Genomic DNA, 60,643 nt, shown 5'->3' with positions numbered 1-60,643 from the left:
TCTCTAGGATCTATTTTTAACCTCTGGAACATACCCAGTCGTTACGCCTCATTAGTTTGGTCATAGCCTAAGGCATGCTACCAAAGTTCATTTACCTCCGAGCCTGAGTTTTTCTTCCCCATAAAGGGAGTATACAGTCATCTACAGCTAAAGCACCTAAACACATCAAATAAAACTTCATAACAGTTACAGAAATGTCGTTCAAGAAATTATGAAAAATTGTAAATAAGTATCAAACTCTTTCTTGAATTCACCTCTTGGATACACAATACAGAAATTTCATTCATGAAATTATGCAAAAATTGTAAGTAAGTAACAAACTATTTCTTGAATTCGCATCTTGGATACCTAATACAGAAATTTCATTCATTAAATTATGAAAAAATTGTATGTAAGTAACAATCTCTTTCGTAAATTTGTCTCTTGGATAAAAAATACAGAAATTTCATTCAAGAAATTATGACATAATTGTCTGTTGAATTTAGTTTAGAGTGGTTTTAGATGATAGCACACCCACTCAGACACACAGTTATAGTGAGAGAGACATGCAAAAAGTTGGTTTAATTCAGGTTCACTTAGAGTGGCGCGCCACTTAAAATTACTTACTTATAATTTTTTTTCAGTTTCAAGAATGAAATTTCTGTATTGTGTATTCAAGAGGTGAATTCAAAAAGAGTTTGTTACTTACTTAAAATTTTTTCATAATTTCAAGAATGAAATTTCTGTATTGTGTATCCAAGAGGTGAATTCAAGAAAGTTTGTTACTTAAAAACAATTTTTTCATGATTTCATGATTAAAATTTCTGTATTGTCTATCTAATAGGTGAATTAAAGAAAGAGTTTATTACTTACTTACAATGTTTTCATAATTTCTTGAATGTAATTTCTGTATTGTGTATACAGGAGGCGAATTAAAGAAAGAGTTGGTTACTCACAATTTTTTCATAATTTCTTGAATGAAATTTCTGTATTGTGTATCCACGAGGCGAATTAAAGAAAGAGTTTGTTACTTACAATTTTTTCATATTTTCTTGAATGAAATTTCCGTATTGTGGATCCAAGATGTGAATTCAAGAAAGAGTTTGTTACATACTTACAATTTTTTCATAGTTTCTTGAATGAGATGTCTTTATTGTGTATCCAAGGGGTGTATTCAAGAAAGAGTTTATTACTTACTTACAATTGTTTCATAATTTCTTGAATGAAATTTCTGTAATGTGTATCCAAGAGGTGAATTCCAGAAGGAGTTTGTTACTTACTTACAATGTTTCTATAATGTCTTGAATGAAATTTCTGTATTGTGTATCCAGGAGGCGAATTCAAGAGAGAGTTTGTTACTTATTTACAATTTTTTTCATAATTTCTTTAATGAAATTTCTGTATTGTGTATCCACGAGGCGAATTTAAGAAAGAGTTTGTTATTTACTTACAATTTTTTCATTATTTCTTGAATGAAATTTCCGTATTGTGTATCCAAGATGTGAATTCAAGAAAGAGTTTGATACATACAATTTTTTCATAGTTTCTTGAATGAGATGTTTGTATTGTTTATCCAAGAGGTGAATTCCAGAAAGAGTTTGTTACTTACTTACAATTTTTTCATAATTTCTTGAATGTAATTTCTGTATTGTGTATCCAAGAGGTGAAATCAAGAGAGCTTATTACTTACTTACAATTTTTTCATAATTTCAGGAATGAAATTCCTGTATTGTGTGTCCAAGAAGTGAATTCAAGAAAGAGTTTGTTACCTACTTATAATTTTTTAATAATTTCTTGAATGAAATTTCTGCATTTTGGTACTTACAATTTTTTCATAATTACATGAATGAAATTTCTGTATTGTGTATTCAGGAGGCGAATTCAAGAATGAGTTTGTTACTTCCTTACAATTTTTTCGTAATTTCTTGAAAGAAATTTCTGCATTGTGTATTAAGGAGGTGAATTCAATAAAGAAATTGTTACCTACTTGCAATTTTTTTCATAATTTCTTGAATGAAATTTTCGTATTGTGTATCGAAATTTCTGCATTTTGATTCTTACAATTTTTACATAATTTCATGAATGTAATTTCTGTATTTTATATTCAAGAGGTGAATTCAAAAAAGAGTTTGTTACCTACTTAAAATTTTTTCATAATTTCTTGAATGAAATGTTTGTATTGTGTATCCAAGAGGTAAGTTCAGGAAAGTTTGTTAGCTACTTACTTAAAATTTTTTCATAATTTCTTGAATGAAATTTCTGCATTGTCTAATCAAGAGGTGAATTCAAGAAAGAGTCTGGTATTTACTTACAATTTTTTTCATATCTTCTTGAATGAAATGTAAATTTCTTGAATGAAATGTCTGTGTTGTGTATTCAAGAGGTGAATTCAAGAAAGAGTTTGTTAGCTACTTAGAATTTTGTCATAATTTCATGAATGAAATGTCTGTATTGTGTATCCAAGAGGTGAATTCAAGAAGAGTTTGTTACTTATTTACAATTTTTTCATAATTTCTTGAATGAAATTTCTGCATTTTGGTTCTTACTTACAATTTTTTCATAATTTCATGAATGAAATTTCTGTATTGTGTATCGAAATTTCTGCATTTTGATTCTTACAATTTTTTCATAATTTCTTGAATGAAATGTCAGTATTTTGTATCCAAGAGGTAAATTCAAGAAGGATTTTGGAACTTTCATGCAATTTTTTCATAATTTCATGAATGAAATTTCTGTATTTTGTCTCCAAGAGGTGAATTCAAGAAAGAGTTTGTTACCTACTTACAATTTTTTCATAATTTCATGAATGAAATTTATTTATTTTGTATCCAAAAGTGAATTCAAGAAAGAGTTTGTTACTTACTTACAATTTTGTCATAATTTCTTGAATAAAATTTCTGCATTTTGGTTCTTAATTACAATTTTTACATAATTTCATGAATGAAATTTCTGTATTGTGTATCGAAATTTCTGCATTTTGATTTTTACTTACATACAAATTCTTCATCATTTCATGAATGAAATGTCTGTATTTTATATCCAAGAGGTGAATTCAAAAAAGAGTTTGGTACTTACTTACAATTTTTTCATAATTTCTTGAATGAAATGTAAATTTCTTGAACGAAATGTCTGTATTGTGTATTCAAGAGATGAATTCAAGAAAGTTTGTTAGCTACTTACAGTTTTTTCATAATTTCATGAATGAAATAACTGTATTGTGTATCCAAGAGGTGAATTCAAGAAAGAGTTTGTTACTTACAATTTTTTCATAATTTCTTGAAAGAAATTTCTGCATTTTGGTTCTTACTTACAATTTTTCCATAGTTTCATGAATGAAATTTCTGTATTGTTTATTCAAGAGGTGAATTCAAGAAAGAGTTTGATACTTACAGTTTTTCATAATTTCTTGAATGAAATGACTGTATTGTGTATCCAAGAGGTGAATTTAAGAAGGGGTTTGATACTTACTTGCAATTTTTTAATAATTTTATGAATGAAATTTCTGTATTGTGTATCAAAGAAGTGAATTCAAGAAAGAGTTTGTTACCTACTTAAAAATTTTTCATAATTTCATGAATAAAATTTCTGTATTCTATATCCAAGAGGTGAATTCAAGAAAGAGTTTGTTACCTACTTATAATTTTTTCATAATTTCTTGAATGAAATTTCTGCATTTTTGTGCTTACTTACAATTTTTAAATAATTTCAGGAATGAAATTTCTGTATTGTGTATCCAAGAGGTGAATTCAAGAAAGAGCTTGTTACTGACTTTCAATTTTTTTAATAATTTCATGAAGGAAATTTCTGTATTGTGTGTCCAAGATGTGAATTCAAGAAAGAGTTTGTTTTCTACATACAATTTTTTCATAATTTCTTGAATGAAATTTCTGCATTTTGGTACTTACTTAAAAAAATTTCATAATTACATGAATTAAATTTCTGTATTTTTTAACCAAGAGTCGAATTCAAGAATGAGTTTGTTACTTACTTACAACTTTTTCATAATTTCTTGAATGAAATTTCTGTATTGTGTATACCAGATGTGAATTCAAGAAAGAGTTTGTTACTTGCTTACAATTTGTTCATAAAGACATATCCAACAACGGATGATGATAAAGAATTTTTTCATTCTAATACATAGATTTTGTCAATGTTATCCGACGTATCCGACAAATGATATCGATAAAGAATGTTAATAAAGAATTTGTTTACTTTGATACTTCAATTATGTCAGTGTTTTTAAACATCTGTCAAAAGACATTGATAAAGAATTTATTCACTCTGATACTTAGATTTTCTCAATTTTATCAAGCATATCTGACAAAGCATGTTGACAAAGAATTTATTCACTCTGATACTTAGATTTTGTGAATGTTATCTGATGTATCAGACAAAGAAGTTGATGAAGAATTTATTCACTATGATACTTAGATTTGGTCAGTGTTATCAAACGTATCTGTCAAAAGACATTGACAAAGAATTTATTCACTCTGATACTTAGATTTTCTCAATTTTATCTATCATATCTGACAAAAGACAATGATAAAGAATTTATTCACTCTGACACTATCAAACGTATCTGTCAAATGATATTGATAAAGAATTTATTTATTCTGATGCTTAGGTTTTCTCAAATTTATTCAATCTGATACTTAGATTTTGTCAATATTATCCCAAGTATCTGACAGTAAATAATGATACAGAATTTAATCAATCTGACACTTAGGCTTTGATAATTTTAGCTGAAATTTCCGAATAAGAATATTGAAAAAACATCCAATTCCTTTGAAACATAGATTTTTTCAATTTTATCCCGAACTCTCCAACAAAAGAAGTTGATAAAGAATTTATTCACAATGATACGTAGATTTGGTCAGTGTTATGAAACGTATCTGTCAAAAAGACGATAATAAAGAACGTATTCACTCTGATGCTTAGATTTTCTCAATTTTTTCTAATGTATCAGACAAAGGGAAGTTGATATCGAATTCATTTAATCGAGTACTTATATTTCGACAATGTAGTTCGACATATCTAACAAAGGATGTTGTTATGGAACTAGTTTAAATTGATACTTAGATTTAGTCAATTTTATCCGATGTATCTCACAAGGATGTTGATAGAAAAACCTTATTCACTCTGATACTTAGATTTTGTCAATGTTATCCCATGTGTCTGACAATAGATGTATGCAAATTCATTTTCTTACATCTCCGATGTTTCAATAGACATTCTAAACGTTTGATATGCTAGCATACTCTAAAAATAATGAAGACAACAATGTAATGCATAGTATATTTTTAATAAAATAATGTCATGTAGAATATTAATACAAAAAATATATTATGATACTTCATTAATGTCAATGAACAACTTTGGACATTCTGAATCTGGTCCATAAAATAGTTCACCATGTTCTCTCTTGATATTGTAGCTGTTGTCTTCTCTTAGCTTTCAATCAATAGAATAATTATTATTCTATTTTGCGTCATACACAATATTTACTGGTGTGTCACCGACAGGTTCAATATGCGTTTTGTCTTTGGTATTATTTTATTCATTGACTGTTTGATCAATGGTAGTAACGTTTGCTGGCACTTGGTTTTCATCGATTTATCTTTATATTCCTTAGTGATATTTTCTACCAATGCCCTTTTTATTTTTCCGGCAATTTCACTGTCTATTACAACATTATTTTTACAAAGGTAACAGTTCCGGCACGTCGACAAGATATGGTTTATGATATTAGTAGAAAATTAGTCCTTTCTTTTCCCCTTTGTTTCATTTGAATGCTAATACCTAAAAGATGACGATAGGTTCTATCCATAGGTAGCATGTTACCAGAACCACTATCAAGAAGATACCTCTTCATCAACTATTATTTTTATGTCGGCATTCTCCTTGAGTACTAACTTCTCTGGAAATGATACTTTCGCATGTCCACCATTTGTAAAATTGAATTTTTTGGTACTCCAAAGAAATTTAGTTCCTTAGTGTCATAACAACGCACGCATACGTTTCCGATAGTGCTACCACTTGTACTTGTTTCACAGTTCAAATACTTCTCCTTGTCAGCATTCAATGCAACAATAAACAAATTTTTATACGTTTTTTAAAGTTTTTTTTTGTGTAAACCACCTCCCCTGAAAAAATACTCCCCCCCCCCCGAACAAAATCCTGACTACGCCCGTTGTACTGCGTTATTGATATTATGCGGATCAAATTTGAAATCTTTTAGTTTTGATCTTATTCTGCTAATAAAAAACTAATTTTTTCTTTTAAAAAGTTGCCACGTTTAATGCGAAAATTAGAAAGGGTAATTTTAAGATTCGCACGCGAAATCTCATCAAATTCGGTGAGGACTAAATATAAGATGGAAAAAATTTTAGAAAAGTTATCTTTCTTTTGTAGCATGACCAATTTAATACAAGAATCAGAAGTGGTAATTTAGCACGATTCGGACGCGAATTTTGATCAGATTCGTTTAGAACTAAATATAAAACATAAAATATATAAAAGATAAGAATTATGTTTCTTTTAGTGGCTTGACACCTTTAATATGAAAATTGAAAGTGGAAATTTAGCCCAACTCGGAGCAGATTCTCCATCGGATTTGATGGGAACTAAATACAAAACGTAAAATGTGTAAAACGTAACGATTGTATTCTTTTAGTGGATTGATACATTTAATGCAATTATTAAGTGTTGATATAGCTCGATTCGGATGTGGATTTCAATCAAATGAGCCCTCTTTAAAGTTTATACTATCATCCCTTCCATAAGAACCATATATGCCCCCAGAGCATAACTTAAAACGCCTGCCCCCGGGCCCTGGGTGGTTGTTTCGACACCTGAGTTTTTATTACATGGTCTTTAAACTGTTTTCAACAAAACAGCTATCTCGAAAATTATTTATCAGATGCATTTGAGAAAAAAGGGCGTGGGGGGGGGGGGCTGTTTACACTCTGATATCTTTTGACGCTTAAAATGTGAACTAGAACTTTCAATTTCCAATCTGATGTGTTTGTGTGGAAGTTATTGGATGTGTTTGGGGAAAAGGTGGGCGTCAGAGGGAGGTTAGTTGTCCTCCAATCACTTTCGACTATTAAGAAGGGCACCAGCCCTTTGAATTTCCAATCGAAGGAGTCCTCTTTGAAGTTTCTACGACAAAGCTTTTTATAAAAACCTTATATGCCCCCAGGGTATAACTTACAACTGAGGGCTGTTTGGGGAGTGTCCTCAAAAACATAATTTCTATCTGGAAATCAACTACGTAGAACAAAATGGCTATTTAAAAATTTTGATTGGATGTGTTCGAGGAAATAGTGGACGTGGAATGGGTCTTAGTTGCCTTCCAATCACTTTTGACCCTTGAAAAGGGCTCTATAACTCTCGATTTCCAATCGAATGAGCCCCCTTTGAAGTTTGTATGACAACCCCTTCCATATGAAGTGCCTCTTGGAAAAAAAAATAATAAGACATTGGAGCCGTATGGCCTTTACTATAGCCAACGCTACATCGTTGCCTCTGATGACTATATCTTTAGTTATAATTAGCCTAGTACTAAAAATAGTAAAAACCTAAATTAAGGGGTTATTACTAGCATAGAAAGTAGTTGAGGTTAGTTAAACAATCATAAATAGACACAGAGCATAGACATCAATTAGAGGGATATGGGAGGCGTAATTGCCCCCTAGATTTTGAAAAATGTCATTTTTGGTATTTTCTTTTGAAGATACGATCTTATATAATATTTGTTTAGATAAACTATACATATTTTCAAATGCAGGGCACACAGATAGGGCCTACATAAAGATCCTACATCCCTCCTCCCTGGCTCCATGGTCAAGAATGCAAATTTTTCATTAAAACCCGGAAAAAAACATAAGTACTCCCATAGTTTTTGGAGACCCCTTCGTTTTGTATCTTCAATTTAAAAAAATTTAAAGTATTGCCTCCCTTCCTACATTATAGTGAATTGATGTCCTAGGCAGCCAGTCAGCAGTCAGTTGCAGGTAGTGGTCGGAGCTTATCGTGTCTGTGCGTGTTACAAGGGTACCTTCTTGAAGACTAAAGTTGTTGTATTTTTCCATCTAGCTGCACATCTAACAGGTATTTTTCTCATCAATTTAAAAATGACACTAAGATTGTATTGGTGGCTTTTGAAAAGATTATAATTTGAAATGTTTTTTTAGGTGCCTTGAAATGGCTACCAAAAAGAAGCAAAGAAAATTAGAAGATGAAAACCGTGAATTTAGAGCTGAGTGGACCGAGACTTTCGCATTTATGGTAAACTTAAATGGTCTTCCGACATGTCTTATTTGTAAGGAACAATTCACGCATAACAAGAAGTCAAATTTGGAGAGACATTTTACAGCTAAACACGCGTCATTTAGCACTAAATATCCTCTCGGTGATGCAAGGAAGAAAGCATTTGAGGAACATCAGAAGAACCAAGAGACATCAGCTTCTGTATTTAAGAACTGGATGCAATCTTCCAGCAATGTTAATATGGCAAGTTTTGTTATCAGTCAAGAGATTGCTAAGAGAGGGAAACCGTACACAGACGGTGAATACATAAAAAGTTGTTTTATAAATGCATCTGAAGAGCTATTTCGGGGTTTTAACAATAAAGCAGATATTCTAAAAAAAATTAATGAGGTACCATTGTCTGCCAAAACAATGAAAGATAGAACAATTAAAATGTCTTCGAATATAACCATCCAGCTAATCGAAGATCTGAAATTGATTTCGGCTTTATCAATAGCAGTTGACGAGTCTTGTGACATAAATGATACAGCGCAAGTTTCGCTTTTTGTAAGATTTATTTCTCATACTGGTCCCAAAGAAGAACTTTTAGGATTATTGCCACTCAAAGATCGGATACGTTGAGAGGATATCGCAAATGCTGTAATTGAGTGTATGGATAAACATTATATTCCCCTCGATAAAATTGTGTCGATTTCAACAGACAGGGCCAAAAGTATGACCGGCGTAAGAAAAGGGTTTGTTGCTATTTTGAAAGAAAAAATTAATCGCGAGATACTTGCTTACCCTTGCATCATTCATCAAGAAGTGCTTTGTGCGCAGACATTTCCAGAAGAAATTCGTAAAGTTATGGAATTGGTGATTACTATAATTAACTCCATTTTGGCTAAAGCTCTTAATCATCGTCAGTTCAAGGAATTTTTAGTTGAAATGGACAGTGAGTATGCTGATCTTGTGCTTTATAACAAGGTACGTTGGTTATCAAGAGGAAACGTTTTAAAACGTTTTGCATCACTATTACCAGAAATCAAATCATTTCTTCTTGAGAAGGGTGTTCACTATCCAGAACTAACGGACGATCAGTGGTTACAAAACTTTTATTTCATGATAGACGTTACGTCTCATCTAAACCAGCTTAATCATAAACTACAAGGGAAAGGAAATACTATTTTTTCGATGTTAGAAGAAGTCACTTCATACGAAAATAAATTATCTCTTTTTGCTCAAGATTTTGAAAGGGAAACTGTTTCACTTTCCGAGCCTGTTGAAGCATCGCCAAAAAAATAATTCCTCTATTGACAAACACTACTTCAAAACCACCATTTTAAAAATGAGAGAAGAGTTTCTCAGCAGGTTTCAGGAATTTAAAAACAGAAAAGGGACCTTAGCATTCGCCAAAAACCCCCTTAAAGCTACGATGACAGATTTAAATTTTTCTCCTTTTGGCATCGACATTAGTAACTTCGAAATACAATTGCTGGATTTAAAAAACAAGGAAATATGGAGCTCTAAATTTGAACGTCTTTGTGTTGATTTGGAAATACTGGAGAAGAACAAATGTGAACTTAGTTCTCAACACAAGTGGTCTGCTTTGAAAGACCTGGAGAAGAAAGACATGATCATGTTCAACACCTGGAATAGTATTCCTGACTCTTATGATCAGCTGAAAAAACTCGGGTTTGGTGTTCTTCGCCTTTTTCGGTTCTACATATTTATGCAAACAATCTTTTTCAAGCAGGAATTTTATCAAGAGTAAATTGAGAAGTCGTTTTATTGATGAGAACCCGGAATAGTGCCTAAAAATAAAAACAACAACATACAAACCTAACATACTCAAACTGTCCAAGGAGATGCAAGGACATTGTTCGCATTAAGTGTTTGTCAGTTATTGTCATAATTAAATTTATTAATATCTTACTTTAATTCTTTTTTTAATCAATAAATATAATCTTTATTAATTTGAAATCAAGTTTCATTCAGTGTACCCGTAATTTAATGAAGGTCTAAAATCATAATAAAGGTTTACTACATTAATAAACCCATCTAGCTCTCTAATTTTTTTTTAATCCTAGTAATGTACATATATGGATGGCTCTTTGGCGAAAAAGTTTGCCGACCACTGTCCTAGACCAAAGCATAGGCATACAATGGCAAGGTCATTAGAATTATCTAGTGCCATGCTTTTTAATACAGAGGGCACTGACTTTTGATGAACTTCGTGTAGAAAAAGTGAATCTTTAATAATTTGATGTTTACACATGTGTTGTTTAAGTAAACATATTGAGTAAAATTTTATTTGGGAGGCCAATCTTAACCTTGGGAAGTTGTTGAGGACAAACATTAACACAAATGCAGGTATATTGCTAATTAAATGGGGGAGGAGGGGTGGAGAGAGGAGCTTAGAAATACCTTTCTGGGACATACCTTAGGCTGTTGGATACATCCATTCCTGAGTTTCAATTACCTAACAAAACTACCTTCAAAGATAGTAATAAGCCTCTCACCAAGAACTTTACCTGGTAAAATTCTACTTTAGCTATTTTGGCTATCGTGGAAAGGGGCTAGGTTAGGAAAATGAAACTGTCAGGGATGGGTCTACAGGCTAAAGTATGTCCCGGGAAGGTATTTTGAGATAAAGAGATATTTATTTCAAAAGATTACTATTACAAGCCCTGAAGGGCCGAATGAGTGTCCAGAGGGTCCTCAATTTGCCTACATGACAGGATTATTACCTATTGAAATTTTGACAAAACAGCATTTTACCTTAATTTTCAATTCAGTTTCTTTTTCTCTGGCTTTAGTTCTGAAAATGCAATTCCTGTTATTTGAGCAGAATTTTAAGCCATATCAATGTTTTTTTTTAAAAATTTAGGAAATGTATTTGCATATCTTTAAAACCTTATAAATTGGGATTAAGCAAAGTTGTGAAGCTGAAAACAATTTTGTTGTACTTTCTTTAAGCAGAAGATCTATTTTGCAAAGTTTCACTTTTGTAACACAGAGATCTTTAAAGGTCATAGAAGGTCAGGACCTTCTAGAGGGAGGGGTGGAGGTAGGTACTTCAAGATACCTTCCTGACACACTTTAGCCTGAAGACCCACCCCTGAGAGTTTCATTTGGTAAAATTCTACTTTAGTTACTTTTACCTATATTGGAAAGGGGTGAGGTTAGGAAAATGAAACTTTCAGGGATGGGTCTACAGGCTAAAATATGTCCTGGGAAAGTATTTTGAAGTACTGATCTTCTCTCCTTCTCCCTCTAGAGGATCCTGAAATTTGCCTACATGACAGGTTTAAATCTACATGACCTATTGAAATTTTGACAAAACAAAATTTTACCTTAATTTTCTGTTATAACATTCTTTTTCTCTGGCTTTAGTTCTGAAAATGCAATTCCTGTTATTTGAGTAGTATTTTCAGCCATATCAATTTTAATTTTCAAAATTCAGGAAATGTATTTGCATAGGCCTATCTTTAAAACTCTATAAATCAGGATTGAGCAGAGTTGTGAAGCCAAAAACAATTCTGTTGGACTTCATTTTAAGCAGAAGATCTATTTTACAAGGTTTCACTTTTATAACACACATATTTTTAAAGGTCATCAAAGGTCAGGACCCTCTAGAGGGAGGAGTTGAGGTTGGTACTTCAAAATACCTTCCTGGGACATACTTTGGTCAATATATACGAAATCATATTACTGAGTTAGGACTAAAGTGAATAAACCAATCGATGCCTTTTTTTATGCTGATTACGAATATAATAAGAATTTCTATCGAAAATGAATTTCAGCCCTCCCCCTATATATGCCAATTCAGGGTTAGGTTAGGTTGGGTTCGGTATAGCCTATATAGGGGGGGGCTGAAATCATTTCCGATAGAAATTCTTATTATATTCGTAATCAGCATAAAAAAAGGCATCGAATGGTGTATTCACTTTAGTCCAACTCAATAATATGATTTCGTATATATTGACCCATACTTTAGCCTGTAGATCTATCCCTGAAAATTTAATTTTCCTAACCAAACTCCTTTCCAAGATAGCCAGAAGTAATTAAAGTAGAATTTTACCTTTCATTTTCCTAACCTAACTCCTTTCCAAGATAGCCAAAAGTGACTAAAGTAGAATAGTACCCTAGTAGGCCTACCAGTTCACCAGGAAAAGAATTATGACAACTTTTAGAAATACTCACTTGTTTGAACTATGATCCAGATGAAAAACCCTTTCAAAGATGTGTTTCAAACCCAGCATAACCTGGTGTAAAAATAATCAAAACAATTATAGGTTGTCTCATTGAAAATAAACAATTACACAATTTCTACTCATTCAATCAGTCTCGAAATCCAGATTCACAAACATAATTCAAACTGCGATTAGAAGCCTCGTCATGAGCTAACCTATTACGACATGCCAACGTTTATCTGTAAGCCTAGTGATAGAAAACGAGCCAAAAACTTTTGACGTACAAAGGACAGTGAAGATGAAATCTGATTGAACGTAGAAAATTATTGAACGTTTGAACGTAGATTGAACTTTATAATTAAATGTAGGTTGCGTAGGTTATGTAAAAACTTAGAAAACAAAGCATATCTTAAAAAATTGGTAAAAATCGGAAATTCAACTTTTTATGAAAATATACAGTTGTAAAGTTTTTGGTAATTTTCGGCAAGCCTAGATCAAGAGCGGGAGTTACGGGGTTTGAACCCTCCCCCCGAAATATTTGTCCGACTCGTAACAACGTAACAAAAATGAATATAAACAATTTTTTCTACGTTTTTGAGTTTTGTGCGTGTCAAACCCGGTACTCTTGCATTATATGGGCCTTTACAAGGAAACCAGTCACGAAAAACCCGTTTTTGATGGGTTAACCGCTATAGAGTAATACAATGATACCGCGGTTTTTATTGTGTATACGATATTTAAACTTGTTTTTTGGGGTTTAGGGGGGGGAGGTACCTAGGTTAGGTTAGGTTACGTATTTAATATATACAATGCTTTACCCTTCCCCCCCCCCTTATGTGCAAATATATAGCCCAAATTTGTTTCCAAACTATTATATATTCATCCTATTTTATTTCATTAGCATTAACCAAACTTGACTTTTTAGAAAGGCCCATATTATGCAAGAGTACCTAAAACCCTTTGTAACCCCCCCCCCCAAAAAAAAATCCTGGATACGGTCTTGATTTTCGGTGCCAAATTTGGAAACAAATATTGCTGTTAAATTAGAAAAAAAAAATTAGAAACATGTGGCGCCAAAAATGTTAAGAGGATTTAGCTTTCTTTTGAAGGTGCAGTTATCTCCACGAGTCGAAAAATCGCTGAAGTTTGAATTTTTCAGGTGAAAAGTGTTATCATACTTAACTAATTAGTTTCGATTATTCATTTTGTCTGTTCAACGTGGCAACACCGAGTAAAACATGGCACGGCCATAAAAACTAAATAATTTTGGAACAACCAAAATACTAACTAACCTAAACTAACCAAAATACCAACTAAATACTTAAATAAAATATAGCTACAATTTATATTCCAACCGAGCCGAAGCAAATTGTTTGGTATAAAGAAGTTGCTTGACCAGTTTCATGTTCGCATCATTCACGATCGAAATTCTTGAATGTGTTTTATATAATACACAAGTGCCAAAAATGTTTTTATTTCGGTACCCTACCCGTGGTACTTTGAAAATGGGTACGCCAATATTTGCTTAATTGAGAAATACTGTTCTTGATATTTTGTTTTGTTACTTTTTAATTACTTGATTTGTTAAAATCTTGGTTTTTCAATGGGACAAGCATAAAGGAAATTTGATACTTCCTTGTTAGCTAGCACACATTCGAAAAATTGCATCACGAAAATGAGACAATAATCGGTTTCACGGTCTTCATACCAGACAATTAGCTTCGGCTCGGTGAATAACTACATTGTAGCTATATTTTAATTAAATATTTAGTTGGTATTTTGGTTAGGTTAGGTTAGAATAGGTTTTCTTGGATTATGCATTTAATATAATACAGTCTGGGTGCCCCTCCTTCCATAATTCTTTGTTGTCGTTTCCATAGTTTTGTTACTAAACTATTGTATTTTCATCATATTTTGGTATATATCATTATGATTTACCTAACTTCAATTCTTAAGCGTGTACTAGCTAACAAGGAAGTACCGAAAATTTTCCAGCGTTAGAGAAGAAAAGTAAAAAAAGCTTTATACAGCCTTTTTTCTTCTAGAAGAGTCAAATTTTGTTTATTTCACACTACGTTTTTTTTAGCGTATAAAGGAAGAGGGGGGTCACCCTCTCCTCGTCTGCTTTCATTTTAGTTATTCCTAGTAGATGGATAGTTAGCATTAGATAATATCTTACTGACTATTTTATGAAATCAGAATATCAATCACTGAGCATTATGAGTAAAATCAGGGGAAAAAAAATAAATCAACGTATTAAAAATAATACTTCGTGGTAACGAACTGTAAGTAAGGAGCGATCTGGGCAAATAGCAACCGAAACTCTAAAACAGGTACCTTGATACGAATACGTATATATATATATATATATATATATATATATATATATATATATATATATATATATATATATATATATATATATATATATATATATATATATATATATATATATATATATATATATATATATATATATATATATATATATGTTACAGTGAATTTCCACAAACTGGTTAATGTCCACATTCATCGGTGAATTTCCGAAATACCCTTTTCTCTCCTTGGATTTAGTCACCTTTGCCAGTCAATTTTATCAATTTAATGCAAGGTTTGATGATAGGAGGTTAAGTTAAATTAGATTACTCGTATGTTTGGTTAGACGAGATTATGTTAGCTTAAGTTAGGCTTTTAACCCATTTCTGATATTTAGAACCAAATTTAACCTAACCTAATCTAACTTAACCTAACCTAATTTAGTCTAACATAATCTAACCTAAGTTTAAGTTTTACCATCATAGGTTGCATAAGACTGAAAAAGATGACTCGCAAAGCTAATTGAATCCAAGCAGAGAGCAAGGAATTTCGAACATTCACCGGTGAATGTCAGTAGGGAGGCCCTAATGAATACTGTACAAACACCGTGCTGCCATCTATAATTGAGTGTAACGCTGACAGGTTATAATTTATTCAATAATATATTGATCCGAGAAGGGGAGAGAATTTCTGAGAAATTGATTTGCATAAACGAGGGGAACTAGATTTCTGAGAAATTGATTTGCATAATCGACGGGGATTTATTGATCAACGAAGGGGAATTAAGATACAATATGGCTTCTTAGATATTTAGGTCTGAGAGATAAATGGTCTTTAGTGAAAGAGATAAATTAATATTCTATTTTTAAATATGGCTTCTCTGGTCATTAGGCTTAGTGATAAATTCTGGAATTAATATTATATCGAAACCTTAATAGTGTAGCTAAGAACACCTTAGAGATGAAGACAGATTGAATATATTTTACCCGGGAAATGGTTTCCTAGGAATTTCAAATGTGACAACGCAGGGATGCCGAAACAAAGGAACACGCAGAAATTACTTTTAGGGGATTATTCGGGCGAAACAGTTTGAGAAATTTTAGAAGATGAATTAAGCGAAACCGTTTGAGACATTTTAGAAGATGATTTGGGATGAAACTCTGTGGTTGTTATAATACACAAGTTCCATTTGAACAGTGTTGTAAGGTCCCATACCCCAACCCCAAGGCCCCCCCCCAACTTTTTAGGCCCCTCCCCCCTCTCCATTTTTTTTACTTTTTTTTGCGTGCTTGAGACATAGAAGGGCCCACCCCCCTCCCTACAACTTTTTGGGCCCCCTCCCCCCCCCCTATTTTTTTTACTTTTTTAAGTTTTTATAACTTTTTTTAAATTTTTTTAACATAATATTTTTTCAACTTTTTTTACATGTCTTCGAATGAGATAAAACACACTTAAAACAAAAAAAAAATCATATTTAATATTTGTACAATTTGTTAGAATGATAACAATTTATCTGTTAGAAGTAAGAAGTTTTCTGTCAATGATACTAAATTTGTCTTAGAAGTAACAATTTTTCATTATGATAATAAGTTTTCTGACAGAAGTAGCAAAATTTCCTTAACACTAACAAATTTTATCTTCGAAGTATCAACATTTTCCATTAACACTAACAAAATTTTACTTAAAACTATCAAATTTTTCTTAGAGGTATAATTTTTTTTCCGTTCATGATAAAAAGTTTCTGTCAAAAGTAGCAAGTTTTCCATAACACTAACAAATTTTCTCATCAAAGAAACAATTTTTCCATTAACACTAACAGAGTTTTAGTTACAACTATCAAATTTCTCTTTGAAGTAAAAATTTTTCGTCAGTGATAACAAATTTTCTGTTAGAACTAACAAGTTTTCTGTCAAAGATACCAAATTTTTCTTAAAAGTAACAATTTTTTCGTTTAGGTAGCAAGTTTTCTGTCAGAAGTAGCAAGTTTTCCTTTCACACTAACAAATTTTCTCTTCGAAGTAACAACTTTTTCCTCAATACTAACAAACTTTTACTTAATACTATCAAATTTCTCTTAGAAGTAACAATTTTTTTGACAATTTTTTCGTTTAAGATAACAAGTTTTCTGTCAAAAGTAGCAAGTTAATAACTTTTTCGTCTAGGATAATAAGTTTTCTGTCAAAGATACCATATTTTTCTTGAAGTAACACTAATAAGTTTTCTCATCGAAGTAAGAAATTTTTTCATCAAAGTAACAACTTTTTCCTCAATACTAACAAACTTTTACTTAATACTATCAAATTTTTCTTAGAAGTAACAATTTTTTCGTTTATGATAACAAGTTTTCTGTCAAAATTAGCAAGTTTTCCTTAACACTAAAAAATGTTCTTCTCGAGGTAACAACTTTTTCCTCAATACCAACAAACTTCTACTTAAAACTATCAAATATGTCTAAGAAGTAACAACTTTTCATCAGTGATAATAAGTTTTCTATAAAAAGTAGCAATTTTTCTACCAAAGAGACCAATTTTTTCTTGGAAGTAACAAGTTTTTCGTTTATGATAACAAGTTTTCTGTCAGAAGTATCAAGTTTTCTTTAACACTAAAAAATTTTCTCTTCGAAGTAACGACTTTTTTCAATACCAACAAACTTCTACTTAAAACTATCAAATATCTCTTAGAAGTAACAATTTTTTCGTCAGTGATAACAAGTTTTCTGTAAGAAGTAGCAAGTTCCCTGTCAAAGATACCAAATCTTTATTAGAAATAACAATTTCTTCGTTTATGATAACAAGTTTTCTGTTAGAAGTAGCAATTTTTCCTTAACACTAAAAAATTTTCTCCTTGAAGTAAAAACTTTTACCTTAATACTAACAAACTTTTACTTAACACTATTAAATTTTTCTTAGAAGTAACAATTTTTTGTCAGTGATAACAAGTTTTCTGTAAGAAGTAGCAAGTTATCTACCAAAGATGACAGATTTTTCTTAGAAGCATAATTTTTATTCCGTTCATGATAGAAAGTTTTTAGTCAAAAGTAGCGAGTTTTTCTTAAAACTAAAAATGTTGTTTTCGAAGTAGCAACTTTTACCTTAACACTAACAAATTTGTACTTAACAGTATCAATTTTCTCTTAGAACTAAAATTTTTTTCCGTTCAAGATAAAAAGTTTTCTGTCAAAAGTAGCTATTTTCCTTAACACCAACAAATTTTCTCATCAGAGTAACAATTTTTTCCTTAACATTAACAGAGTTTTAGTTACAACTATCAAATTTCTCTTAGAAGTAACAATTTTTCGTCAGTGATAACAATTTTTCTGTAAAAAGTAGCAAGTTACCTACCAAAGATACCAGATTTTTCTTAGAAGTAACAATTTTTTCATTTATGATAGCAAGTTTTCTGTCAGAAGTAGCAAGTTTTCCTTAACACTAAAAAATGTTCTTCTCGAAGTAGAAACTTTTACCTTAATTCTAACAAACTTTTACTTAACAATATCAAATTTTTCTTAGAACTAAAATTTTTTTCCGTTCATGATAACAAGTTTTCTTTCAGAAGTAGCAATTTTTCCCTAACACAAACAATTTTGCTCATCAAAGTAACAATTTTTTCCTTAACACTAACAGAGTTTTAGTTACAACTATCAAATTTCTCTTAGAAGTAACAATTTTTCGTCAGAGGTAACAAATTTTCTGTTAGAACTAACAAGTTTTCCTTCAAATATACCAATTTTTTCTTAGAAGTAACAAGTTTTTCGTTTATGATAACAAGTTTTCTGTCAGAAGTATCAAGTTTTCTTTAACACTAAAAAATTTTCTCTTCGAAGTAACGACTTTTTTCAATACCAGCAAACTTCTACTTAAAACTATCAAATTTCTCTTAGAAGCAACATTTTTTTCGTCAGTGATAACAAGTTATCTGTTAGAAGTAGCAAGTTCCCTGTCAAAGATACCAAATTTTTTTTAGAAATAACAATTTTTTTGTTTATGATAACAAGTTTTCTGTTAGAAGTAGCAATTTTTCCTTAACACTAAAAAATTTTCTCCTTGAAGTAAAAACTTTTACCTTAATACTAACAAACTTTTACTTAACACTATTAAATTTTTCTTAGAAGTAACAATTTTTTGTCAGTGATAACAAGTTTTCTGTAAGAAGTAGCAAGTTATCTACCAAAGATTTTTCTTAGAAGTAAAAATATTTTCGTTCATGAAAGAAAGTTTTTAGTCAAAAGTATCGGGTTTTTCTTAATACTGAAAAATGTTGGTCTTGAACCATTAGCTTTTAACCAGAACGCTAAAAAATTTTTACTTAACTGTATCAAATTTTTCTTAGCGAAATAATGTTTTTCAGTTCATGATAAAAAGTCTTCTTTCAAAAGTAGCTATTTTCCTAAACACCAACAAATTTTCTCATCAGAGTAACAATTTTTTTCCTTAACATTAACAGAGTTTTAGTTACAACTATCAAATTTCTCTTAGAAGTAACAATTTTTCGTCAGTGATAACAATTTTTCTGTAAAAAGTAGCAAGTTACCTACCAAAGATACCAGATTTTTCTTAGAAGTAACAATTTTTTCATTTATGATAGCAAGTTTTCTGTCAGAAGTAGCAAGTTTTCCTTAACACTAAAAAATGTTCTTCTCGAAGTAGAAACTTTTACCTTAATTCTAACAAACTTTTACTTAACAATATCAAATTTTTCTTAGAACTAAAATTTTTTTCCGTTCATGATAAAAAGTTTTCTGTTAAAAGTAGCAATTTTTCCTTAACACAAACAAATTTTCTCATCAAAGTAACAATTTTTTCCTTAACACTAACAGAGTTTTAGTTACAACTATCAAATTTCTCTTAGAAGTAACAATTTTTCGTCAGTGATAACAAATTTTCTGCTAGAACTAATAAGTTTTCCTTCAAAGATACCAAATTTTTCTTAGAAGTAACAGTTTTTTCGTTTATGAGAGCAAGTTTTCTGTCAGAAGTAGCAAGTTTTCCTTTCACACTAACAAATTTTCTCATCAAAGCAACAATTTTTTACTTAACGCTAGCAGAGTTTTAGTAACACTAAAAAATTTTCTCATCGAATCAACAACTTTTTCCTCAATACTAACAAACTTCTACATAAAAATATCAAATTTTTCCTAGAAAGATAATTTTTTCCGTTCAGAATAAAAAGTTTTCAGTCAAAAGTAGCAAGTTTTCCTTAACACTAACAAATTTTCTCATCAAAGTAACAAGGTTTTCCTCAATACTAACAAACTTTTACTTAATACTATCAAATTTTTATTAGAAGTAACAATTTTTTCGTTTATGATAACAGGTTTTGTGTCAAAAGTAGCAAGTTTTCCTTAACACTAACAAATTTTCTCATCAAAGTAACAATTTTTTTCTTAACACTAACAGAGTTTTAGTTACAACTATCAAATTTCTCTTAGAAGTAGCAATTTTTCGTCAGTTATGACAAATTTTCTGCTAGAACTAACAAGTTTTCTGTCAAAGATACCAAATTTTTGTTAGAAGTAACAATTTTTTCGTTTATGATAGCAAGTTTTCTGTCAGAATAAGCAAGTTTTCCTTTCACACTAACAAATTTCCTCATCAAAGTAACAACTTTTTCCTCAATACTAACAAACTTCTACTTAAAACTATCAAATTTTTTTTAGAAGTAACAATTTTTCGTCAGTGATAACAAATTTTCTGCTAGAACTAACAAGTTTTCTGTCAAAGATACCAAATTTTTCTTAGAAGTAACAATTTTTTCGTTTATGATAGCAAGTTTTCGGTTTGAAGTAGCAAGTTTTCCTTTCAAACTAACAAATTTTCTCATCGAAGTAAAAACTGTTTCCTCAATACTAACAAACTTCTACTTAAAACTATCAAATTTTTCTTAGAAGTAACAATTTTTTCGTTTATGATTACAAGTTCACTGTCAGAAGTCGCAAGTTAACAACTTTTTCGTCTATGATAATAAATTTTCTGTAAAGGACACCATATTTTTCTTGAAGGAACACTAACAAATTTTCTCATCGAAGTAAATTCTTTTCGACAGTCATAACAAGTTTTCTGTAAGAAGTAGCAGGTTTTCGGTAAGAGGTAGCAATTTTTCTGTAAGAAGTAGAAAGTTTTATGTCAAACATACCAAAATTTTCTTAGAAGTAACAACTTTTTCGTCTATGATAATAAGTTTTCTGTCAAAGATACAATATTTTTCTTAGAAGTAAAAATAACAAATTTTCTCATCGAAGTACAAATTTTTCGACAGTGGTAACAAGTTTTCTGTTAGAAGTAGCAAGTTTTCTGCCAAAGAGACCAAATTTTTCTTAGAAGTAACAATTTCTTCGTTTATGATAACAAGTTTTCTGTCAGAAGTAGCAAGTTTTCCTTAACACTAAGAAATGTTCTTCTCGAAGTAGCAACTTTTACCTTAATACTAACAAACTTTTACTTAACGCTATCAAATTTCTCTTAGAAGTAACAATTTTTCATCAGTGATAATAAGTTTTCTGTAAATAGTAGCAAGTTTTCTGCCAAAGATAAAAATTTTTTCTTAGAAGTAACAACTTTTTCGTTTATGATAACAAGTTTTCTGGCAGAAGAATCAAGTTTTTCTTAACACTAAAAAATATTCTTCTCGAAGTAACAACTTTTTCCTCAGTACCAACAAACTTCTGCTTAAAACTATCAAATTTCTCTTAGAAGTAACAATTTTTCATCAGTGATAATGAGTTTTGTATAAAAAGTAGCAAGTTTTCTACCAAAGAGACCAATTTTTTCTTAGAAGTAACAACTTTTTCGTTTATGATAACAAGTTTTCTGTCAGAAGTATCAAGTTTTCCTTCACTATAACAAATATTCTCTTCGAAGTAACAACTTTTACCTAAGTACTTACAAACTTTTAATGAAAAATATCAAATATACCTTAGAAGTAGCAATTTTTTCGTCAGCGATAACAATTTTTCTCTAAGAAGTATCAATTCCCATGTCAAAGATACCAAATTTTTCTTAGAAATAACAATTTCTTCGTTTATGAAAACAAGTTTTCTGTTAGAAGTAAAAATTTTTCCTTAACACTAAAAAATTTTCTCCTCGAAGTAACAACTTTTACCTTAATACTAACAAAATTTTACTTAACCATCAAATTTCTCTTAGACGTAACAATTTTTCGTCAGTAATAAAAAGTTTTCTCTAAGAAGTAGCAAGTTTTCTGCCAAAGATACCAAATTTTTCTTAGAAGTAACAATTTTTTCGTTTTTGATAACAAGTTTTTTGTCAGAATTAGCAAGTTTTCCTTAACACTAACAAATTTCTCTTCGAATTAACGACTTTTTCCTTAATACTAACAAACTTTTAATTAAAACTATCAAATTTTTCTTAGAAGTATAATTTTTTTCCATGCATGATAATAAGTTTTCTGTCAAAAAGTAGCAAGTTTTCCTTAACACTAACAAATTTTCTCTTCGAGGTAACAATTTTTTCCTCTACACTAACAAAATTTTGCTTAATACTATCAAATTTTTCTTAGAAGTATAATTTTTTTCCGTTCATGATAAAAAGTTATCTGTCAAAAAGTAGCAAGTTTTCCTTAACAATAACAAATTTTCTAATCAAAGTAACAATTTTTTCCTTAACACTAACAAAGTTTTAGTTACAACTATCAAATTTCTCTTAGAAGTAACAATTTTTCATCAGTGATAACAAGTTTTCTGTAAGAAGTAGGAAGTTTTCTACCAAACATACCAGATTTTTCATATAAACAACAATTTTTTCGTTTATGATAACAAGTTTTTTGTCAGAAGTAGCAAGTTTGCATTCTCTATAAAATATTTTCTCTTCGAAGTAACAGCTTTTTCCTCAGTAATATCAAAATTCTGCTTAAAACTATCAAACATCTCTAAGAAGTAACAATTTTTTCGTCAGTGATAAAAAGTTTTCCGTAAGAAGTAGTAAGTTCCATGTCAAGGATATAAAATTTTTCTTAGAAGTAACAATTTTTTCGTTTATGATAACAAGTTTTCTGTTACAAGGAGCAATTTTTCCTTAACACTAAAAAATTTTCTCCTCGAAGTAACAACTTTTACATTAATACTAACAAACTTTTTCTTAACACTATCAAATTTCTCTTAGAAGTAAAAATTTTTTCGTCAGTGATAACCTGTTTTCTGTAAAAAGTAGCAAGTTTTCTACAAAAGATACCAAATTTTTCATAGAAGTAACAATTTTGTGATTTGTGTGCAGACATGCAAACAATTAGATTCAGACATACAAACAGAGAAAGACAGGAACTTTAGACATTCAAACCAACAAAGACAAATTCTTGGACTTGCAAACACCAACCCAGACATGTAAACAAATAGATTCAGACATACAAACAGAGAAAGACAGACACTTTAGACATTCAAACCAACAAAAACAAACTCTTGGACTTGCAAACACTAACCCAGACTTACAAACAAATAGATTCAGACATAGACAGAGAAAGACAGGCACTTTAGACATACAAACCAACAAAAACAAACACTTAGACTTGCAAACACCAACCCAAACATACAAACAAATAGATTCAGACATACAAACAGAGAAAGGCAGACACTTTAGACATACAAACCAACAAAGACAAACCCTTGGACTTGCAAAAACCAGCCCTGACATACAAACAAAAAGATTCAGACATGTAAACAGAGAAAGACAGGCACTTTAGACATAAAAACCAACAAAGGCAAACACTTGGACTTGCAAACACCAACCCAGACATACAAACAAATTGATTCAAAAAAGTATAAAAAAATGGGGGGGGGGGGAGGGGAGGAGAGGGGTAGGAGTGGAAGAGGAGGAGAGGAGGGGTGGGGAGGGAGGGAAGGGATGAGGTGGCCCCTTTGGGGGGCTCGGGGGGCCTTGAGGGGGCCCTTTGGGGTTGGGTTAGGGGACCTCACAACACTGTTCAAATGGAACTTTTGTATTATAACGACCACAGAGTTTCACCCCAAATCATCTTCTAAAATCTCTCAAACGGTTTCGCCCAAATAATCTTCTAAAATGTCTCAAACTGTTTCGCCTAAATCATCTTCTAAAATGTCTCAAACTGTTTCACCTAAATAATCCCCTAAAAGTAATTTCTGCGTGTTTCTTTGTTTCGGCATCCCTGCGCTGTCTCATTTGAAATTCCTGGGAAACCATTTCCCGCGTAAAATATATTCAATCTGTCTTCATGTCTAAGGTGATCCTAGCTACACTATTACAGTTTCGATAGAATATTAATTTATCTCTCTGACCTAAAGAATTTTAAATTACATATCGCATATACACTGCAAACTAAATGCCTCATTTCTTCCCCTAAGTGAAACCATGTGCATTCGCCTCTGTATCTGTTGCACTTAGAAACATCTTAAATCTATGTTATCCAAGAGATGAAATCAAGAATCAAGTTGCATTATTAAGACTTTGAAAGAATATTAATTGCTGAATTTATCGCTAAGCCAAAAGACCAGAGAAACCATATTTAAAAATAGAATATTAATTTATCTATGTCACTAAAGACCATTTATCTCTCAGACCTAAAGATTAAAGAAGCCATATTGTTTCTTAATTCCCTCATGATTTCCTGACTCGTTACCAAGGATATTAAATATCTTCCCGGCTTTTACCAAGGACATTAAATCTCGTCCAGACTTTTACCAAGGACATTAAATCTCTTCTCGGAGTAATACCTGGCTCCCTACTTTCGAGACAGTTCCCTTGCCCTATTCCAAACTATCTTCTTGGGTTTATAGATAGAGAACTTAGTTTTAATCAAACAATTCGTGGTAACGAACTGTAAGTAAGGAGCGACTTGGCTCAATAGTAACCGAAACTCTAAAAACCGGAATTTTTATACCCATAGATACATCAATAGAATCAGATTCTTATGCTGATTTCAAATATATAAGTTTCATTAAGTTTACTTTTACCATCAAAAGTTACGCGCCTGAGAAAATTTGCCTTATTTTCGAAAAAAAGGGGAAAACACCCTCAAAAACTCATAGAACTTTAATTAAAATCACGCCATTGGATTCAGCGTATCAGAAAACCCTTCCGCTGAAGTTTCAAGCTCCTATCTGCAAAAATGTGGAATTTTGTATTTTTTGTCAGAATCAAACAGTTCGTGTAACGAACTTTAAGTAAGGAGCGACCCGGCTCAATGGTAACCAAAACTCTAGAAAACGGTATTTTGATACAAATAGATACATCAAAAGAATCAGACTTTAATGCTGATTTCAAATATATAAGCTTCATTAAGTTTAATTGTACCCATCAAAAGTTAGGCGCCTGAGAAAATTTGGCTGATTTTTGAAAAAAGGAGGAAAGAACCCCTAAAAGTTATAGAACCTTAATGAAAATCACACCATCATATTAAGCGTATCAGAGAACCCTACTGTAGAGGTTTCAAGCTCCTATCTACAAAAATGTGAAATTTTGCATTTTTTGCCAGAAGAAAGATCACGGGTGCGTGTTTATTTGTTTTTTTGTTTTTTTTTTCCCAGGGGTGATCGTATCGACCCAGTGGTCCTAGAATATCGTGGGAGGGCTCATTGGAATGGAAATTAAAAGTTCTAGTGCCCTTTTTAAGTGACCAAAAAAAATGGAGGGCAACTAGGCCCCCTCCCACGCCCAAAGTCACCTGATCAAAATTTTTAGATAGCCATTTTGTTCAGCATGTTCGAAAATATAATAAGCATGTCTTTTAGGATGACTTAATCCCCCGAAGTTCCCGGGGGAGGGCTGAAAGTTATGAACTTTACCCAATGTTAACATATAGTATTGGTTATTTGGAAGTATACAGACGTTTTCAGGGGAGATTTTTCCTGGTAGTGGGGGGGTGGTGGTGGTTCGGGGGTTATGTGGGAGGATCTTTCCATGAAGTTTTCATGGGGGAAGGGACATTGCTATGAAAGGGAAGCCGGACTTCCCAGCATTATTTAAAGCAAGATCAGAAATTTAATATAAAAAAACAACTATTTCAACTGCAATAGCAGCAACGTCGAAACTTCAAACGAACAGAAAATATTACATATATGATTGGGTTCACCCCGTAGTCAATACCTCGCTCTTTAAGCCAAAGATTTTTTAGTACTTTCATAAGAGCTATTTATTCTAATTAACGGCCTTTGTGATTAAGCGGTCAATTTTAAAGAATTGGAACAAAATTCGAACTTTCGCTTAAAGAGCAAGATAATGACTAGGGGGCGAATCCCCTAAAAAACAAATTAAAAATATATGAATATAGAAGTTCGTTACGTAAGTTAATTCATAAGCTATGTATATTTATTACTAAAAAAAACGTTCGTAAATATAATTAAACAAGTTTCGAGAAAGCCATTTAACTAAATAAAAGTAAATTAATATGAAAATTTTGTTTTAGTTATTCATGTACGGTGAGCCAAGATCAAAACCTGCATTTATTCGAAAACGTTCAAAAATTAAATAAAAAAACAAGTTTTTTAAACTGAAAGTAAGGAGCGACAATAAAACTTAAAACGACCAGAAATTATTCCGTATATGAAAGGGGCTGTCCCCTCCTCAACGCCTCGCTCTTTACGCTAAAGTTTGACACTGTCTCACAACTTTATTTTTTAAAACAATAAAAAACTTTAGCGTAAAGAGCGAGGCGTTGAGGAGGGGACAGTCCCTTTCATATACGGAATAATTTCTGTTCGTTTTAAGTTTTAATGTCGCTCCTTACTTTCAGTTTAAAAAACTTGTTTTTTTTTATTTAATAAAGATCAGGGAGGTGTGTTTATTTGTTTGTTTTTTGTTGTTTTTTGTTTTTTTTTATTTTCCCAGGGGTGATCGTATCGATCCAGTAGTCCTAGAATATCGTAAGAGGGCTCATTTGAATGGAAATTAAAAGTTCTAGTGCCCTTTTTAAGTGACCAAAAAAATTGGAGAGCAACTTGGCCCCCTCCCACGCTCATTTTTTTCCCAAGGTCACCCAATCAAAATTTTGTGATAGCCATTTTTTTTAGCATAGTCCAAAATCTAATAACTATGTCTTTTAGGATGACTTAATCCCCCACAGTCCCCGGGGGAAGGGCTGGAAGTTAAGAACTTTCTCCATCGTTTACACATAGTATTGGTTATTGGGTAGCATAAAGACGTTTCAGGAGGGATATTTTATGATTGGGGAGGAAGGTGTCGGAGGAGGGGTTACGGGGGAGGATCCTCCCATGGAGGATGTTTCCTTGGGGGAAGGGACATTTCTACGAAGGGGAAGCCGGATTTCCCAGCATTATTTAAAAAACGATCAGAAATTAAACAAAAAAAACTAGTTTTTTCAACTGAAAGTAAAGAGCAACATTAAAACTTAACGAAACAGAAATTATTACGTATATGAAGGGGTTTGCCCTCTAGTAAATACCTCGCTCTTCTCGATAAAGTTTTTTTTAGTACTTTCGAAAAAGCAATTTATTCTTATTAACCGGCCTTTGTGATTCAGAGGTTTGTGATTCGAAAAAAATTTGAACTTTAGCGTAAAGAGCAAGGTATTGACTAGGGGGAAAACTCCCTAATATAGGTAATTAAATATACGAATATAGAAATTCGTTACGTAAGTTAATTCGTAAGTTACGTCAGAAAAAAATTTCGAGAAAGCTATTTAGCCAAAAAAAGTAAAATAAATATGCGAATTTCGTTTTAATTATTCAGTTACTTTGAGTCAAAATCAAAGCTGCATTAATTCAAGAACGTTCAGAAATTAAATAAAAAAAAAGTTTTTTTAACTGAAAGTAAGGAGCGACATTAAAACTTAAAACGAACAGAAATTATTCCGTATATGAAAGGGGTTTTTCTCTCCTCAATACCTCGCTCTTGACGCTAAAGTTTGAATCTGTCACACAACATTATTTTTTAAAACAATAAAAAACTTTAGCGTAAAGAGCGAGGTATTGAGGAGGGGACAGCCCCTTTCATATACAGAATAATTTCTGTTCGTTTTAAGTTTTAGTGTCGCTCCTTACTTTCAGTTAAAAAACTTAAAATTCAGTTAAAAAAACTTAAAATTTTGACGCGTTTTTTCGAATAAATAACAAAACAGTGAAAAGGATTGAGTGCCCTGTTGAGTGAGTGACCTGTGCTTGTTTTAGGTCCCAGAAACTCCTTAATGTAGGTCAGATAAGAAATTACCAAGCTGCAGTATTTGTGTTTCAGTGTAAGAATGGTTTAACCCCTGATGTTAGTAAGGGTTTTTACCAAATTAATAGTGACCTGTATAATTATGGAACTAGGCAAAGTGATAATATAGTTGTTGATTTGCGGCGTGGTACCACGTCTTCATTTTCAATGAAACACCTGGGTCCATCTGTATGGAATGAGCTACCATTGAGCGCTATGGCGGCGGAACACGTATCTCAGTTTAAAAGGAATTTATAAGATAATTCTTTGGGGGGAATTTGTTGAATTTTATTACGGCTGGTAGGTTGGTAGGGGAAGAAGAGGACCTGGAGAGGTAAGGGTGGGAAGGGGCTAAGATGGGGTTGGGAGGGGGGGGGTGAGTTGAGTATTGAAGAATGATGGAGACTGGATTTGTTATTATCTTTTGTTTTATGTTTTTATTTATCTTTTTTTTTAATTCAGTTATTTATTTGTCTATTTTTTCGTATATACAGGTTATAGTTTATTTATTTATTTTTTTTTAATAGTTTTAATTAAATAGTAGAGGTTTAAGTAAATAGTTGAGTTAATAGGTAAGTAGTTACGTGAACTTTTGCGCGACCACAAAACCTCATCGGTTTTCTCCAGCGCCAAAGTGTTGGTTAATTTATTTATTTGTTTGTGAATGTGGATAAATAAACTTATGAACTTATGATTAGTATTCACTACTTACTTCATAATCTTTAATTTCGACAACTTCTTGATCATTTTAAAGCTTTTCTTGATCAAAGGGCCCTCTTTAGCCTCACTACTTATGTGCTGTGTAGGACACTTTTCCGTCACGTCTTTACCTTGGCCAAAAACAGAGAAGCTAGATGCACTTTGCAAGCTTGCACGTCGTATCAACTGCTCATCTGTGAAGGCATCTGCTTCACCACTGTAAGTCTGTTTAATACTAAGTAATTCAGGCTCAGAAGAGTATTTCTTATCTTTTCTTAGTATTTTTGAATCTGTGCATGATGTTTCTTCGTTCAAACTCAGTTTTTTTTTTATAGAAAAAAAAGATTTCATTTGTTTATCCATACTGGGTAAAATCAGTTAAACGTTTCGTCAAAAGGCTAAGTAACTACTGTTCTGGTGATAGATATAGAATAGGGAAGCCATTGTTGAGCAGCATTAGAGAACATCTGTGTTATTCTGTAGTTAAATCTTGGGACTTTCTTAATTTTATTTTTTTAACATCCGAATATGACAATTTTTATTTTTGATTTTTACTTCACATGCTCCAAGTGAAGGGGGGATTCTGAAAATTCCTTTGAAAATATTTTCATTTAAAAAGTACCCCCCCCTCTCCTGGGATTTTGAAAAACCCCTTGGTACTGGTACATTATATGCTACACACCGCTATATACTGTATTTTATTGATTAATAAAGAACTTGAACTTGAAGGAAACCAGACACGAAACCCGTCAAACGGCAATTTGCTATCTAAATTGATTATATAGCGTGGTTTCTGATTGAGGTGTATAATATTTAAACGATTGTTTTTGGGGGTTTAGGGGGGGGGTACCTAGGTTAGTTTAGGTTACGTATTCCCCCTAATGTACAAATATATAGCCCAAATTTGTTTCTTATGTATTCATCCTATTTTATTTTAGTACCGGGTATCTGTCTCTCCCGTTTGACTAGTTTCTTTGATACAGTATATAGTGGTATGTAGCATATAAGGCACCAGTGCCAATCCCTTTTCTTTAGCAGCTTCGTAAGAAAAATCGAAAAAAATCCTCCCCCACCCCAAATCAAGTCTATTAACACCTTGGGCCTTCTTAAAAGAGTAATGAACTTCACGCAATAACAACATTAATAACTACGGAATAAATAATTAAGAAACATCCAGCATATACTATATCAAAAATTTACAAATATTTGAAATTTCATCTGGTGGTTTCTACCAAAATCACCTTTTCCTTCCTATTCTTTCCTTTCCTTCCTTTCCTTTTTCTTCCTTCTTTATTTTTATTATCTTTCCCATACTGTGTTTCCTATTTTTATTTAATCTTCTCCTTTCCAAAAGATATCAAATAGTTCGTGGTAACGAATTGCAAGCAAGGAATGATGCGGCTCAATAGTAGCCGAAACTGTAAGAAACAGTCTTGATAATAATCGATACGTCAAAAGAATCAATTTTGGTGGTTATTCAAGATATATTAAATTCATAAAGTTTAGCGTAAAACTTTAGAGTAAAGAGCGAGGTACTGAGGAGGGGGCAACCCCCTCATATACGTAATACTTTCTGTTCGTTTTAAGTTTTAATTTTGCTCCTTACTTTCAGTTGAAAAAACATTTTTTTTTTATTTAATTCGAATAAAAGAACTACATTGGATAACAACTTTCGATGTTTTTAAATGTTTGAATCAGATTTGCCCCCTCCCCCCCCCCCAAAAAATAAACGGTGACGCTAATTGACGATAATGTAAGGGGAGATGAGGATTTTTTTCGATCTATTTCAACGAAGATACAACAACACAAATTTCTCAAAATATGGGTGGGAGAGGACATTCCTGTTTTTTTCAATTCTTTTAATGAAAATTCCAAGGTATTTTTCAAAAACTTGGTGGTAGTCTCTGCTCGCTAATGGCGTCCCTGAAGATAAGATGTTATTTTAATGTTTTTTTTAAACCTATTGCAGTCTGAAGTGCGTTGGGTTGTATAATCGTTTGTATGTTCACGTGTCATATAAAGAAACATCAGTGATCACATATTTTTCCGTAAAGGGTTGGAAAAGTCAGCCCTGTTTGTTTACTCGTATATAAGTTTGTTTTAATTTCATTTCAGAATGACCATGTGGACTTGATGATATTTTTCAATAAGCCCCTAAATTTTCAGCAGTCAGCTAAAGATTTTTTCTAAGGAGGAAACGAACCACTAGGGGGTGGCAAATTTGTTTTCATCGTCAAAGCTCAGTCTTATACTCACTTTGGGGGATTTTTTTTAGGCGGAGGAGATGGGTGCTGCCATCATTCTAGAGGGTACTTCCCTCATGGCCCCAATAGCTACGTTAACCGTTTTGACCCATATATGGGATATTCATCAATTATTGGCACCGGTGCTTCTGAGAACTACTGAGAACTTCTGAGTTCTCAGTAGGGGCCTCCCCCAGGACAATCAGCGCGTCCCCAGGTGGTGGATAGGGGAACGCCCTGCAGATATGTTGGGTACCTCATGGGTAGTGAGGCGCGGACCAAGGGGGGACCCAGTCTCTGGGGGTCTTGAAACATAGCTGGAGCACCCTCGTCTGGGGGCCCTAAATTCAGACGGAGGAGGGGGATGACCCCTCTAATGTGCACTGGGCAGGGCCCATCGGCGTATGGATACGTCCCGTCAGTCACAAATCTTCCCCCAGCAATGGGTTAAATTGCCGGTGTTGCAGGACACCAAAAGGGCGCACTATCGGTATTAGATACAGTCGGCCCCTGCTAGGGACAGAGAGGAGTGGCTTACCGCTGTCCCAAAGCCAGCCAAGAAACCCCTTCTTTAACTTTAATGATGAATATGAATAAGAGATCAAATATGAGAACCAGTGCTACCGTGTCCGGGATAACCAACGATAATGCGTTAAGAGCTACCGCGTCCGGGGCAGCCGACGACTCGACAACCGTGAATCTCGCGAATATATCTACGTTGACAACTCCAACCCTGGAGGCTATTGTTTCTCCAAAAATAGCTATGTCAATAGGTACCCTCAACACTAGAACCCTCGCTAAACAAAGAAAAACAGACCTACTCCGAAGAGAGTTAACACGTACAGCTGGGACGTTATTGGTCTCACCAAAACCCATCTTCCAGGCACTGGTGAAGAGAAACATGGAGATCTTACCCTTCTACTATCGGGACGTAATGATTGGAAACATCGACAAGGTGTAGGTTTCCTGCTATCTAATAAAGCCAGAAAATCCTTAATCTCCGTAACCCCCCTCACGGAACGGATCATCATGATCCGCCTGAAAGGTTCACCCACCAGCCTCACAATTATCCAAGTATACGCTCCGGATTCCAGCAGAGACGACGAAGAGTCTGAAAACTTCTATCTCCAGCTTCAAAGTCTAGTTGATTCTGTCCCTAAAAAGGACATAATCTTTGTCATTGGTGACTTCAACGCCATCGTTGGGAACAACCACACTGGACACGAAGATATAATGGGTAAATTTGGACATGGAAAAATGAACAGAAGAGGAGAACGCCTTATCGAATTCTGCAGGGACAGCGATTTAGTCATTACAAACACACTGTTCAAGCACAGACCTCGCCGTAAGACATCCTGGACCTCACCGGATGGAAACACTAAAAACTTAATAGACTACATACTCGTGTCTAGACGTTGGAAAACGTCCGTCCTAAACACAGTCACGCTAGCTGGTGGCGACTTTGACAGCGACCAATCGCTTGTCATGTCTAGGTTCAAAACAAGACTTAAAACAGCATCAAAGTTGTCTTTGATGCTGTAACCCCCAAGAAAACCCCCAAATTTCTAGTAGATCTACTGAAAGACGAGAACACACGTATGACCTATATCACCATTCTATTCGAAAAAATTATGGAGCTCATGTCGAGCTCTCCACCTACCCTGTCTAAGGAAGATATTGACAACCTGGTGACTAGCAGCACAAATATCATATGTGATGTCACTCATTCCACACTGGGTACCCCAAAAAAAACATTCAGAAACTTTGGATAACAGACGACATCATCTCCCTCTGCGACGAAAAGCGCCCACTCACGAACAAGCAAGATAAAGAAAGTAGGGACCGATACAAGCAACTCAAACGAGCTGTAGAGAAAACCATCAGACGTGCTCATCGTGCTTTTATTAAAGAAACGTGTGATCAATGTGAGTCGACCTGCAATAAAGGACACCCCCACTACATGTATAGAAGAGTGCGGGAATTGGTCAAAAAGAAGGACATCAAAGCGTGTTCCCTTCTCGACGAACATGGAAACCAAATACAATCCACAGACGGAATCCGCTCTAAATGGAAAAACCATTTTAAAAATAAACTGAATCTGGACACCCACCCAGAACCAACAATTCTCGACACTTTCCCCATAACCTCTACAGACCCAAGTCCTTCCCCTCTTCACTCTGAAATAGAAGCAGCTATCAGAGACTTGAGAACAAATAAAGCTGCCGGCCCCGATGGAATCCAGCCCGAACTACTGAAAGTAAACTGCAAACCACTCCTTGACCTTTGCCACAAAATTGCCACAGCTGCATGGGAAAAATGTTACTTCCCCTCACCCTGGTGTGAAGCCACGATAATCCCCTTGCATAAGAAAGGCCCTAAAGCTGTCTGCGACAACTACCGCCCAATAAGTCTTACCAGCCACGCAGCAAAAATCCTCACAAGAGTCATGCTCGGGCGTATACGAGCCATTCCCTCAATGGTCATTCTAGAATACCAAGCCGGCTTCCGACCTAATAGATCAACAATTGATCAGATATTCACTGTTCGGCAGATCATGGAAAAGTATAGCGAACTTGGCCGCAGCATCTACCACCTTTTCATAGACTTTAAACAAGCTTTCGATCGGATATGGAGAGAAGGTCTATGGCACATCCTTCTTCACTTTGGCATCTCATCCAACCTGATCTCGCTGATCAAAGACATGTATAAGAAGTTCAGTAGCCGCGTCATGACTGGAGAAGGACTTACTGAGAGCTTCAAAACCTCTACCGGAGTACTTCAAGGTTGCCTAATATCACAGGAGCTGTTCAATCTCTTCATAACTGCAGCCCTTTCACTCATAGACAACCCACCCGGCGCCCTTGTCGGAAGAGTGGTGATAGACAAATTAGCATATGCCGATGGCATAGACCTAATAGCCGAGTCTCTTCAAGATCAACAATCTCAGACTAACAGCGTTCATTCGTCCAACAACCTCTTCGGAACGGCCATCAACACGTCAAAAACGAATGCCATGCTTTGCTCACGCAAGTTCGATTCACAGGTAAATCTCAGCCTTCAGCTTGGTGGAGATACCATTGAGTGGGTGGAAGGCTTCACCTACCTTGGCAGCTTACTTACTTCTGATAACAACCAACTCAAAGACATCAAGAGACGCCTGACACTTGCGAACTCCAGTTTTAAAGCTCTGATGCCCATCTGGAGGAATAAGAACTTAACAACAACTCTCAAAACGAGACTCTTCTACTCCCTCATTATTCCGATCGCCATCTATGCCTGTGAATCCTGGACGCTTAAAAAAGACGATCAACGCCGCCTAGCTGCCTTTGAAACCAAATCCCTACGACGCATCGCTGGTATCACTTACCACGACAGAATGTCCAACTCCAAGCTTCTCCATAATCTGAAAGTCAAATTTACAATACTAGACAAAATAAAACTACAACAACTGAAATAGCTTGGACATACCCAACGCATGGCAAGCGCTCATCTCCCGAAGATAAACTTCGATGGACGAGTACACGGTTCTCGCCCCAGAGGTCGCCCTCCGAAGACATGGAAAGAAAACTTCTCACCCTACAACCTGCCACAACTCTGCCGCCTGGCCGACAACAGAAGCACCTACAGGAGGCATATCAATGAACTGGTTAAAGAAGAGGCCCCAAAACGACCTTCAAGGACGGATGGGACATAAGTCAAGTCAAGGCTTCAACTACCTCCAGATTTTCTGGGGTTTACCTGAATTTCCACAAATGGAAATTAGCTTCTCTGAAATCACCCAAAAATCAGCTTCTGCAAATGAGACGATCGCTTAAACAAAGTACAAATACTTAGCTTTTGTAGATGTTCATTTTCGGGAACATTTTGAAGAAGGCAATATTCTTTCAAAAAATTCGGCGAAAATCTTGGAAACTTTGAAGATAGTGAAAGCACCGACTGAAATCCTAGTAATACACAAATGTTTGAATCGATTATAGCCCACAGCAGTTATAAGCTTAGTAGGGCGGTATAAAGCGTGCTGAAAAATAAAGCCAATATCTATCTTTATATACTTAATATATAGTTGTATTACAAAAATAATATCACAACAATCTACAACAAATTAAAACTGAGGGGCAAAAATAGGTACGTTTTCCGTTCTTTGTCGGTCTACTTTTTTCTGTTTCCTCCTCACAACAGGGGTTCCTTCCTCTGGCCCAAACGACTCTTCTGACTCTTGAAATCTTTCTGGTACAATATATAAATCTTTATTTACTTCATAGAACTGCTCGGTTAGGGAACAGTCTACTGAGAACCACCAATCACAGACACGTTTTGCCTAAAAGATAAAAAAATAATTTATTAAAATTTAGCTGCAAAAAATCTAACTTTAAAAAGTAAGTTTGTTAACTAGTTTCATATGGACCATATAGAAATATAAAATTATTGGAATATATAGATATATATATATATATATATATATATATATATATATATATATATACTTTTTAAGTGACTAAAAAGATTGGAGAGTAACTACTCCCCCCCTTACACACACACCCCTTTATCCCAAAACATCTGATCAAAATTTTGATGTATTCATTTGATTCAGCATTGAAAATTTCAGTAGCTATGGCTTTGGAGATGAAATGACCCCCCACCCCAAAAAAAAAAAATCCCTGTTAAAAGGGCTTTAAATTAAGCAATTTGCCCGTCGGTCCCATATAGTTTGTTATTGGAAAATATACGAACATTTTCAGGGAAACTTTCTGTGGTGCTGAGTTTTCCATGGGGAGAGCTCAATACGGGAAGGAGTTTACCCGGGGACTTTCCCTGGAGAAATTTTACATGGGGGGAAGGAAGAGGATCCCCTGACATAATTTGAAAATCAGTCGGGACATCAAATGAAAATATAAGAATTTTTTCCAACTGAAAGTAAGGAGCAGCCTTAAAACTTAAAACGAAGAGAAATTAATCTGTATTTGACAACCCTTCCTCAATCCTTGCTCTTTACGCTAAAGTCTAACTTTTTTCGTCATTCTTTAAGAAAGACGGTTCAAACACAAGGGCCGTTGAATTTGAATGGGGAGTATTTTAAAAGAAATGCAAGATACTGATTTTAAGAATAAACATAGTTATTACTATTCACGATTTACAACTGTTACACTAATGAAAACTACGATTTTGCTGACATGCAGTAAAGTAATTAAACATTCTTTATACACACCAGCAAAACAAATAAAAATAACTAAAAAATAAAATACACCAGACTCCTTCTCATCATCATTTCCAAAATAAACAAATACCTCCCAACAATCTTTTTACTCATTCCTGGAACTATTACGGCAATAACTAAAAAATAATTTTGTAACCCCATTAGCCTGCCATAATAAAAACAGATTTGAAAAAAACAAAAATCGGGATTGTGGTTTTTAAAGGCCAACGAAAATATCAGTAACTCCAATGGTTCTTATGGTTTGATTTATCCAAGTTGTCTCGTCTGCAATTTTTTTTGGAATTTTCTTCTAATTAATGTGATAGCACCGAAGAATTGTGTCGGTCTTCCCCCAGAAATATTCACTGTGTTCATCCAGTAAAAAGTCCCATTTCTTGGTCTTTATTACTTCAAACTTGTTTCTGTAGTAACTATCAAAACAGAAACGTTTGACTGACCGTATATCACTCACCGTCAGGGTTGCCAACTTTTTGGTCAATGAATATGTCCCTTGAGCATCCAAAAATGTGTCCTTTTCAGCCAAATTATGTCCATATTTTATCTATAATATGTCCATAATATGTCCATCTTGAAATCGCAGAAACTAGATTTTTTACGACTGGTAAACCTCTTTCAAAGTGTTCAGTTAACATCGAATATAATGAAAACGAAAGAGTTTCATTTAGTTCATCCATAAAAAATGAACTAGTATGAAAGCATAAAAGTCATAAAAACATGTAAAAAGTAAAAAACTAATTGTCGGAGCTTAAGGCTCATCTTCCTATGAGAATTTCGCTTGAAAAGTATGGTCGGCATGAGGGTCAGCATTTCCACTTCTTTTGGTAGCTTTTTGCCAATCAAAGTGTTTCTTCCGCATGTCATAAGGTACAATACAGGAGTCAAGCGACGTTGCGGAGCGCTAGGTAAGCTGGGTTGCCCTTCAATCAGGGGGGTGACATCGCCAAAGGCATAATTACTGGACCTTTGAACAATGATGAACAAAATAGATGTCTAAAAATTATGGTTGGATGCTGATTTTCGGAACTGATAGGTGTGTGTGGGGGAGGTGCCCTCAAATAACTTTTGGCTCTTATAAAGGGCACTAAACTTTAATAGAATGAGCTCCATCTGAAGTTTATATTACTACCCATTTCACGGAACCTTATATACCACTATGGCATAACTTAAAAACCTTGCTTCAGGGTTGTTAGGGGTTGCATAAACGCTGAGGGACTTCCTGTATGTTGTTTTGACAATTTTCAACAAAATTTATGTCTCAAAATTTCTGTTGGATGCATCTAGGGAAAATAATACGTGTGTGGAGGGGGGTGGCTCCACCCCTCTTCACCAATGATGGAGGGGGGCTTACTCCAAGGGTGGCACGGCACTTGTGTTTTAAGTATAATTCTAGAAAACATTAGACACAAGGTCGAACATTGGCGCAGAGAGGGAGCTATTGAGGAGGGAGGGGCCCCCGTCATATAGGGAAAAATTTCTTTGCGTTTTAAGTTTTAATGTTACTTTTTACTTTAGGTAGAAAAAACTTGTTTCTGTATTAATTTCTGATCGTTTTCCAGATAATCCCAGGAAATCCACCCCCTCTGTGAAAAATTTCCCCACGAAAAGTTCTTCTGTATAAAGTTCCTCCCAAAATTCTTCCGCCGGGAAATTACACCCGGACAATTCCATCCCTGTTGCGATTCCTTCCCAGAAATTTTTTGCTTACGATTCTGCCTTAAAAATACTCCTTACCATACTTTTATTTGAAGAAAGACTTGTATTCATTTAGTTTCTGATCCTTTTTAAGGTCATTGGGGAATATCCCTGTTCGGAAAATACCCCTCCCCCCCCCCGGGAAAGTTTATCCCCCAGAAATTTTCTATGGAGAATTTCTCCTGGTGATAATCCCCTTATGAGAATTTCTCCCGTGGAAAATCGCCCCCCCCCCCCCAAAAAAAAAAGATCCCAAGAGAATTCCAACTCCGCTGAAAACTCCCCCTGAGAGTTCCCTCAGAGTGTCTCTACATGTACAATGGGATCAACACCGAGAAAAAAGACAAATAACAAACATTCTGTATACAAATTCTAGTAAATTCTCCCCATGTAAAATTTCCCCTGAAAAGTTGACCCCCAGAAACTTCAATCCCAATAGGAAATTCTCCCCATAGAAAATCTATCCCCAGAAGATCTCCTTCCTCCCTTGGAAAATGTGGGTATACTTCCCTATAAGAAATACTATATGTAAACAATGGGCAAATTTCATAACTCTCGGCCCTTCCTCTGGTGATTCTAAGGGGCCATGCCATCTCCAAAGACATATCTATTGTACGTTTCAACAATACTGAACAAAATGGCTATCTCAAAATTTTAATCAGACGACTTTCAGGAAAAAAGGGCGTGGGACGGGTCTAGTTGTCCTCCAATTTTTTGGTCACTTAATAAGGACACTAGATCTTTTAATTTTCGTTTGAACGAGCCCTCTTGCGAAATTCTAGCACCATTGGTTCGATATGATCACCCCTGGAAAAAGCAACAACAAATCCGTGATGCTTCTTGTGGCAAACACTATAAAATTTCATTTTTATAGATAGGAGCTTGGAGCCTCTACAGTAGGGATCTCTGATACGCTGAATCTGATGGCGTGATTTCCATTAACATTCTTTGACTTTTATGGGATGTTTTTCACCTTTACCAAAAATTTGGCAAATTTTTTCAGGCCCACTAAAAGCAAGGAGAAATAAAATTGTTTATAAATGAAAGAATACAAACTTGTAAAAAATGTCACGAGTATTTGTAAATAGTTGTCTGTGGGAAAGAGCAAGCAACTCCGAAAAAAAAAATAACGTTTGTAAAAAAAAAAAATTTGCAGAAAATAAGCAGTTAAGTAAATTTAGTGCTAGACAGAGTAGTTTTAATAGTGATTTGGTGAAAAATGACACAGTTTTTTTTTTTTACAAAAATATGTATCCAGCGGTGAAATGTTCTATTTTATGTCATAAATTTGCAAAATATGTCCCTTTTATGTCCCAAATTTCTAAAATACATCCCTTTTTGGCCCTATTATGTCATTGTGTCCTGGCACACAGCAATATGTCCTTTGGACATAAAATATGTCCAGTTGCCAACCCTGCTCACCGTAGCTGCACGAAAAGTGTGGTTCAATCTCACTATCTAGAGCTATTAAATAAAAAAACAAGTTTTTTTAACTGAAAGTAAGGAGCGACTTTAAAACTTAAAACGAAGAGAAATTATTCCGTATATGAAAGGGGATGTCCCCTCCTCAACGCCTCGCTCTTTACGCTAAAGTTTTTTATTGTTTAAAAAAATAGAGTTGTGGGAACGTCCGGCGCCCCCTTCATAGCAATGCCCCTTCCCACATGAAAACTTCCTCCATATAAAGATTCTCCTACATAACCTCCGACCCATCCCCCCCACTACCAGAAAAAATCCCCCCTGAAAACTTCTGTATAATTCCCAATAACCAATACTATATGTTAACATTGGGTAAAGTTCATAACTTTAAGCCCTCTCCCCGGGAACTTTGGGGGATTAAGTCATCCTAAAAGGCATAGTTATCATATTTTCGACCATGTTGAACAAAATGGCGATCTCAAAATTTTGATCGGGTGACTTTGGGAAAAAATTAGTGTGGGAGGGGGCCTAGGTGCCCTCCATTTCTTGTAACTGAAAAAGGGCATTAGAACTTTTAATTTCCGTTCTAATGAGGCCTCCCATGATGTTCTATGCAATTGGGTCGATACGATCACCTCTGGAAAAAAAAAATAAAAATAAATAAATAAACATGTATCCGTGACCTTTCTTCTGGCAAAAAATACAAAATTTGACATTTTTGCAGATAGGAGCTTGAAACCTTAAGCGTAGGGTTCTCTGATACGCTGAATCTGATGATGGGACTTTCATTAAGGTTCTAGAATTTTCAGGGGGTCTTTCCACCTTTTTTCGAAAATCAGCCAAATTTTCTCAGGTGCGTAACTTTTGACGGATAGGACTAAACTTGATGAAACTTATATACTTGAAATCAACATTAAAATCTGATTCTTTTGATGTATCTATTGATATCAAAATATCGTTTTTTAGAGTTTCAGTTACTATTGAGCCGGGTCGGTCTTTACTTACAGATCGTTACCACGAACTGTTTGATAATGGAAGTAAGGTTATAATGGCTAGGCCACGTCTAATGGGTGAGGTATAAAAAGCTGCCAAAGATTTTCCTTTCTGGCCACCCGTTTTGGGCCAAACGAAAAGTAGGTCGTTCATGAATACGATGGGAATAGGTCATAAAGAAATATTTAAGGGGCATTATAACTTCATGGAAAGGGTGTAAAGTGTGAAGCTTCGAATATCTTGAGATGGAAGAGGAGCGTGTGAAGATGTGTTGGGATCAGGTGGCTTAAATTTTGAAGATATAAATATTAGCTTAAAATTTTAAATAAAAATCACTGGAAAACTTATGATCTAACAACTGTGATAAGCGCGTAGTTTAGAATTTGTGTAAATTAATCCAAAAATTGACTACATACCTGATCGTAGATTGTGCCATTTGGGCAAAGAAACGACTCAAAGTGTCCTGTGTTGTCACAATAATGCCATCCTTGACATCGAGACTCCACGTCAGCGTAGTAGCCAGGTACTTTACCAGCACAGTTGAAATTGGTTCTTGGAATAGAATGAAAAGTCGGGTAATTCTCCCCTGGGGTTCCTAAAAGAGATAACAGTGACTTCAAAAGAACCTCCATATAATACTCCTACTTTTTTCTGGCATATGTTTATTAATGAATCTCCTTTTCCCAATAGTGTGAAGTATCCCTTTAATTATACACATGCTTATGTGACGGAGTTGTTTGAAAAAGGGATGGGGGGGGGGGACAAGTTCATTAAATGCAAATGTATATATGTACATCCACTTTAGAAAGCTATTGCCAAATATGAAGAAATACAGAATCTCTGGAAGGAGGGAGTAACCAACAATCAGATTTTCTACACATGAATAGAACCTATTTATTAACTCAAACCTCAATATTTCTCCTGAATTAATGCTTCATAAAATCGTACATTTAACCAAGATATATATTCCAAGCTAGACTTCGCCCAAGAATTTTCGATGTTCATGATCTGAGCCATAAAATGGCCCCTTGTCTTCCCCTTAACACCATCTCCAACAAGGAAATTCTGAGCAGAAAGTTAGGAAGTTTTTTTTTTCAAACTGATCCGATTGAAACATATGGGGTAAGAAGCTTGGATCAGTATGACGTAAGAATGAGTACGCCCTTTTCCGATCTTTGCACGAAATACTCGGATCTATCTGAAACCTATGGAGCAGGTAACGCAGGAGATAAATCTTTAGAGGCATTCGCCACTTCTGAACCCCATTGACCTTCTGCATGGAAGTGCCTGGATTTACTTTAAATTTGTTACACTGGTAACTATAGCCAAGGAGAGTTTGTTTAAGAAACTTTATACAGTTCTTGTTTATGATGCTGTTACTAGCAGGCTTCAAAACTTCAGAATTCGAAGATCTGCCCTCTAAGACAGAGAATGACTAGTAAACATGAATCATAGGGCAAGTTCATCTTCAGGGAGAGGGGTTAAATACTTGTGCTATGTCCTTAAGATTGGGTAGTGAAATGCATGAAGGTAATGGAATTTCCGTCCGTACCACGAAGAGTAATTTTAATCAAATTTTTGTAATCAAAAGTTCGAAATAAGGATTTTTACTAATCCGATTGAAGCAAACTCGATTTAAATTTTACGGATAAAATATAGGTTGGTCACAAAAAATTGTGCTGCTCGATAATTCTACTGGGGCTACGACTTTTTCGAATGGGGATGAAAGTAGAGCAAAATCAAAGAAAGTTGAGACTTCATGGGCAAGCAGTAAGCAGTAAAGCCTGAGCAGAGTGGGACAAAGAAGTTACGTCTGCAGCTGCTTTGGTTTGGTGTTCTGTTGGGTTGCTAGTAGTGTGTATCTAGTTTTTACCTTGTAGATTTTTCCAAACGCCCGGTAGTGAAAACTAGAATTTTTGTTAGTCAAATTTGAGGAAATTCAGTTTATGTTTTACGGATAAAAAAAAGCTGATAGTTTACAAAAAATCGTGCTGCTTGGCAAACTAGCTGGGGCTATACGGAAAGTGTATTGTTTTCGAAAGGGGCAAAAGAGAAGAACTGATTCAAAGGAATCTGGAATTTCATGGAAGGGAACAAAAAGCAGAGCTCTGAACAAGGAGGACAGGTACGGAGGTCTTTGAAACTCAGGTAACTTGGTACTATAATAAATTCCTAGGAATCGTATACTTGAAGGAAATAAGTCTAATCTGGTATTTATAAATAAAGAACATAAAAAAACATACATCCTTCCTTCTTGAAATCTCGAGAATCTTGCAATCTTTTCTAATTGAAACAACTGAAAATTTAATACAAAACACTGGTTTTTTGTTTTGTTTTGATGAATTCGGCACCCTCTAAACTTGCCCCCTTTTTCAAAGTAACTTTTTGTATGCCTGTTTGAAACTATCGACATTAAAAAAAAAATCCAGTAATTCAGTTTCATATCGGACCCGTTGTATTTATCAAAAAAAAAACCAAAAAAACTCACGCCTCCTTCTTAAAATCTCGAGAGTCTTAAAATTTCCCCTAACAGAAATAACTGAAGATTTAACACAAACCCTGATTTTTTTGCTTTTGTGAATTTAGCCCCCCCCCTCCCCAACCCAAAACTCGCCCCCTCCCAACCCAAAACTCGCCCCGACCTGAAAATAACTTCTTGCTGGTCTGTTTGGAACCTTGTGCATGTACGCGAAATAAATTTCCTGTATTTCGGTTTCATACCTGGAATTGTATTGATATCAGCTTCTTCACTAGTTTCGGCAGACTGAAGCTGAGTTGTTTGCTTGCGTATGGGCTTCTGAGATGACCGGCTTGGTGGCTGTCGGAAGTCCTCAAATCTTGGGTTTGGATCAAACTGGAACTGCTGAGCAGAGGCTATTGCCAGTAACACTAATATAAAATGTAAATTTTAGAGCTAAAGCTAATTTTTAAGTAGCTTACCCTTTCAAAGTAAATTAACACATCTGTCGGACACCTTTAATTCATAATAGAATAAGTAAATAAGGAACCAAATAAAGGAGCCTAATAAAAGAACTAAATAAAGGAGCCAAATTAAAAGTGCCAAATAAAAGAGTCAAACAAAGGGGCAAAAAAGAGACAAATAGAAGGGCTAAATAAAAGAGCCAAAAAGATTCTTCAAATAAAGAGAGGCAAATCTGAGGAGAGGGGAAATCCAAATTGAAAAGCTCTAACTAACAGCCCAAACTAAATGAAGTGTTTCTGGAAGATGTTAAACCTGGAAGCCACAGACACCCACACACTATTTTTAGAATAAGGACGAAGCGACCCAGTAACAATCTTTAAGGGGTGGGGGGGGGGATAAAACTCGAAAAAAACTTTTTTCGGGAAAGGTGACATATTTTCCTCCATCATTGTAACGCTTCCCGTTCTTGTCTCTTTTGGGACCCCAGTGATATTGAGGAAAAATTCCAGTTCACCGCCTTGATGGTACCCAGACTAGGGAATCATTTTAGGAAATCAACATATGCCAAAGCCTATGCTATAGTTCATAGTTATCCTGGTCTATAGGTAGGGCGTTAATTCATGAAAATGTAGGGGGGTCGTATGTTTCAAAATATAGGAGTGAAGAATTTTGTTTTGTTTTTATTACTACTACTACTATTACTACTAACAACTAACCGCAGCACCAAGCCTCCTGAGGCCAACACAGCTACGCACGCTCCTCTTTCTCCATCCCAATCTATGTAAAACCTCCCTTTTTACACCCGCCCACAAAGTTCCCATTTCCTTTAAATCTTTACTTATGACGTCCTCCCACCCCAGACGAGGACGACCTGATTTCCGTTTAGCCCTAGACGGTTGGCCGAAAAGAACAATCTTCGGCAATCTGTCATCCTTCATCCGCACAACTTGCCCTAGCCACCTCAGCCTTTCTTTCATTATATCCCTAGAGATCGGTATTGAAACACATTTTTCGTATAGCCTATTGTTTGAAATACAGTCACTCAGCCGGGTACCCAGAACAATCCTTAAACAATTTCTCTGGAACACATCTAGCAAATCTTCATCCGCTTTTCTGAGCGCCCATACTTCAGAGCCATATTTGACCACTGTCATCACTGTAGCTTCTAATATTCTAATCTTGATTTGCAGACTTATCTTCGTATTCTCCCAAACTTTTTTAACTGTGAAAAAAACACCCTGAGCTTTGGGTATTCTACTTTTAACATCTTTACTGCTCCCACCATCTTTACTAATAATAATACCAAGGTAAGTGAAGCTGCCCACCTCAGCAATCTTTTCATTATCCGACGTCACCTTTTCATCTTCAGTTATTCCTAGCCTTAGTAACTTAGTCTTCTTGACATTAATTTTTGAACCTATTCTAGCACCCTGTACTCGCAAAACCTCTAAAACTTCATTCATTTTGCTCACACTTTCATCTAGGGTGCTTAAATCATCAGCATAATCTAAGTCCAGGAGATCTTTTCCTCCTTACTTGATTCCGTGGTCTCCCATTGCCTTTCCTGTGCTGCTTAAGACAAAGTCCATCAAAATGATCCATATAAAGGGGGATAGAACCCAACCATGCTTAAGTCCTGATTTAATACAAACCAGCTGCTAACCTCATTTCCTACCTTAACTATTACTACTACTACTAACAACTCACCGCAGCACCAAACCACCTGAGGCCAACACAGCTACGCACGCTTCTCCTCCACCCCAATCTATTCTAAGCCTCCCTTTTTACAGCCACCCACTAAGTTCCCATTTCCATTAAATCTTTCTTTATGACGTCCTCCCACCCCAGACGAGGAACACCTGCTTCCCTTTTAGCCCTAGACGGTTGGCCGAAAAGAACAATCTTCGGCAATCTGTCATCCTTCATCCGCCCAACGTGCCCTAGCCACCTCTTCCTTTCTTTCACTATAGCCCTAGAGAGCGGTATTGAACCACATTTTTTGTATAGCCTATTGTTTGACATACGGTCAGTCAGCCAGGTACCCAGAACAATCCTTAAGCAATTTTTCTGGAAAACATCTAGCAAATCTTCATCCGCTTTTTGGAGCGTCCATGCTTCAGAACCATATTTGACCACTGTCATCACTGTAGCTTCTAATATTCTAATCTTGGTTTGCAGACTTATCTTCCTATTCTTCCAAACTTTTCTTTAACTGTGAAAAAACACCCTGAGCCTTGGCTCTTCTACTTTTTACATCTTCACTGTTCCCACCATCATTACTAATAATACTACATTGGTAAGTGAAGCTGCGCACCAGATCAATCTTTTCATTACCCAACATCACCTTTTCATCTTCACTTACTCCTAGCCTTAGTGACCTAGTCTTCTTAAGATTAATTTTTAAGCCTATTCTAGCACCCTGTACTCGCGAAACCTCTAAAACTTCATTCATTTTGCTCACACTTCCATCTAGGATGCTTAAATCATCAACATAATGTAAGTCCAGGAGTCTTTTTCCTCCCCATTTGATTCCGTGCTCTCCCATTGCCTTTCCTATACTGCTTAAGAAATAGTCCATCAAAATGATCAATATAAAGGGGATACAACACAACCTTGGTTATATCCTGATTTAATACGAAACCAGCTGCTAACCTCATTTCCTACCTTAACCGCAGCAGTGTTATTCTCGTACAGAGCATTAATCACTTTAATGTATTTGTCTGGTATACCATACAAGGATAAAACCTTTACTAAAGCTCTTCTATCAACAGAATCGAATGCTTACTCATAATCTTTAAAACTGAGGGCCAAAGGTGGTTGACAACTCAGGCACTTCTGCATTATTAGCCTAAGAGTGAAAATTTGGTCGACACATTCTTTGCCTTTTTTAAAACCACACTGCTCTTCTCTTAAAACTTTTTCTACGGCATCTCTCAGTCTATAAAGTATCATATTACAAAGTAATTTACTACCTACGGAGACCAGAGACCTAGAGAGACCTAGGTCACCCACACTTTCATCTAGGATGCTTAAATCATCAGCATAATCTAAGTCCAGGAGACTTTTTCCTCCCCATTTGATTCAGTGGTCTCCCATCGCCTTTCATGTACTGCTTAAGAAATAGTCCATCAACATGATCAATATAAAGGAGGATACAACTAGATCTTGGTTATATCCTGAATTAATGCAAAACCAGCTACTACCCTCATTTCCTATCTTGACCGCAGCAATTTTATTCTCGTACAGAGCACTAATCACTTTAATGTATTTGTCTGGTATACCATACAAGGATAAAATCTTTACTAAAGCTCTTCTATCAACAGAATCGACTGCTTGCTCATAATCTATAAAACTGATGACCAAAGGTTTTTGACAACTCAGGCACTTCTCAATTATTAACCTAAGGGTGAAAATTCGCTCAACATATCCTCTACCTTTTATAAAACCGCAATGTTCTTCTCTTAAAACTTTTTCTAGGGCATCTCTCAGTCTAAAAAGTATCATATTACTAAGTAATTTACTACTTACAGAGACCAGACTAATGCCTCGATAATTACCACACTCACTTTTATCACCCTTCTTATAAAGTGGCTTAATTAAGGTTTTCCTTAAATCGTTAGGTACTTCCCCTTTTTCAAAAATCATATTCATAATCTTCAGTAACTTATTTCTAACCTTAGAGCCAGCGTATTTAATGAACTCATTTACTACCCTATCAGCACCTGGAGCCTTATTATTTTTTAATTCTTTTAATACTGTCGCTGATTCTTTCTCACAAAACAAATCTTCCTTCACACTTTCACATCCAAAGTATGAGAAATTTTTTCATTTTCCTCTATATCTTTTCCTGTAACTCTATCTTGGATAAAAAAATTCTCAAAATGTTCGGCCCATCTCTCTTTAGTTCTTTCCTTATCACTATTCGTGGCCCCATTTTTGTCTTTAAGGGGGCCAAGTCTAGATTGGCAATTCCGTCTCATTATGTTCGTAATCTAGAGCAATATTTTACGGTCATGCAGCCTGGTTACATATTCCTGATCTTTAACAATTGTAACCGTGCTCTCCCGTTCCAACCTATTCAGTTCATATTTTAATACTTTCTCCACTTTCCTTACATTCCTTTTGTTTTCATATGATCTATCACTCAGATAATTCTTGTACAAGTCCTTTCTCAGTGAAAAAGTGAATCAGTGAAAAAGCTTTATGTTTAATAAAGCCTTTTCACTGATATTCTTAGCTGCAGTTCTAGCTTTCTTCCCTAAGACACCTTCAGCAACTTCACAAATTATTTTTCTAAAATTACTCCAACCATCTTCCACATTATCAAATTTTAAACTCTCAAGTTTAGTATTCAATTGTTCCTGGAAAGTGTCTCTTTTGTTTTTGTTTTTATTGTTTGGCCGAAAATACAAAAAAAGCTATTTTTTAATGAAAATACTCAAAAAAACTTTTCAAAATCAAGGATGGGGCGTAAAACCCCCATGCCCCCTCCAATTGATGCGGTCATTAGCTTACGTCAGTGGCAATTGGTGCTGAGACAATTCAGGACGTCATAAACTGGTGCAATGGTACTTATTCAGTCAAAAATCATGCTATTATGGTTCCACTAGGCTAGGGACGCTTATTCTGAGCTTATGTAGTGATGATGGAGGCTGGTACATTTCAAGACATCAAACCTAGGCTCCTTAGTACATATTCAGCCCAAAATCATGCTACTGTAGTTTTGCTAGGCTAAGAACACCTTTTCTAGCCAAAACTGGACATGATTTCTTTTAAATGGCAAAAGCTTGTATCCGTTGGATACAAGGATTCAGCATAGTCCTGGAGAAAATGTGATAAATTTAGAAAGTTCCGAGATTCTATCTAAGGCACCATTTTAATGCCTGTTGCTGTTAACCTCTCTTCCCCTTAACCATTCTTATATTAAATATTCAATCTAAGTAGATGTAAATAATCTGGGATATTTTCCGTTCTACATATGCAATTATTTACAATGTTTGTTTTTCTTGTCGTTTACGGGTATTAAGCAGAGAGAAAAGAATGAACGTATGGCATAACAAATAGAAAATATATAGCTTGGACTTTATAATTGCACATTAGGGGAGTTCAGGCTAAGGTAAAGTGAAGCGCTTTAATGAATGATATAAGTAAGTATTCTAGGAAGAGTTACTTTGACCATTCCTAAAAGCGCTTAACTTCACGTTACCGCCAACCTCTGGTAATATGCAAATTTATAACACAATTTATATATATCCCATGCATTTTTACATGCGCCACTCTTTTGTTTCAACTTAATACCCATACATAGAAGCAAGTTAACCCACGAGTAAATAATGGTATGAGTCACAACGAAAAAGATTCACAATCTGGTGTGGATGTAGTCACTGCCGTTCCTAAAGGCAGTGGCAATTCTGGTCTGTCTTGCATCCGGGGCAAAATCTTGATTATCGCCTCACCCTCTGCCTCCCAAAAATTTTCAGACCAGATTTTAACACAAATTTTTATTTTTAACACAATTTTCATTTATTAACAAAATTTGAATGTAAAATATAGCAGAAATAATATTAAAATTAATTCAATTCACTCAACTTATTTTTATTTTCAAGAAATGGTGAGGAAATTAGGGGAAAAAATGAAGCTTTCGGATTGATTTTGCGTACGCTTACAAAACGATTACAGCTGTTAGATTTTTTTTTGAAATTTTAAGCCCCTAAAATTTCTGTGCCCAGGACAAGTACCCCCTCTCCCTCCCCCCCAAGTAAAACCGCCTCAGCCTAAAGGTCGTACCTGAAATTTTCACCCTTTTGAGGTAGCTACCGTAAAACAATTTGCTAATCTGAACCAAGAGGGGATCAGCAGGATGACGTAGATAAGGAGGCTCGAAGTATCATTTAACGTCCGTTGCCCTGTTTGGGTAATTATATCACAAGATTGGGAATGTCAATTGCGACCCTTAGGCATGGCAGAGACGATATTTATTTTTTTTTGTGACGGGGGAAGGGCCCTTTTTCTACAAACAAGCGATTTGGGCAATTTTCTCTGGAGTTTGCAGACGGCAGATATGAGCTTTAGACTTGACAGGGACGATATACGTGTGTTTTTTTCGGGAGACTAGAGACAGGACAGAGGTGTTTCAAACAGTTTGTGGTAACAAACTTACAGTTCGTAAGTTCCCTCACACGCTCAGTTTTTTCTCCAAAGTCACCCAGTCAAAATTTTGAGATCCCTATTTTGTTCAGTATAGTGGAAAATCTAATGAATATGTCTTTGAGGATGACTTAGTCCCCCACAGTTCCCGGAGGAAGGGCTGCAATTTATGAACTTTGTCTATTGTTTACATATAGTATTGGTTATTGGGAAAAAACAGACGTTTTCTGGAGGGATTTTTTCTGGGTGGGGGGGGGGGTCGGAGGAGGGGTTTACGTGGGAGGATATTTTCATGGAGGATGTTACCTTGGGGGAAGGGTCATTTCTATGAAGGGGGCGCCGGATTTCCCATCATTATTTAAAAAAAATTATCAGAAATTAAATAAAAAACAAGTTTTTTCAACTGAAAGTAAGGAGCAACATTAAAAACTTAAAACAAACAGAAATTATTACGTATATTATCGGGGTTTGCCCCCTAGTCAATACCTCGCTCTTTACGCTAAAGTTTTTTTTAAGTACTTTCAAAAGAGCTATCAATTCTAGTTAAACGGCCTTTGTGACTCAGGGATTTGTGATTCGAACAAAATTTGAACTTTACCGTAAAGAGCGAGGCATTAACTAAGGGGAAAACCCCCTCGTATACGTAATAATTTCTGTTCGTTTTAAATTTTAATGTTGCTCCTTACTTTCAGTTGAAAAAACAGTTGTTTTTTTTAATTTAATTTTTATATACAGAGAAGAGATGTACGTGTTTTTGCGTTTTCACTGAAAAAAAAAACACAAATAAAGAGGGAGGGGAGGGAAGAGAGACCCTTTTTACTAACTGAAAATTAACAAAAGATTTAGAGAATTTTCTCTGGAGTTTGAAGACGTCAGATATGGACTTTAAGCTTGACAGGGACGATATATATATATATATGTGTTTTTTCTATGCACTGTAGTAAAATGTAAACAAAGGCCTCCTTATGTAGCTAAAAATTGGCAACAAATTTGTGCCATTATCTCAGAAGTTTGAGAAAGTCTTAGATTTAAATCCGCAGGATGAAAGCGTTATTGAACATGCATTCAGTGGCGTCAATACACGTAAATCTAGGGGGTGGGCTAAAATACCCTTTCAAAATCGTGGGGGGAGGGGTCATTCTGTTACTTTTATCAATTTTTCATTGAAAATACCAGAAAAGGGTATTTTTCAATAAAAATGCACCCCCCCCCCGAAATAAAGTAATTTTTAAAATCTAGTGGGAAAGGCCAAATATAGAAGGGGGCAAATGCACCGACTATTTTACCCCAATTGATGCCCCTGCATACAATGCTTTACTGACCATTATTTTGAGTACCGCTTAGAAGACGGTTTATCATAAAACTTTTAAACCTACATTGTAACAGGCGTGCCAATAGGGGGAGGGATGGAGGGTAATTATCGGCTAGGTTAAAAAAAAACTTTGCATCTTTCTTATGAAGTCAAAAGTTCCCCCTCCCAAGATTTTAGAGAATACATTTTTGTTCATCTTCATTTAAAAAAAATAAAAAATCCTTGCCCCTTCTCCTATTTTTGTGGATTGGTGCCACTATATCAAAGTTCGAGAATGTTAGATACGATCTTTAAGCTTTTTTTGTACGTGCTTGCGTCTCCGCTGAAATAACATATAGAACACAATCCCTTGTTTTCTAACTAAAAATAGAAATGAGACACTAACCAAAACTAGAGCAAGTTCTCAAAATCATCCTTTCTCAAACACTTTCTACGTGTGATTGAGCATTCCTAAGTTTTATATTGATAGTCTTATAATAAAAGTAACTGCCTTCTGAAGGGCAGATGTAATAAGGGTGGGGTCAAGCTTAGCAATATTTCCTGCCTCTGTCTCTTTTTGCTTCAAGAAGTGATTGTGCATAACTTTCACTATCATTTATTAAGTTTAGTATTTGACCTTTAAATTTTTGCATTCAAGCACTATATTCACTAATCAACTGAAATACGCTTACTTCATTGCTTTTACGAGGTTTAAAACCGGTATAATTATTATAACGTCACTCCCTTTTTGCAATTAGATTTTCCAAAGTTTTCTAGTATTTGCATTAGGCCTAGAAGTGAATTTATAGACAAGAAAAAATATTATGGAGAAGCTCAATCGTAAGGCTGCTATAATATGGCAATTATCTTCTAAACTGGTTTGTCGATATGCCTTTACTAGTTTGGATATCCTCCTTCACTCATCCCCTCGGAAATTCTCTGATCATCCTTTCTTTTCAAAAATCCTTAAACAACTCCCTCCCCAAAATGACATATTTACGTTCACCTAAGCCGGGTTTGCTAGATAAAAATGTCATACCTCCCTAGAAACCCTCTTTCAAATAACCATTTCAAATAACCATTATAATAGATTGGTATATTTGTTCATGTCACCATCAAAATACTATGAAATCAAGAGTAATTGCACACAAAAAAGTGTCTCCGGTGGGATTTGAAACCAACTGCAGATTACTTCAACACACAGATAATAATGTCTCGAAAATGGCTGGAAGCGGTAGCGGGCTTCTGTATCCCAAGTGGGGGCCAGAACTACTGAATGTTTTGAGGGTAGGGTTCCTCTGACCGGGTTTTCTAAATAAAAATGTCAGAGCTCCTTAGAAACCCTCTTCCAGCCCAACCCCTTTCACTCAATCCTCCTGCAACTCGTCCCCCGTTTAATTGAACCCCCTTTCCGCTTAATCTTAACTCAATTCGACCTAGCCTAAGATTTGAATGGGAATTAAGTTATTAAATTGAATGGGAATTAAATTAAGGGAATAGGGTTGAGTTACACGCACTCCAAGAAGCAACTTTCCTCTTCTTTTGTATTTTGTATTGATAACGAAAAATTCCGCCACCGGGCTCTCGACACTTTAGTATTATTTGTGATGATTTTAAGATATTCGTGCTCAGCAGCAATTTAACATAAAAAAAAAGTATTAGAATTTTATTTCTAAGTTGGAAATTTTTAATAAATACATGAGTACTCCTAAGAAAACCCGAGCAATTAAGTCTGCCAAACATTATAAATTAACAAATTTCAAATAACCATTATAATAGATTGGTATATTTGTTCATGTCACCATCAAAATACTATGAAATCAAGAGTAATTGCACACAAAAAAGTGTCTCCGGTGGGATTTGAAACCAACTGCAGATTACTTCAACACACAGATAATAATGTCTCGAAAATGGCTGGAAGCGGTAGGGCGCTTCTGTATTCCAAGTGGGGGCCAGAACTAGTGAATGGTTTGAGGGTAGGGTTCCTCTGACCGGGTTTTCTAGATAAAAATGTCAGAGCTCCCTAGAAACCCTCTTCCACACCAACCCATCTATCTCAATCCTCCCGCAACTCATCCCCCATTTAATTCAACCTTTGTTCCACTTAATCTTGACTCAGTTCGACCTAGCCTAAGATTTGAATGGGAATTAGGTTGCACAGGGTTGAGTTACACACACTCCAAGAAGCAACTTTCCCATGGGCGTAGGGAGGGGGGGCATGGGGGGCCGCGGCCCCCCGAGACCTTCAAATTTACATTAGATATGGCTGAAAAAGTAGCTGGTTGTAAAAGCAGTTGATAAAAGGCCCTCCATCACACTATCGACTGCCCCCCCCCCTAGACAATATGCTGCCTACACCCATGAACTTTCCTCTTCTTTTGTATTTTGTATTGATAACGAAAAATTCCGCCACCGGGCTCTCGACACTTTAGTATTATTTGTGATGATTTTAAGATATTCGCGTTTAGCATCATTCGATTGGAAATTGGAGGGACTGGTGCCCTTTTTAATAGTCGAAAGTGATTGGATGGCGACTAGGCCCCCCCCGCCAATCCTTCCCCCAAACACATCCAATCAAAATTTTGAGATAGCCATTTTGTTCAGTGTAGTTGATTTCCCCATAGAAAATATGTTTTTGAGGAGGACACTCCCCCACAACCCTGAGGGCATGGGTTTTAATTTATGCCCTGGGGGCATATAAGGTTTTTATAGAAGGCGTTGTCGTAGAAGCTTCAAAACAGGCTCATTTGATTGGAAATTCGAAGGCCTAGTACTCTTTTTAATAGTCAAAAGTGATTGGAGGGCAAATAGCCCCCCCCCCGCCCTTCATTCCCCCAAACACAGCCAATCAAAATTTTGAGATAGCCATTTTGTTCAGCGTAGTTGATTTCCAGATAGAAAAGATAGTTTTGAGGAGGACACTCCCCCACAACCCTCTGGGCAAGGGTTTAAAGTTATGCCCTGGGGGCATATAAGGTTTTTATAAAAGGCTTTATCGTTGAAACTTCAAAAAATGCTGATTCGATTGGAAATTCAAAGAGCTAGTGCCCTTTTTAATAGTCGAAAGTGATTGGAGGGCAACTAGCCCCCGCCCCCCCCCCACTTCCATCATTTCCCCAAACACATCCGATCAAAATTTTGAGATAGCCATTTTGCTCGACGCAGTTGATTTCCAGATAGAAAATATGTTTTTGAGGAGGACACTCCCCCACAGCCCTCAGGGCAAGGGTTTTAAGTTATGCCCTGGGGCATACAAGTTTTTAAAAAAAAGTCGTTGTCGTAGAAACTTCAAAAAAAGCTCATTCGATTGGTAATTCAAAGGGCCAGTGCCATTTTTAATAGTCGAAAATGATTGGAGGGCAACTGTAAACTTTGGAAATAGGTTTTTCTTGGTTAGAACCAATAATTAAAATTCTAAGTATATGTCAGAAATTCATATGTATAATCCTTCCCAAGGTCACTTGAACCCAGAATAACCCCACTATCTAAAATACAAACATTGTAAATTATCAACAATCAACAACCCCACTTCTTAGAATAAAGCAATAATATTTCCTATCTGGAAGAAACTCAATGGTCAACAACCCAACCCGAATTCTCTTTATCGGAAGTTTACAGTTTTGTAAAATGCCCGGATGTGTATCTGCAGATTGTGCTGTTTCAATACTCTCTATAATAACCTGGAGGTTTATTTCTTGTTTTCCTATTGCTTCTCCTAAGACTACTTGATTCTCCACTCGAGCCTGCCTTAACCTCTATTTCCCCTTTATCTACCTCTACACTAATAGACTAGGCTCCATTTCAAACTCATGTTGTTTGCTAGAAACAGAGCTATTCTCCATTATTTCTGAAGTTACTACTGGCGTTTCTACTTGAAGCTGGTATACAGATGATGTTGAATCGATTCTCCTATGCCCACGATTCTCTAACTCCAATTCTACGATACTTGATTCCTCCGATATTGATTTATTTGTTATTACTGGTTGCTCCAGGCAATTTTGAACAACCAAAAATTTCTCACCCGGACGTTGACGTAAGCTATAACCATTACTGCTTTTCTTTTCATCATTAGATTTTACTTTACTACTAGCAATATTAGATATATTAATCATATCAATTTTCTCCTGAAAATAGGATTTAAACTTTAGAAAGTTTCTGAATCCTTTACAGGCTTTATTAGACGACCGTTTACTGTTCTTCTTACAGAAGTCCCTGAAAGTTCTCGTACCAAGAATGGGGAATCTTTTAAAACTTCTAAAATTATATAAGGCCCACAAAATTTAAGCTTTAAACCCTTGATTTTCCTTGGATTCGGAGCTTTTTCTTGGTCATAAACTACGCCCCTTGTCAAAAAACTGGTAGCACTTAAACATTTGTATTATATTATATTTTTTGAGATTTTCTATGTTTTCCTATTTGTTCATCATAAATCCTGCAAATCGGGAATAAATTCTTAACTAAATTAACCATATAATTCTCATAATTGTTAAAATAGTCAAATGAAGGCAATGGTAGTTCAATATCTAAAAATGAAAGAGGCTACCTACCAAAAATTACGTGATGTGGTGAATATTTAGTTGTGGAAGAAATAGTAGAATTTAATACATACTGAACGAAAGTCAAATAAGTATCCGAAGAATAGGGATGATCCTGATAATAAGCTTTTAATAAGGATTTTGTCACCTCCACACGATTTTCACATAACCCATTCCATTGAGGATTATAACTTGACGAAAAATGATGTATAATTTTTAATTTTTAACACACCTGCGAAATGAGATTTGAACGGAAAGACTGATGGGAATCAGTGATCAAAGCTTCAAAAAGACCAAAGTTGGGTATCACTGACTCGCAAAGAAAATTACAAATAGCTTCTGCTGTTATCTTCGGCACATCTTTCAGGATACAACATTTTGAAAAATGGTCAACGCCAACTAAAATATGAAAATTTCCGTTTTCAGTAGGCCCACATAATTTGCTCCCAATGGGACCAGCCGAGTCCATCGAAAACACACGGACTGGGCATTTCGGCTATTCATTTTTTTCCAACGTAGTTCTGACGTTACGATGCCTTATTTTACCACGCAGACACAAATTACAGTTCACGTAATGCTCTCGAACTTGTGCACCCATTCTATCAAATAAAAAGATACGGCTCACTCGATCTAATGTCTTCTCCATAGACATGTGACCACCAATGAGTAAGTGATCATGAGCCAGTTTTATTGCCGAATCTACTAGGACACTTGGCAAGACTATTTTAGCTGTTCTAGGGATCCCTTTGTCCTTGCCAACGCCTCCTAGCGGATAACAATACAGAACACCTTCCTTCAGAAACAGACCGTCAAAAATTTTCAACAGCCAAGACACAAAATTGTTATCTGTCACTCCCCCTGGCACGGAACTCTTTTCCGCCCTGTCGACTTCTGGCACGGAACTCTTTTCCGCCCTGTCGACTTCTGGCACGCTCTTTTTCGCCCTGTCGACTATTTTCCATGGTACAAAACCTGCAGGGTTTTCGAGGTTCGGTGATCCACCGCCTACCTCTCTCTTCGCCCATGGGAGCTCAGACCTTCCTTTCCCAGGATCCTCTGAACCCGTTAACCGCTCAGACCTTCCTTTCCCAGGATCCTCTAAACCCGTTAACCGCTGGTCCGTCGGTCGACCGTCGTCCGCAACACCAGCTGCTACAAATTCTGCTTCTTCTTCTGTAAAATTTAATGGGCGACATTCCTCAATTATCTCCGGACGCGATAGTAAATCCGCAGGGTGGTATTTTCCAGGCAAATTTGACCAATGGAATAACTCGTTATCTAAGATTAAAGCTATTCTATATAGCTTAGAGGAATGGTCTTTACTCCTTCTTAAGTAAGTTAGAGCTTTACAATCAACTAAGAGATGTGTCTCTCTACCCCAAATATAGTACTCAAAGTATTTAACTGCTTGGACAACACCATATAATTCTCTTGACATATTATCCATTTTCCCAAAATTTAAAGAAAGAACTTTACTGAAAGTTGATATAAGTCTATATCGACCAATATCATCTTTTTGCAGGAGCAGTGCTCCGCAAGCAATTGCACTTGTGTCAACTGCAATATAAAACATTTTTGAGTAATCTGGGAAGGACAAAAATATTGTTTCTGGATTACTTAATTCCTGTTTTAACTTTAAAAAACTTTCTTCCTGCTCAGGGCCCCATTCAAACGGAACTCCCTTCCTCAAAAGCTTATTCAAAGGGTAAATCATCCCCCAAAATTAAAGTAAAATATTCTATACCAGTTGACCAAGCCAATGAAGCTACGTAGCTCACTGACATTACGCGGTCTGCTTATCTTTTGGATACTGTCAAGTTTATTAGCTAGAGGTGAAATACCTCGAGAAGAAACAGAAAAGCCAAGCAGCTCGAAATTCTCTACAAAAAACTTGCATTTCTTTACACCTATCTTCACGTCACACTCCAACAATCTGGAAAAGACCTTCTCTAAATCTCGAAGATGCTCACTTTCATCTCCCTTGGATGCCACAACCAAATCATCAATGTACATCGAAATAATAGAATGAAAAATCTCCGACTGAAATAAAATTCAGGCCCATTCACAAAACGCCTTAGGGCTCACATTACTACCTTGGGGTAGTTTACGATACACATATTGTACACCATCTGGTCCACTAAATGAGTTATACTGTTGGCTTTCCTTTGTCAATGATACATTGAAAAAGGCATGTTTGAAATCAAGAATGCTAAAATTTATTTTTGAACTAAGTTGGTTCAGCATATCCTGGATCCTCCTAATGGGCCAGGCACTGTCCTTGACTAATTTATTAATCTCCCGGCAATCATAGATAACCCTCATATTTTCCATGGTCCACTCCTGCTTAGGGGGTATTTTCCCCCCGAGCTCTTTTCAATAACAAATATAGGGCACGAATCTTCACTTCTAACAGTTTTTATAATACCTGCATTTGTCATAGTATAGCTATGCTGTTGTAGAACCTCCTGCATTTTCAATGGTAAATTAAAGGACTTGGGTTTAGGTGGTGGTAAACTTTTGTCAATATCTACTTTAAATTCCATCAGGCTATTCTGACCTATATCATATGCATGGACCAAAAATATGGTTTTATACTTTTTAGCAAATCTTTCAATTTTTCACACAACTCAGGTTTTCGATTTAAATGTTATAGGTCAAATTTCTCTAAAAAGTTTGCATCTGTCCAAGGGTTTTCCATATTTGTCCTATCTATCAAATTCATCAACCCTTCCCTTATTATTAATAATTTCAGCTCTGTAGGCTGTAATTACATCATCGGACACTTCAATAAAACTGCCAATTACCTCTCGTCGGTTCAACTTTAAAGGGCTTTCACTATTATTAAAAATAAAAATTATCCCCTTATCCTCTACAACTTTTACAGAGGCCGCATAAAAAAATTCAGAACATTTATCAGCAGGTTCTGTAATGACCGTTATCCCATCCGGTAAAGGCAACCCTTCTTTTGACCTAAAAAGAACTTCTACCGCTTTTATTGAGAATGGGTCTACAATTATTTTCTTGGGCATTACTATACTTCCAGAAAATAACAGACTAATCGACTTATCATTCTCACCATTCAAGAAAGTCAATGTATTAGTCCGGAAATCAAGATTTGAGCCTATTTCTCGGGGTACATCCCACCCAAGAATAACATCACAAACTAGGCCAGGGACCACCAAAAACCCCCGAGAGATTTTTCGGGAATTTTTTTCTTCAAATATTATAATATCCAAAACTACTTTTACTGAAGTAGGAATGGCCTTTGAATCTTAACCAATTGGTTTTATTCTAGCCAAAGACGGCTCAGCTTTCATCTTTTGTTCGTCAAGTATTTCAAGAAGTCGTTCATCTATCAATGATTTATGACAACCAGGGTCTATGAAAGCTTGACACTCAATACTATTCACAATAACTTTTTTCATAATAGGGTACTCACTTTCACCTAATCCCATATAACAAAAATACTCGCAAAGAGGGGAATTTTCAACTTTGCCAGATATTATCCCCTTTTGGTCAACATGGGCTACTAGTTTTCGTGTAGAATACCCAGCTTCACATGGGAGGCTCCAAACGATCGAGTTTGAAAACGATTCATACATTCATAGGCTCTATGATCCAAAATACCGCACACAAAACAGGCACCCCTCTCATGCTTGTAATTCCCCTTGTAACAAAACTTGGCAGTATGTCCCCTTTTTCCACAACTGTTGCATACTCTACTGGGGCACTTAGCCGCTAAATGATTGAAGCTCTGACAGTTGTCACATTGTCTAGTGGCGAGAATAACACTTTTATCTTAAGGGGACACATTACAAAAAGTTTTACTCAAATTTGAGTTCCTACAACTATTTTTTTCCCTAAAATTTCTACCTATGTTCCTATTTTGACCCCTACCTCCTGCACTAAAATATCTCCCCCTGCCCTGGTCTTGTTTTACGACAGGCCAGTTCTGAAGGAGTCCTTCCTTCTGTCCCGTCCAACGAAATTCAGTATCTACCGTGGCTGATAAAAATTCCTGTCTTTCTTCACCAATTGCATTTTCAGTAGCTTCAAAACGCTGCGCATCTTAAACGCTTCAGAAAGGGAATTATAATCATCCTGGTGTTCTAATAAATATTTCTTAATATTTAGTCTCGAGCCTTCAATAAAACAATCCAGGCCTATACTATCAGAAAAACCTACTAATTCGCCATACCCAGATCGATATGATTTTGTGGCAATCTCCACCCTCTTAAACAACTTATACACTGTTTCAATGGATGATTACCTCAATTCAGCTAAATCTTTCAATTTCTTTTATTCTGTATTTCCTGTTAAATATGGCTGCGTCACTTCCTCTTTAAGTTCCTCTAAATTTATAATATTTGAGGAATCTCTGTACTCAAAAAAATTAAGTAATGGCCCTGTTACTCTAATCGGTAGTGCATCTATCACCTGCGAGTCTGACCAGCCTAGCAATGTATTTACCCCTCTCAATTGGCTAAAAAAAGGTTTTTATAAATTTTGCATTTTCAAGAACTGGAATATTTCCCAGGGGATCCATTACTGACCCAATTACTCTTTGATTCAAATTCTCATTTTTGCTCTTATCCTCAATAGGTTTATCTGTTATATCATCCTCAGAATTGTCCCCCATATTTATACTATTTCTTATAGTTGCATTTTCTTTGTCCATTTAATTACCTACAGTAGTCAAAAATTTCACGATTAAAATGGGATTATAATCCCGACTTGAAGAATCAAAATTCAAAGGGATATTTAAACCTTTACTTCTTATTCCTTTAAAAAAGGATGAAGCAATATCTTTGTCAAATTCAGGATCTGAAGGATCTAAAATTGGAATTGCACTCATTTTAAACGAGAAAAAAAATATTAGTAAAACAAATTAATTAAGTCAACGGTGTAAAAACAAGGAAAAATCGTTATTCAACACTTCTAACAGATTTCCTACTGGCGTGTAAACTTAAAATGCGTGACTTACTTTTGTAAATTGTCCTTCGACGTTCTACACTTTTTCTCAAAAACTGGAATCTGGAGCTGAACCCTTAAATTGAAGCGGGAACCAGGAACCTGGAACTCATTCCCCCAAATCCAATAAAAATTTTGAGATAGCCATTTTGTTCAGCGTAGTTGATTTCCATATAGAAAACATATTTTTGAGGATTACACTCCCCCATAACCCTCAGGGCAAGGATTATAAGTTATGCCCTGAGGGCATATAATGTTTTTATCGAAATCTTTGTCGTAGAAACTTGAAAAGGGGCTCATTCGATTTGAAATTCAAAGGGCTAGAATTCTTTTTAATAGTCGAAAGTGATTTGAGGGAAACTAACCCCCCCTCTCACGACCACCTTTTCGCCAAACACATCCAATCAAAATTTTTAGATAGCCATTTTATTCAACGTAGTTTAACGTTTCGGTAATAAGGTCCTTCAGGTTGACAATACCTCCCCCTACGGTCCGCAGGGAAAGGGTTGTAAGTACTGCCCTTAGGGCATACAGAATTTTATTGAAAGTGTTGTGATAAATATACAAAAGGGTTCACCAACTGCGAAATGTATAGTGCTTGTGCAATTTTTATAGTTGAAAATGATTTGATGGTTACT

At 35.2% G+C, this 60,643-nt stretch overlaps 3 protein-coding genes across 3 annotated transcripts; 2 read left to right on the top strand and 1 right to left on the bottom strand.

The window, feature by feature from the left end:
• The first annotated feature begins 6,538 nt into the window (after positions 1 to 6,538).
• Positions 6,539 to 8,871, top strand: LOC148954162 (zinc finger BED domain-containing protein 5-like). The gene is made up of 2 exons (XM_089086181.1): positions 6,539 to 6,615; positions 8,175 to 8,871. Exons 1-2 carry the CDS (start codon positions 6,539 to 6,541, stop codon positions 8,869 to 8,871), a joined length of 774 nt encoding a protein of 257 aa, XP_088942307.1.
• A 93-nt stretch (positions 8,872 to 8,964) lies between these two features.
• Positions 8,965 to 9,534, top strand: LOC148954161 (general transcription factor II-I repeat domain-containing protein 2B-like). The gene has a single exon (XM_089086179.1). The coding sequence runs from the start codon at positions 8,965 to 8,967 to the stop codon at positions 9,532 to 9,534; it is 570 nt and encodes a 189-aa protein (XP_088942305.1).
• Positions 9,535 to 34,845: 25,311 nt separating this feature from the next.
• LOC148954160 (uncharacterized) lies at positions 34,846 to 51,031 on the bottom strand. The gene is made up of 4 exons (XM_089086954.1): positions 50,906 to 51,031; positions 42,860 to 43,027; positions 40,555 to 40,733; positions 34,846 to 35,137 (listed from the first exon to the last, which is right to left on the bottom strand). The coding sequence occupies exons 1-4, from the start codon at positions 50,931 to 50,933 to the stop codon at positions 34,922 to 34,924; spliced, it is 591 nt and encodes a 196-aa protein (XP_088943080.1). The 5' UTR covers positions 50,934 to 51,031; the 3' UTR covers positions 34,846 to 34,921.
• Between the last annotated feature and the right edge of the window lie 9,612 nt (positions 51,032 to 60,643).

This window comes from Artemia sp. Qi Xiang Cuo, chromosome 3 (assembly GCF_049724085.1).
Source record: "Artemia sp. Qi Xiang Cuo chromosome 3, ASM4972408v1, whole genome shotgun sequence".
Classification (NCBI taxonomy): Eukaryota; Metazoa; Arthropoda; class Branchiopoda; order Anostraca; family Artemiidae; genus Artemia; species Artemia sp. Qi Xiang Cuo.
This window is presented reverse-complemented; position numbering and strand designations above follow the sequence as displayed.

Coding starts and splice junctions, on each gene's coding strand:
- LOC148954162 (XM_089086181.1), top strand. CDS start 6,539: ATGAAAATTGAAAGTGGAAATTTAGCCCAACTCGGAGCAGATTCTCCA. Junction 6,616..8,174: donor ATGGGAACTAAATACAAAAC/GTAAAATGTGTA, acceptor ATGTTTTTTTAG/GTGCCTTGAAATGGCTACCA.
- LOC148954161 (XM_089086179.1), top strand. CDS start 8,965: ATGACCGGCGTAAGAAAAGGGTTTGTTGCTATTTTGAAAGAAAAAATT.
- LOC148954160 (XM_089086954.1), bottom strand. CDS start 50,933: ATGATTTTGAGAACTTGCTCTAGTTTTG. Junction 43,028..50,905: donor GAGAACTTGCTCTAGTTTTG/GTTAGTGTCTCA, acceptor ATTTTATATTAG/TGTTACTGGCAATAGCCTCT. Junction 40,734..42,859: donor TGATATCAATACAATTCCAG/GTATGAAACCGA, acceptor TATCTCTTTTAG/GAACCCCAGGGGAGAATTAC.